The sequence below is a fragment of the Carya illinoinensis genome, chromosome 6 (genome assembly GCF_018687715.1).
Source record: "Carya illinoinensis cultivar Pawnee chromosome 6, C.illinoinensisPawnee_v1, whole genome shotgun sequence".
NCBI classification, from domain to species: domain Eukaryota; kingdom Viridiplantae; phylum Streptophyta; class Magnoliopsida; order Fagales; family Juglandaceae; genus Carya; species Carya illinoinensis.
This window is the reverse complement of record NC_056757.1, coordinates 9,366,912-9,439,000: the sequence shown is the minus strand read 5'-3', so window position 1 is coordinate 9,439,000 and position 72,089 is coordinate 9,366,912. Positions and strand designations below refer to the sequence as shown.

At 35.9% G+C, this 72,089-nt stretch overlaps 4 protein-coding genes and 1 non-coding gene across 8 annotated transcripts in view; 2 read left to right on the top strand and 3 right to left on the bottom strand.

Annotated features, from left to right (window-relative positions):
* Positions 1–122, top strand: part of LOC122314250 — a 6,042-nt gene extending 5,920 nt beyond the window's left edge. Inside the window, exon 7 of the mRNA XM_043129728.1 lies at positions 1–122. This exon is cut by the window's left edge and continues 384 nt beyond it. The gene's annotated coding sequence lies outside the window, so the exon portion shown is untranslated.
* Positions 123–14,223: 14,101 nt separating this feature from the next.
* Positions 14,224–16,964, top strand: LOC122313892 (WUSCHEL-related homeobox 1-like). 2 transcript variants are annotated; one of them, XM_043129190.1, is made up of 4 exons: positions 14,224–14,820; positions 15,047–15,328; positions 15,791–15,867; positions 16,187–16,964. In XM_043129190.1, exons 1-4 carry the CDS (start codon positions 14,616–14,618, stop codon positions 16,628–16,630), a joined length of 1,008 nt encoding a protein of 335 aa, XP_042985124.1. In that variant the 5' UTR covers positions 14,224–14,615; the 3' UTR covers positions 16,631–16,964. The 2 variants fall into 2 exon arrangements, with proteins under 2 accessions (XP_042985124.1, XP_042985123.1); XM_043129189.1 differs by having other exon boundaries at positions 14,225–14,820; positions 15,047–15,361.
* Positions 16,965–34,529: 17,565 nt separating this feature from the next.
* On the bottom strand, positions 34,530–57,019 carry LOC122313785 (protein ESMERALDA 1-like). Of its 3 annotated transcripts, none has more exons than XM_043129010.1 (10): positions 56,324–57,019; positions 54,524–54,593; positions 53,577–53,644; positions 53,354–53,442; positions 49,212–49,424; positions 42,422–42,626; positions 42,174–42,341; positions 36,049–36,216; positions 35,803–35,960; positions 34,530–35,278 (listed from the first exon to the last, which is right to left on the bottom strand). In XM_043129010.1, exons 1-10 carry the CDS (start codon positions 56,690–56,692, stop codon positions 35,062–35,064), a joined length of 1,725 nt encoding a protein of 574 aa, XP_042984944.1. In that variant the 5' UTR covers positions 56,693–57,019; the 3' UTR covers positions 34,530–35,061. The 3 variants fall into 3 exon arrangements, with proteins under 3 accessions (XP_042984944.1, XP_042984942.1, XP_042984943.1); XM_043129008.1 differs by having other exon boundaries at positions 35,770–35,960; positions 56,324–57,017; XM_043129009.1 differs by having other exon boundaries at positions 35,770–35,960; positions 49,212–49,409; positions 56,324–57,017.
* On the bottom strand, positions 50,493–50,653 carry LOC122314608. The gene has a single exon (XR_006243822.1). It is a non-coding gene; the product is annotated as a U1 spliceosomal RNA (small nuclear RNA).
* A 2,749-nt stretch (positions 57,020–59,768) lies between the features above and the next one.
* LOC122312969 (10 kDa chaperonin-like) lies at positions 59,769–60,658 on the bottom strand. The gene is made up of 3 exons (XM_043127655.1): positions 60,442–60,658; positions 60,209–60,348; positions 59,769–60,097 (listed from the first exon to the last, which is right to left on the bottom strand). Exons 1-3 carry the CDS (start codon positions 60,544–60,546, stop codon positions 60,049–60,051), a joined length of 294 nt encoding a protein of 97 aa, XP_042983589.1. The 5' UTR covers positions 60,547–60,658; the 3' UTR covers positions 59,769–60,048.
* Positions 60,659–72,089: the final 11,431 nt, after the last annotated feature.

The window sequence follows — 72,089 nt, the reverse complement described above, 5'->3', positions numbered from 1 at the left end:
CTCTGCCCCAAAATATATATATATATATATATATATTGTACCTGTAATTGGCTGCATATTGCATGCTTTATTAGACCATGGAAAACAAGTTAGTTTTATATATGGACTTTGTTTTGGGTTTACTGTATTCTTCTTGAGAATGATGATAGTTTGGAACCAGAACTTCTGTATGAATGTTGGTGCGGCTTTATTAAACCATGGAAGACAAGTTATAAGTTTTATGGATCGACTTTGTTATAGGTTTACTGTAATCTTCATAAGAATGATGAAATTGCAGACCAAGCTAGCCCCGGTTACGGTACCTGGACCGGTTTGTTTGTAACTGCAAATACCAACAGATACAAGATCATCAGAGACACAGAGAAGCACAAAATATCATCGGATCAAATAGGCCGGGGTTTATTCGCTTTAAACTTTGATACAAGCGCGCATGATAGAATCTACTTGTCCATAAATAGATGACTCAGAGTCAGAGCTTCTTTTCTTCAATTTCCAAACCTATCTCTTTATGTTTTGGGTGGTTATAAGTCATTTCCCATACTGGCCAGGAATTATAGAACAAACAAATAATAGATGAGTGCTACACAGTGAGCTAACAGATGAAAGGTGATAACTCCAGCTCATAATTAACGATCGAGTTTGATTAAGTTGTTTTGGCTTCAAAATCTATGTATAGGATCAGACAAATGAAGGTTATTACGGGGGGTTTGGATTCTATAATATATATAGTAATATATTTTCCTTCACTTAACAACCAAACAGAGAGAGAAATATCAGGTTTAGCTCCAGCTTTCAGTTGGAGCTTGGTGGTATGCATGTGTACGTGTGAGATGTGGCATCTTACTTTCATTCTACTAAATAAGATTACGTGATATATTTATTATTATTAGATAATAAGAAAATATATAATAAATAATTATTCAATGATGATAAATATATCGTATCTTATAATTTAATGTGATGAAAATATGATGATAGTATGATATATACAATTATATACATATGTATATAATTGGGTAGGTCAGCATGATGAGTATGCTGCTCATGCAGGTTGTTCTACGGTTGGGTAGGATGATCAGGTTTCTTCTACGGTTCTACGGTTCTACCTTCTTCAAGTGGGGAATTGACCATGAGATATAGATTATATATATAGATCTTGTAGGCCAGTTTACTGCGTGTGTGTGATGGGGCATAGCGGCCAGTCATCGGCATCACGTGTACTGCATGTACAACTTATTAATGCAACATTCATTTTGACCTTCATGGTATTCACCTATACCAATATATGCTTAGCTAAACCCTCCAATTCATTACAATATTATGACACCTTTCCAATAATAATGATCATGTACGGCTAGCTCTTTGAACTGTCAACACGCGCGCACACATATATTTGTATGCATGCAAGCTGGCCATGGCGCCGGCCGGCCCCTACCTATATATCTAGCTTCTTTAATTGTTATATAAAAACACGATCTTGGGGTCGGGCTGGCCTCGCATATGTATAATATATATGTATAATTTTACTTATTATCTCTGTATATCATACATTATATTTATTTTTATTTTTTTATAATAAATATGTGATATATAAATTATAAGTAAAATAATTAAATTAATTTAATAAAAATAAAATAAATAAAAATTAATTTAAAAATATATAAAATAAGTATTGGTGTAAAATAATGAATAGCATCTCTATGTATTGATCTCTCTGATTCATATATATTACCTTAATATTACCTCATTAATTTGCAGACAATTAATTAAATATACGCACGTCGAAAGTAATATCAAAACTTATAGCTAGCAAGCATATATTATATACATATATATATAAATAATTATATCGACGTACAATTATTATGAGCAACCGAATAAATTCAGCAATAATGATGGACACGGCCTCCCAATTAACGCGTACACGTACACTTGAAAAAATTAAAATATTTTTGCCTTATATTTATGATTCGAAGGAGTAATTAAGAGCCAAGGCATACAAAGTCAGGTTGAAGTTGGCATTCGAATTAATATACATACTAGAGATAGCCGACATGGATTTATGGAAAGCCCCACAAATCGAATTAAGATGATCAGATATTTAATTTATAATAAGGACAGCACCATTACGTACTTACACGCGCGTATGTCATCGATCGATCTCTATAATTTCCATGGTGTAACGTCGACGTTATAATTGCGCGCATGGTTACAATATTTCACACGCTACCACATCATTATTGTGAGGAGCTATCTAGCTTTAATTATCATGTTGATGATCAATATAATTAATATCCTTTTTCTTCTCCTTTTAGTTTTTAAAATTTTTCTAGTCATAAATTAATTAGTTGATTTTAAGCTTATCCCACCCATGCCGTATGTCACTACAACATAAAAGAGATTTTGAGACAATTTTGTTTTGAGATGAAATGAAAATCATCCCAAAAAGTTAGATTTTGAAACAAAATAAAAAAATGACGGAATGTCTAGACCGTTCAGGGACGAAATATTTTATCTCAAATTAGTTAACCGTTCGAACACTAAAGATTCACCATTCGAATGTATAAATTGTACCGTTCGAATATAATTTTGGCACGTTAAATAAATTTTTTTAGAGAAAAACTGATGCATCGTTCGAATGTTAAAGTTTAACCGTTCGAATGATACATCAACACGGTTCAAACATGATTTGAAGGGCTCGAACGGTCATCAGGTTTTTTTTTTTTTTGCATAATTATATTTATATTAACTAGTAATTGTAAGAAATTGGTTAATTAAATAATAGGAATAATATAAATTAATAATTAGTTTAGAAAATATAAAATAATACTATTTCATAGTTAAATACTGAATTTACAAAATACAAAATATTGTCCATGCTTAAAACAAAAAATATATAAATAAAAGATAGAATATACTAATTAAAACCCCAAGTCTTTGCACACTTCTTCGACTGCAGTTATACGTTCCTCTATTTATGTCAGTCGAGTACTGATGGTGACCTGAGTCACAAACATGACATCAAACTGTGTACGAAGCACAAACACAGCAAAATGGATCTCCATACACACTGCATCAATCACCACTGATGTCTATTCACTGATCGATGCAAGCACAATCTCAGCCATCTCCTCACGAGTAACATTGTTTACTGATGTCTAGGCTTGTGTGGATGTCTTAGCAGCTGATACTCCATGATCTCCCGGCTCCTCATCAGTATAAACTCATGCCTCCTCCTCAGCTGAAGAATCAGACTCTCTAGGAACCACATTCAGATATACATCTGGCAGCATAGGAAGACCGAGATGTTCAGCAAGTCCATCCCATGAAAATACAACGGGTAATCCTCGGACAGAGATCCTGTAGGCCCCTCCATCATCTGGGCTGGCACTACCGAACTCTCTATAGAACTCAGCAACAATGTCAATATAGGAGACTAGCTCCCATGCTTCCTCCCACGCATCTAGGATAGGTCCCCAACCATGATTGCTGAAGACTGATGGCAGTTAATGACCCTCCCAGACAAGACTTTGGAAATCAAAAATCTTCACTGGTCGCTCCAGTGAAACAGTCTTCTTCCTGACTGGACCATTACTAGTCTCACCAAGATTACGTCGCTTACGTCCCACCCTAGAAGAAGACATTATAATCAACCTGAAATTTACAATTAAAAATTAGATACACAACATTAACAATAAAAATACATTAAATAACTATTCACAGTACACATCAATGAATAGCAATTTAATAAAGTGAGACATTGTGAACAAAATAACTTTTAATAAATAATATCACTTTATTTAATATTAATGTGATTAATATTAATAGAAACATTAATATTAAATTTTATATTTTTAAATTACGGCATTAATTATATTATAATATAGAAATTATTTTTAATTAAAATTGATTGGAACTACAATATGAAAAAAAAAACAATTAATAAATATTACTAAAATCTTTTATACCGTTCGAACGTCTAAAATAGTGCTCGAACGGTAAACTGTACATTTTGAACGTGTACAACAACATTCGAATGTATAACGTTTACCGTTCGAACACCCAACATAGAGATCGAACGATCACTGTAATGTTCGAACGTTTACATGAACGGTCGAATGGGTTGCCACTTGGTCATAATGTTTGAAAGTCTAAAACAACGTTCGAATGCTATTTACATGAACGGTCGAACGGTTGCATTGTTTTAGGTTGAACATTTGAATGTCTAAATAAACGTTCAAACGGTTAGTGAATACCGTTCGAACGCTGTTTATAGATTTTGAACAGTATTTGAATCGATTTGGGATTCCAGACTGAATCGACTCAGCCATTGAAATCCATTGAATCCTTCGATTTCATGGATTTTTCACCAAAATAAATCAAATAGAAACCTAAATAAACATTCATAAAAAGGATCAAAACAAATCTATGGTAAGTATTGATGGATAAATCGGTTTATCCTAATTCAAACAAATAATCCATCAAAAACCTAAATCTAAACGGTAAAATACTTTGAAAAAGAAGAATACCGGTACGTAGAGGAAGAGGCTTTGAGTGGGTACTGTTTATGGCGGCGAAGATGGCGTTGAGCGGTGGAGATCGACAGTTAACAATGGAGAACGTACGAAATGCATACGTTTGGCTTCCGTGAAAATGACGTCCGCAGCAACTATGTTAGATATTAATGTTGTTATTTTATTTAAAGGTATAGTGCAAAAAAATACACTGACCAAGGGTGTGAAAATTGTTCGAATGCTTATTAATAAGCGTTTGAAAGTTTTTGTACCCGGGATATTAACGTTCGAACATTAAAATCATAGGGGAAAACTTTCCCGCAAAATAATTTCACGTTAGAACGGTTAGTAAGTGACTGTTCGAGTGTAAATGTTCTACATTTAGACGACAGACCTCACAATCTCGCACTCCTCTCACCGCTCCCAGTGTCGCTCCCAGTTTAATACCTTCCAACCAGCGCCATTTTCTCTCAATCCAGCTCCCAAATATTAATAGCTTTTATTCATCTCGTATATTTTTATATTAAGAGGTTATTTTTACTTTTTTTGAAGAGTTTTTTCAAGGTTTTGGGCATAAGGTGTGCTCTTGCAATTTCATCTATCAAAACCAGGTATTTATGCTATCTTTGACTCATTTTGGTTTGAATATGAGTGCTTTCGTTTGCTACACTGACTTCGTGATATTGTGTGCTTTCGTTTGATGTAATGAGTAACATATATGTTGGGGGTTGAAGACGACTGGAATCTGTTTCAGACCTGCTTGAATGGTACACGGTTACCGTTCGAATGTACTATTAACGTTCGAACGGTTCTGTTCACCGTTTGAACGTTATGTTGGTCAGTGTTAAAATGTTAATTACAAATTAGAATAGTACTAAATCTTTAAATCTATCAATTTCAATATTAATTAAACTACAAATAATTAAGATTCAATAATACTTAAATACTTAATCTTTAAATTAAGTATATGAATTTAGTTTAAAATACAAATAATTAAGATTTAATAATTGAACAAATACTTAAAATTTAAATTAATCAACTGAATTTAAAAAAAAAATACAAATAGTTAAGATTTAATAAAACTTAAATACTTAATATATAAATTAATGAATTGAAGGTTAATTAAAATACAAATAGTTAAGATTTAATAATACTTAAATACTTAATATTTAAATTAATGAATTGAAGGTTAATTAAAATACAAATAGTTAAGATTTAATAATACTTAAATACTAAATATTTTAATTAATCAATTGACTTTTAATTAGCATATCTTGTATTGTTTGTATGATATATGTTAGCATATCTTGTATTGCTCGTTCATCAAAATAAACCTTAGACCCATTCGAGAGTTATCAATCCAGATGAATTAAAATATTGATAACTCTTGAATTGTCCAGAGTGGACAGTTTGAAATTGTAAGATCATTCTCGCAAACTATCGATCTATATCTGTTATACGACTAACATTAAGATTTTGATAGATTCATTCATCCCTTGTTCTCCGGATATGTATATTTGGTGATGGTGTATGGATGTGTTAATCGTCGGTGCACACAACTAGACGAGCATTTTTGGAGAACTATGAGGAGATGCTGCCAAAATTTTATTAGACGTGACAGATTATAGAGGATAGGTTTGCAACTAGAATCTTATAATTCCGAATGAGATAGGACCAATTACCCAGTGTAAGGTGATATACTTCTTGATTGATACATGATACATGTTTGTTTGTTAATGTACACATGATTGTTTGTAATAAAGATAGTCGGCATTGATAAGAGTTGGATGTGAGTTAGCAATCGATTAGGTCAGAATTACAACGTATATGCTGAAGGTGTTAAGAAATTTTTAAAGTTTAAGTTGGGTACATGTGATAGTGATGGGCGTATTAGATGCCCATGTAAAAAATGCAGGAATTTGCGCTCTCATAAGATAGACTTGATGAGAGAGCATCTATTTGTGAAGGGTATTGATAAGGGTTATACTAATTGGGTCTTACACGGCGAACCATATCCAACTTCATTCGAGGTTCCACATGAATAAGAAGAGATCAATGAAGATGTACAACCAGATGTTGTTGGAGATGAATATGATGAGGATATGGAGGAAATGTTAGGTGACATCGATGCGGGAATGTTTATGAATGAAGGTGGCACGGACACATCAAATTCAAATGATGGGGGTCATAACACTTTTGCATGATTGTGGGATGATTCACAACGTGAGCTATATCGAGGATGCAGAAGATACAGTAAGTTGTCATTTACCATAAGACTGCTTCATATAAAATCAATGTGTCAATTATCAATTAAGGCTATCAATATGTTACTCGAGTTGTTTAAGGAGGCACTACCATCAGATAATACTTTACCTTGTAACTTCTATGAAGCAAACAAATTGAAACGAGGATTTGGATTTGATTACAACGTAATACATGCATGTGAGAATGACTGCATATTATTTTGGCAAGAGAATGAGCAATTGAACGAATGTCCCATATGCCACGAATCAAGACGGACATCTGACAAACAAAATGTGCCACAAAAGGTAATGCGCCACTTTCCATTGACACCTAGATTACAACGATTATATATGTCACGTGCAATGGATGTAGACATGATATGGCACTCATTAGCCAGAGTTAGGAACGATGATATTTTATCACATCTTGCTGACTCCCTGGTGTGGAAGGAATTTGATAAGGAACACCCATGGTTTGTTGAAGAACCGCGTAATGTGCGACTTGGGTTGGCAATAGATGGATTTAATCCGTTTGGAAACATGAGTACTAGTCATAGTACTTGGCTAGTTGTACTTATGCTATATAATCTACCACCGTGGAAGTGTATGAAAGATCCATATTTCATGATGAGTTTGCTTATTCCAGGTCCAAGATCACCAGGAATGATATAGACATACACTTACAGCCATTGATTGCAGAATTGAAAGATTTGTGGGAGAATGTGGTTGTCACATTTGATTCATCAACAGGCAAGTCGTTCAAGATGCATGTTGCTATGTTATGGACAATAAATGATTTTTCAGTTTATGGAAACTTGTCAGGTTGGAGTAATAAAGGGAAAATGGCATGTCCAACTTGTGACAAACATACTAAATCTGAATGGCTCACTTACGGGAGGAAATTATGTTTCATGGGTCATCGTCGATTTCTACCTAGTGACCATAGATGGCAGGGAAATTCACAAATATTTGATGGTACTGTTGAATGGGGCCAACCTCCACCATATTTGTCTGGTGAAGATGTACTTGCACAATTTATAGATGTTGGTTGTAATGAATTTGGTAAAAAATATCGAAAGAGAAAATGAGCTACATCTGAGTTGAATTGGACTAAGAAGAGTATATTTTTCGATCTCCCATACTGGTCAAAGTTAAAATTACGGCATAGTCTTGATGTTATGCATGTTGAAAAAAATATATGCGAATCTGTATTGGGAACATTGATGTCAATTGAAGGAAAAATAAATGATACATTAAACTCAAGGAAGGATTTGAAGCGGTTGGGAATAAGACTGGAAATGCAATTGCAAGAAAATGGTTCATTTGTTTACATGCCGATTGTGTGGTATACATTGTCAAAGAATGAAAGTGCTACTTTTTGTGAGTGGATAATGAAAATTAAATTACTGGACGGTTATGTCTCGAATTTGACAAGGTGTGTGCGAACAAATAACTGAAAAATAACTGGGTTAGAAAGTCATGATTGTCACGTCCTTTTACAGTATATCTTGCCTATTGGTATCCGTGAATACTTGACTAGAGACGTGCGTGTGACTTTGACTGAGTTGAGTTTATTTTTCAAAATCTTATGTGCTAGGACATTAAATGTAGAAGCTTTGGATCGAATGGAACGGGAAATTCCCATAATATTGTGTAAGCTAGAAAGTATTTACCCACCGTCATTTTTTGATGTCATGGTCCACCTAGCCGTTCATTTGCCACGTGAGGCTTGACTTGTAAGACCAGTTCAGTATATATGGATGTATCCTATTGAACGATTCATTGGGAAGTTGAAACGTACAATTGGTAACAAGGCTTGCCCACAATGATCAATTGCAGAATCATATATTGATGATGAATGGCATACATTCTGTTCCAAATATTTCCACGAAGTTGACATTAGGTTTGATCAGCAGGAAAGAAACTTTGACGTTGACCGAGCAAGACAATGAAATATGTTTTCTGTGTTTTCCCAACAAGTACTTCCACTTGGTGCAGTGCATAATTATGACTTATGTGGAAGAGAGTTTGAGTTTGCTCAGTGGTACGTGTTGAACAATTGCCCTGAGATAAAGAATCGCTTGAAGTAAGTTCAAATCTTTTCTTAATTTAATATTTGCTCATTTACTTTTGCAAAATTCTAAGAGTATAAAATACATGTGGTAATCATCAATTTCAGTGATCATATTAACATGCTCAAGGAACTAAAAGTAAATGATATAGACCAGAAACATGAAGAGGAGTTCTCGAGATGGTTTGAACAACGGGTAATGATATTACATATGCTTTACTTATCCAATAGTTCAGAAAATATTGATTGTTTTTTTATTGATATAATAGAAGCTTTACTCAATATGTAGGTTGTACAAATGCATGCGAATAATCCAAACGATATATCGAATGAACTGTATGCATTAGCGCGTGGCCCATCAAGATACGCTACAAGATATTCTGCATGTATTTCTCGATGAAGTAGGTATCACACAATGGATCAAGATTGTTATAGGAAAACACAAAATAGTGGTGTCCTAGTCGAGGGAAGTCATGATGGAAAAAATATTGATTTCTATGGAGTTATTGTTGATATAATTGGAATGAAATATTTGGGGAAGCTTGCAGTGTATCTGTTTAAGTGTGATTGGTGGGATTTAAGCAATCCTCGAACTGGAGTCCGTGATGATGAATATTTTTTTAGTATTAATACATCAAAAAAATGGTACGAGGATGATCATTTTATTTGAGCTTCTCAAGCATATCAAGTATTCTACTTAGATGACCCGAAATTAGGAAATCAATGGCGAGTAGTACAAAAATATTCTCCAAAAAATATATATGATGTTATCCCTCAGGCAGAAGGGCGAGATGAAGAAGAAGATGATGCCTCTACTCAAGAAGCGTACCAAGAGAGTCAGCCTGTCTTTAATTTGTTTGTGAATTTGAGCCAGTACGAGATGATTCCATTAAATAGAGAAGATATTGAGACTGAAATTGTTGATGCGACACTTAAGCAAAATGTTGATTCATCTAAAATATATATAGATGATGAGATTGAATTGTCAAATGATACTGATACAGATAGTGATTGACGAATTATGTTTTCACATTACGTGATTATGAGTACTATTTTACTTAATGAATATTGTATCAGTTTTCTAAAATTATGCCTCCGAAGAGAAAGGAAGTTCGCATCCCATCTCCACCTGTTCCTAGCTCTCTTTTAGACTCGCCATTAGAGATTGACTCTACAGAATAAGGTAAAATTCTAATAGTCATAAAAGTTATTAATTAAGGTTATAATCGAAAATTAATTACAATGTTGGCAACAAGTTCATGGAAGAAAGTCCCTTAAGATGTTAAAGAGTTTATCAAGAAGCGTTATTTGGTAATGTTTAAAACATTTATTTAGTTGGTAAATTTTTTTTATTTTACTTAAAGTTAAAATATTATAAATGATAATATGTTTGTCTAAATTTTTTTTTACAGGATGATTTCGAATTAAATTTTTGTAAGAGAGAGAAGCGTAAGATTGTGGAAGAGCTTATGAGTAATGCATTCTGCAAATATAAGGCGATGTGTCATGAGCATTATAATAAGTTTGAGAATATGGAAGATGCATACCAACATCCTTTTCAAGATGTCAAACCTTCTGATTGGGAAAAACTTTGTGACATGTTTGAAGATCCATCATATAAAATATAATTAAATTAATTATTTTAGTCGTCCTATTTTTAATTTCTCTTTCTAATATTTTCAATTCCTATGTAGGAGCGAAATTCTATAAACAAAACAAATAGATCTAAATTGAAGATTACTCATCATGCAGGCTCAAGATTTTTCTACCGCTTCTCTAAGAAATTGGTATTGCTATTTTTTTTTTATTTGTATAGTTAACTAAATATATGAATTCTAATGACTTTATATCTTAACAAATATTTATTATAGCAAGATTCAGATGCCAATTATGATCTGACAAAATTATATGCTGCATCACATACTAATCGTAATGGAGAGTGGAGTCATCCCGATGCCCGTGAAAATTATGTAAGTATTATAAATTATTCTAAATAAATATATTAGAATATTTATGACGATATTAACTATTTATCTTATGTGTAGAATAAAGTGGTTGTCATACGTGCTGAATTTGCGTCAGATCAAAACTCCTTAACAAATGATGTTGAGATTTTTACACAAGTTCTGAGTCAATGTTCAGGATATTTGAGGGGTTTGGGTTGCCGTGTAAAACCTTCTCCCTCTTGCTCTTCTTTTGGGTCTGCTTCTGCGGCCTTTATAGTGCAAGAGAATTCGAATCACAAAATCAAAAAATTGGTTGCAAGGCAACATGAGTTAGAGTCTCAATTGGCAAAAAAAGAAGAGATGCAAACGCGTCTCAAACAACATAAAGAACAACAAGAACAATTCAGGAGAGAAATGCAACTCCAAATGCAGCAACTTATGCAACAGTACAGGCCTCCAAGCAACTGATAGTTTTTTACGTATAAATTCTGACATTATCTAATTATGTATGAACAATACCAGTCTCATGGTTATTTATTAGTTCGCACTTATTATAAAACTTTCATGAGTATTAAATAGTTTCTAATGTATGTTTTTCAAATATTATGAATGTCAAATTGGTTTTTTATTATTATGGGATTTTAATAAAATAGTTTTCATTCGAACGACCATGTAACGTTCGAATATTATTGATTGAGTCATTCGAACAACATCAGATTGGTCAAAAAACGTTCGAACGCAATTTATTATCGTACCGTTCGAACATAACTCAACACCGTTCGATCTCTTTACCGTTCGATCTGTTCTTTTAACGTTCAAACGAAAATCTATTTTATACCGTTTGAACGTTATCAAAATGTGTGATCGTTTGAACGTGTTTTCATAATCGTTCAACCAATTTAATTTCGTAGGAACGTCCAATAGTAACCATTCGAACGTCATTCTGGAATGAAATTAAACCGTGACAAAAAACTAACCCATTCGAATGGTATCAAATGGTCAATTTCAAAATCGTCCCTAAAGATATATTTTGGGACGAAATGGTAATTTTCGTTCTAAAATATCTTCTGGGACAGTGATGTAGGGACGACCTTGGGACGATTTTTTTTCGTCCCAGAAAAATCCCTACAATTTGGGATGAAATTTTTCGTCCCAAAAAAATGTTTTTGTTGTAGTGTGTACATCATGTATTAAAACGAATCTCATAATTCAGGGCCCGATCGATCAATAATTAGAAGGAATATCAAAGAAAAACAGGGAAAAAGAAAGAAATTCAAAAAATAACTTTCATATTGTAGGGTTAATTGTCTTAATTAGTTCCAATGCATGCTTGTTAATATCAAGTACTAGTACTCCCTCAACCATGGGATTTTCAGAACATGCATGCATGTAAGAGTACTGTATTAATTGGGGTTCATGGGACGTATTAATCATGTTCATATATGCTGTCTATATATAGTACTGATGAATATAAGTCTATTTGGTTCAACATTAATTAATTCGAACCATTTTATGGGTCAAAGTACTCCTCAATTTTGACACAACTCATTAAATAAATGCATCATGTTGTATAATCTGGATAACCCAAATCTAACAAATAGTCTAATTTTTTGAGTTGACCCTTGTTTACCCTATTCCTGTTAATCCTTTTTTATCTCTTGTTAGGTTCATGTATGAGTTGTATAATAAATTGTTAGGTCGTCTGAGTACATGGAGTGATCAGATCCTCGAAATGGAAATGCATCCTATAACACTGTACCGGGGGTTGATCGATCTAACTAGCCAGATTGTGCACTAATTGACCCTTTGATGGATTTTATGATCGTACCAAATCAAATTGTCTTTTGAGGAGGGTTTGAATATCTTTAATGAGACAAGAAATCTTCCGATCGAAAGTGATTAATTAAGGTGTTGATCAATGGCGATGATGAAATGAATATATAGCCTTTAACAATAATTATATTGGTTTTAGTTTTAACTTGACAAGTTAATGTCATGCAATATTTATCATCAATATAAACTAACAAACTTCAGATGATGGACCTTGATATATATATAGTTATTGTCTGTAAAATATGTATTTCACACATCTTCATTGAGAGTCAAAGAGTAATATATATATATATATATAAGACTTTGAGGATCCAATTCCATATGCTCAGGCCAGAAAAAGGAAACAATAAACTATACAAAGAAATTCTATACAAACTTTCCATAACAAGGGAGAATGATTTTTGGATAGAGGGATTTATCGGGAGAAAAATTAGGAAGTGCAATCACCCATAAATGTGTAGCTGTTAACAACACTCCTCCTCGAGTAGGATTATGAATGTCGTGAATGCCCAACTTGCGAAGAAGGTAGATGAACTATTGACATCTCAATGGTTTGGTAAAAATGTCTATGAGCTGATGCATGGTAAAAATATGTGTAGTTTGAATCAATATTGACTGAATCTTCTCACAGACCAAATGACAATCCAATTCTATGTGTATTGTATGCTCGTGAAAAACGGGATTAGTGGCAATGTGTAAGGCCATTTTGTTGTCACAAAATAAAGTCGCTGGTTGTGCATGAGAAACATGTAAGTTAGTAAGAAGATAACGAATCCGTATAAGTTCACAACTGGTTGTGGTCATGGTTCAATACTTAACTTCAGTGGATAAGTGAGACACTGTTGTTTGTTTCTTAATTTTCCATGAAAGTAGAGAGTCTCCGAGCATAGTGCAAAAACATGTGGTGGAACGTCTTGTCATGCATTTGACAACTTGTCCAATCTAATCACAGTAAGCTATAAAAGAAAGAGAGTTTGTGGTAGAGTACATGAGACCTTGACCAAAAGATTTCTTAAGATATCGAAGCATTCACGTAGATCTAGATGGGGTTTCCGAGGTGCATGCATAAATTAACTTGAAAGAATAAACAGATCCCATATGATAGGCCAAAAAAGGAAACAATAAACTATACAAACAAATTGTACACAAACTTTTCATATCAGGCCGTGAGAATGATTTTTGGACAGAGGGATTTACTCGAGAGAAATCAGGAAGAGCAATATTCCATGAATGTGTAGCGTTAACATTAGCTTATGTATAATCATTATAGAAAAAATGTCAGATAGAACAAATTTAAATAGGGACAAAGTACCCCACAGAGCAATACAACAATTTTTCCAAAATTATAACGTGGCTAGCTACGAAATAAGTCCGAGCGAGCTCCAACGTTATGCTGTTTCTTGTAATTAAGTACATTGGTGGCCGAACGCCCACGAGGAGGCAGATTGCATTGCTCACAGAGAGAGAGAGAGAGAGAGAGAGAGAGAGAGAGAGAGAGAGATGTTGGAGAGATTAACGGTTTAGATTTCAGCTCGAGAAGTGTGAAAGGCAGAAGATTATGGAACAATAATGAGGAAGTGGTGGGGCTTTATGATATAAAGATCAACATGACGATCAATATCGTGTTCACGTCCTTTTTATACTTCGTCTCCCTACATCTCCTAGAATTCCACGCTTCCTGCACCCAATTCTTCTGCTTTGTCCTCCTTGAACCCTCCCTCCCTTTCTTTCATGTTCGATTTAGGTTTTCAGCCCTTTTAATTCCATATATAGATGAGGAAAGCATAGTCAACCTAGCTACTGTCTTGGTCTTCCCTCAGACTCTCTCATCTGTTTAAGACCAAATACTTCAGAACTTTCTTCATCAATTTCTCCCTTCCTTGCTTATTCTTCGTTCTTTTAGTCTTTTATCTTTTCCGCTTGCCAGGAATATCTGTTACACCATCATCTAGAACTTATATCGGCCCCTCAACAAGCTACAGAGAACTAGGTTTTTTGGTGCTTCACAATGTGGACGATGGGTTCTGGCGATGGCAGGGAGATCACTAACCTCTCTGACCCAGTCCCTGGTTTTAAGCTTCGGCCCCTCATTCCAAAGCCAACATCTGTTATCCCCAGAAATACTATAATTTCTCCAATATTGGCCCCTCCTTATCATGATAATTGCAGCACTCATTTCACCAGTACTCTTTACTCATTGAATCACCAACCAGGTATCCCATATATATTTTTCTTAATTCTGCCGATCCCTGGCGTGCATGTGTGTGTGAGAGAGAAAATATATATATAAAAGGATGAATCCATGGACATAATATGTACTTAACCTTGGCAATCTTACTTATTTTACGTACATCTGATTCTAATTTCTCCTTATACTTCATGCTCTTATATATTCATTTTACTCGCTTTTTATTCATCCACGATTTTGTTATTCTACAGGCCGTTATGTAACTGAACAATTTAGGACAAATTTCAACCCGCAGCCATTGGTGACTACTCGGTGGAATCCAACTTCGGAGCAGCTTGTGGCTCTTGAAGATTTGTATCGGCGTGGAACACGAACTCCAACAGCTGAGCAAATCCATCAGATTGCAGCATATCTTCGAAGGTTTGGAAAGATTGAAGGGAAGAATGTTTTCTACTGGTTTCAAAATCATAAAGCGAGAGAGAGGCAGAAACGTCGGCGTGAAATGGCATCACATTTACCAGAGCAGCAACACGGTAGTAGCAGTCCAACTGAGAAAGAATCGGCCGGTACCGATTATATTCATATAGAATCATATCCAATATATTTTCACCAATTATTAATTTCTTGGGTCTTACGAAAATAGAGAAAAGAAAAGAAAATAAAGGCAGTAGGGCACCACCTATTCATGATCTAAATCTGCATGCATCCATCACAATTGTCTGGTTCATGTGTTCTCCCAAAATGATATTAGGACTATTGTCTTTACAGTATACAGAAGAAAACTTGTAAGCACAGTGTTTTCAATGTACTTGCTAATTTTCGTCAGAAAACAAGCATGAATTCGATGTTTGTGGTACTTTTTTAAAAAACAGTAAATCATGTCCCAGGACAGTAGTTCCAAATTGGCCAAGTTCTGTAGTTTTGTCATTTTTTATTTTAGTCTCGATCGAGATGGTCTAAAGTTGAATTTGCTTTGGTTTGGATTCCATCTACAGTGACGAGGAGGACTGTGTATAAAGTTAGACAAGAGAAGAAGTGGGCACCTCTTCTCAACTGCAGTGAGCTTAAGGAGGTCTGCATATGATCTTTGTCTTTTGTACTTCGTGTAATACTGATCTTCACCTTAGCTAAGACTAATACCCAAAAGGGAATTAGATGCCATATAAATGCAAGGTCAAAGATCAGTTGATACCAAAAGAGAACAAATAATTATAAAAGGAACATCAAGACCTTTCGGATCGAAGTTGGGAAAAGCTCAATTAATAGCTTCAAAAGCTGCATTCCATAGTACTTCCTCTTGGAGGGCTGCTATATATATTGCAAGATTTTAGAAACTTTTGATCGAACTTTGCTTGAATTTTACTCCAACTTTCACTGTTTGTAACTTTCAGGAATCTGCGACGTCGATGAATAAAGCAGAAGCAATAGCAGCTGAAAGATTCACACCTGGTTGGTGGGTTCAGTTTGAGGAGAGAGAATCAAAACAGCAGAGAAGAAGCACAGGAGATAGGCGTGGTGGTACGTGGCAAAGTACAAAGACGCCTTGTTCTCCTCCCATCAAAACCTTGCCCAGAACAGCTACTTTATCAGACACAAAGCTCTTAAACAGTCATTATTTTATGTCGTTGACACCCGACAAAGAAGATGTTTCCCATCTTGGAGATCAAATTAGAAGCTGTGAATCTAAAACTCTTAACCTCTTTCCGCTCCCCGGTAATGATAATTCGGATGGTAACGATCATGTTTCTAGGACGAACACCAAAGTGCCCATCACGTCTAGGGGTGACAGCTTTGCTGCAAACCAATTTTTCGAGTTTCTTCCTCTTAAGATCTGAGGAAAACAGCCAGCCGATCCATCATGTGATCAGAAACGAGTTCATGCTAACCACCTTGTACGTGTACGTACATGAGATGTATCGATCATGCATGGTTAACTAGTAGTTATCTTGCTAAGTAGAGAGAGAGAGAGAGAGAGAGAGAGAGAGAGATGCATGGTAATTCAGATTAATGTCTCTCCACTATGCCGGAAATGGAAAATTAGTAGGATTATTGTGTTTATAATATTGTATGCATGGTGCAAGAGTGCAAGGGAAGATAGATCAGCACGTCGTGCATGTGGAAATGTTGTTAATTTCTTGCCTAGTCTAATGATCAGAGAATTATCATGCACGTTGGTTTTCTCCAAGATATATATATATAGTTCCATCCATATCGTTTGTGTGTGTATATATATATACATACATATAATATCTCCACTAAACCACTTATTAATTGGATCATCCCAAACTTAAGGCTATGAATAATTTATCTTTCTCTTCCTTTATTTTCACAAATGAGGTGAAATGAGTTGAGATAAAAGTTGAAAGTTGAATAAAATATCATTAGAATAAAATTTTAATTATTTATTTTATTTTGTGTTAAAATTTAGAAAAGTTGTCATAATTAGATTATAAGAAATGAGATAAGAATGATTGCGGAAAAAACGAGAAAAATAATTTTAAATTAATTAATAGATATGAATGCCTAGCTAGCTAGCTATAATCTTATACCATGTCATGTATAAGATTATTATAATATAATTATTTTTTGTCTATTTAAAAAATAATAATTGTCTTATCGTCTATTAATTTGATCTAGTTGTTGGATGTCCTATAAAATAGTTTTCAGTGCCCCAAATTAGTCAAAGACACTTTATAACTTTCATGCAATATTAATCTAATTATAATGCGTTTTCATTAATTACGGTACCACGCGATATGAAATATTATTGTATAGACTAAGCTTCCACTTTCAAATAAAATTAAATCTCACGGTACTATACCTGTATATATAGCTAGCTAATGGCACTCCATCGGTCACCTTTATTTGTTAAATCCAATATGAGTGTGGATCACTATCCATAACAAATTTTAGCTGAAAAACCTCGATTTTTTTTTTTTAAAGAGAAATGATATTTATAGTTTGAGAGCATATAAATTCCGAGTAATTCTTTTTAAGAAAACAAATAAAATATCTAAAACTCATATAAAAAAATTATTTTTATAATGGTAGACTCTACTTTTTTTAAAGAGAAATACAATATTAGACTACATTACTCTTTTCTTTTTTTAAATCCTAGCTAGTCATTATTTATAAATTAGTGGTTTAGATTTTATCGAATCAATTATCACATGTGATGCGAGCAGTACTACTATTATTTGAACGAAAATAAAATAACATTTTAAAATTGTATTACATGGTATAAATGTTGATTTGAAGAAATTTAAATCATTTATATAGTTTGAAAATAACGATTTATATGACCGTCACCTCTTGTGAAGGCTGAAAAGACAGATTTACAGTCCCTTGGCATATTTTGTAAAGATAGTGGCAAATCACAATATCATTAATTGGGAAGCCACCGCTTTCCAGCAACTTCTCCCTCCATCAAATCGTTTCCATCTAACTTTAATGATTTATTTTAAAGTGTATACTAGAATAGATTTAGATTATAATTCGTCATTTTTATATTTATCTTTCTATTTTTATTGTTGTTTCCTTTTATTTAGTTAAATAATAATAAAAAAGATCTTTTATTGGATGTTTTGTCCATAGAAATTAAGTCATCTATTCTTTTAGAGGGTGGAGTATGTGTTCTCTCTTAGACGGTTTGTTTATAGAAATCGAATTACAACAATAATTAAGATCATACTAGTTACAAAGAAATTTTGTATACAAGTGGAGCTCCAAACATAATAATTAGCTTGTGATCTAGGAATTTTCCTGTTTATATTCAGTCATGGTTGTAACTTTTCTCTTATAAATAAATGAAGTCAATTTCTCATTAAGAAAATAAAATAAAATAACGATTTATATAAGGATCATTTAAAACGCCCGGCAGAATTAAGTTTTTCTGATAATTTTAGATCAGGATTTGATTCCATAATACCTTAGCAAGTTAGCATGCATTCATCAATAATTGATGTACTACCTAGCTAGTTGCAACCATTATTGTCCTCATTTTTAACCACGTACGAGCCTCACACACCTCCCGGCAGGCCAGTTTCCACGCCTCCTGTCTCTACAGTGAACGTTGCACCCCAGATTTTCCAACCTTTGATGTAAAAAATGATCCGACAACTGACACGCTTCTAAATACAATTCTAGTACGCATTTACTTTTAAAAATAGTGATATCAACAGTTAAAAATCATGTAAATTTTAAATTTATTCAATTTTTTTAAAAGAGATAAGCGAGACTTACACGTATTAAAATTGTAAAAACCATATACCATAATTGATATGTCCTTTGGTAAGGCAACTTTGACAATATATATATATATATATAAATGTATGGATGCATGCATGCCTGCCTTTGTGTTTACTTCCAAACTGTGGTAAAATTTCAAAAAATAAATGAGATGATATTCCTTGTCAGAAGTACAGCTTCTTGGCCAAGCAACCAATCCATTATTCAGCAATTTTTATGGAGTGCACAGAATTAATAAAATCATAAATAAATAGCAACATAACCATGAGAGAGGAGAGAGAGATGAGAAAAAAAAAATGTACAAATTAATACAGCTAGCTAGCGGGTATTGCATTGCATTTTATGTCATAAACGGCAGCTTTCATTGCCCTAACCAAAAGTAGGAAGGCCTCTCTTTTACTCTTGTCCTTTTCTCTGTCTCTAACATGACAAACAACAATATTATACGCTTACAATTTACAACAGCAGCGCTTACAATTCACACCAGCAGCTGGTTTTTGTCTCTTTTTTGGCTCCTCATTGTACGTACCAATAACACTACTGTTTGTGTAGTCTGCTCTCCCCTCATATATGTATATAATAGGAGTAATATCATATACAATTATAAAATATATAAATATTATATAATTATTTTTAAAAAATATGATATTTATTATTAAAAAATTATTTTTTTTTCGATATAAGTCTTGTGATCTTTATTTATTTTTTTAAAAAAAATTATACAATATTAACACACTCTACTATATGATTATAAAAATCATTTCTCGTATAATAATAGAGTCTCTGAATTTCAAACTTCCTTATCAAGCACGCAACTAGCTATCTCATGATTCAGGCTGTTTTCAGTACTCAATAATTGAAGTTTAATTTTCTCCTCATTTAAAACTACATTTATAATCACAACTTTTCTTATTATATAATCCACATGCGGGTTTAATAATGATAAGTTTTGTTTTTATTTAAAATTTTGTTATTCTAATATTCTATTTAGTCTAATTTTAAGTTAAATATAATATTTAAACATCAAATTCTTAAATTTTTAAACATATCTCAATTTAAAACCTCTTTATAAATAAGACCAATAATTTTTTTCAACTTAATACTTTTTTATACGAAAGACTCACAACCTTTTTTAATTTTTCATAAATATATTTAATTTTATCTAAACATCTAAATATATCTAAATTTATTTTATGTAAATTTTATAAAATTCACTCCACTATCTTAATTTATTATTATTTAAAAAGAATTTATCCATCTTAACTCAAATTAACATTTAAACAGGACCTCAATCGCACGTATTAATCTGATATTATCTATTTTAACCGATTGGTTATTAATTAGGTGGTAACATGTGAATCTATTTAAAATATGTCACATCATCCGCTGCTATACATTAATAACAATGATAAAATTGAGGATGAAGATCAGTACATTTCTCTTTAATAACTTGTCTGCTCTTGACACATTCACCAGAGAGCATATTTAAAACTTTAGAGGACTAAGATATTGCTAACTGTTTTAATTTCTTACGACGCCTGTCAACAAGGCAATAGAGTTTTAAATGTTCTCATGGTGCAGGCGCGCTCATTCATTTCACAGCTCTCAACTTCGTGAACTAAGATTTGCTTCCCAACTTGATAGATTCCTCGCAGTAGATTACAGACTTTTCCTTGTCAGGTTAGCAGTTATATATAAAAATAACTTAGCTAGCCCCAATGAATGCGTTTGAAAAAATAAAGCAAAATGGTCAAAGATTCATGTGCTGTATGTAATTGGTTTACCACCATGTGTATTTTTTTTTCTTTGAAAAATATTTCTAGGTGGTATAAGTTACTTAGAAAAATGATCATTCATATGTAGGTTTTTCAGTTCATTAACGTTAGCCGAAGCACGTCGCCAAATCACAAACTGTTGTGTCAACTTAAGCCTGGAAAGTGAGGTGAAATTAATGAGATAAATTGAGATAACTTATTAATAGTAATTAATGAGATATTTGAGTTAATATAAGATGTCTTATAAATGGTTTAAGTTAAAATATTTTATGAGATTTAAAAAAAAAAAAAAGTTGAATAAAATATTATAAAGTTAAAATATTTTTAGAATATTATTTTTATTTAAAGATTTAAAAAAGTTTACTTGTTTTTTGTGTTTTGTTTGGAAGTTTGAAAAGTTATAATAATTAGGTAATTATTAAATAAAAAACTTAAAGATTTGCAATTGAAAAATATTTATATTTGTAGTGTTTAGATATTGATATGAGATAAGATGGAAACATCTTTTTGTTCAAACCAAACTTAATCTTTATTAAATTTTAAATAAAAACAAGTAATTTTGTATTGGAAAACTTAGTCAATAACCCTCTGTGCTTTTCTCCAATTTACATTAGCCTTACATACAATTTTATTTCATAAATAACCCTTATTAAATTCAAAAAAAAATAATAATAATTAAAATAAAATAAAAAATCGAGGAGTGGTCTCCACTCCCCGCCAAGTGATACAATGCACAGAACAAGATTCGACACTGCAAGGGCAATTAAATGACTCTTCAAAATATGAAGCAAACTACTCCTTTCTAAGGGGTTGTTTGGGTAACACACTTCATCTCATTTTATTTTATCTTAAAATTTATCATAATTTTCTTCTTAAATATCATTCAAATATAAACATTTTTCAATTTTATATTTTCAACTTTTTTATCTAATCACTACTTAATCATTACAACATTCCAAATTTCTAAATAAAATACAAAAAATAATTCAATATTTTTAAATATCAAAATAAAAATAATATTAAAAAGTTATATTATAACAATATTTTAAATTTATAATATTTTTATTTAATTTTTCTTATCTTATTTTCTAAAACCCAATAAAATATCTTAACTCAAAGTATTTCACTAGTATTAATATGTTTTTCATCTCATCTCATTCTTTCAAACATCCCCTAAACTACCAATTGTAAGATAACATGTGTTTTGCTTGAAAGTGTGTGAAAGTTATAATGATTAGATAATGATTAAATAAAAAGTTTGAAATTTTGAAAATTTAAAATTAAAAAATATTTGTATTTGAATAGTGTTTAAATGTTGAGATGAGATTAAATTATTTAAGATGAGTTGAGACCATCTCAACATCCAAACGGGTTTCATTTGATTACAGAAATGAGATGAAAAATTTGTAAATAGTAATAAAATAATTTATGAATGGTAGCAAAATGTTTTGAGTTAGAATTTTTATGGTGTTTTGGGAAATGAGCAAAAAAAAATTGAATAAAAAAAATTATAAAGTTAAAAGAGTGTTAGAATATAATTTTTACTATTATTTTTATTTTAAAATTTGAAAAAATTGAATTTTTTTTTTTTAGAAAGTTTGAAACGGTTGTAATAGGTAATAGTTAGATGAAAAAGTTAAAATTTTAAAATTGAAAAATATTTGTATTTAAATTGTGTTTTGATATTAAGATGAGATTAAATGGTTTCAAATGTTTGTGAAAGCAAATTAGGTCTTATACTTAGTTTGGATACTGAGATAATATGAGATGATTTATGAATAATAATAAAATGATTTCTGAACGGTAATGAAATAATTTGTGTTGAGATGTTTTATAAGGTTTTGATAAAGGAAAGAGAAAAGGTTAAATAAAAATATTATAAAATTTGAAAAAATTGAATAATTTTTTGTATTTTACTTGAAAGTTTGAAAAAATTATAATAATTAAGTAATGATTAGATGAAAAAGTTAAAAATTTAAAATTAAAAAAAATTATATTTTTGTTTATGATATTTGAATATTGAGATAGGATAAAATGCTTTTGTTATCCAAACCCAGCCATAGACTCCCTAATGTGACAAAAATATGCAAGTACCTATTATACTACACAAGGTTTTACTCAAGAAAATTGCATCAATTTGCAGGGGTACTGTTTGACCAAAAATGAGAGATTTCATTCCTTGCCTCCATGTAACAATAACAAAGATTCATCCTCCGCCCTTCATCGCTATGCATCCATGTCTCTTCTCAGTGAAGCACAATCCAAATAGTGATGCTAACACAATTTGGAAAAATAATTTGCAAATAAAATTAGTAGACAACAGACATAGAGCAGGATTCATCTTGAAAGGATGGACCACAAACCAAAATAGAGACAAGATGTGCTTGTTACTCAAAGGAAATAACATTTTTGAAAAGTATATTGCAATTTTCTTCTGGCCGATGTTGAGATTGTCTCATTCTATCTCATATCATCTTATCTATACATTCAAATATTACTCAAATACAAATACAAATACTTTTTTGAAGAATTTGTTGGCAGATTTTGTTGTTATGCATCCTCAAGCTACTCTAATGTATTGTGATAGTCAAGCTACCATTTACATCTCTTCAAATCCAGTAATCATAAGCGAACAAAACATATTAAATTGAATTGCCATCTTGTGAGAGAAAAGCTACAATCTGGGATTATCAAACTATTTCATGTCAAATCCAATAACCAAATAGTAGACATCTTAACTAAAGCACTCAGTTTGTATCAATTTAATCATCTCATTGGCAACATGGGACTAGTAAACATATATAGTCCATCTTGAGAGGGGAGTATCAAGTTTTTACAATATATGTTTTTCTGCTTTTCTATTTTACACGTGTATATATATAGAAAGGTAGTTAGCTTACTATTAATGTATTTGACCAATGAGAGATGGGAATAGTTTTGTATATAAAGCAGACTTGTAATTACATCTGTAAATACAATACACAGAATCATTTTTCTCCTTTGGAAATTATATTTCTTGATACATAGCATGGTTTAAAGAAAAACTTATAAAAAAAAAAGGAGGTTGGAAGAAAAACACTAACCAAGTACAAGATACTAGATATGATGCCAGGGTGATGAATAAAACAATCGATAACAATTCATGCCGTAAATCTGCAAGTATACTAACTAGGAAGGTAACTGTTGTGGCTTTAGTCTTTGTAACCTATCCCGCCCACAAACCACCCAAAAAAAAAAAAAAAACTAAGAACTTGAAACAAAAGAAGAGACCATTGCCATAAAAACAAGATTTGATAGGCCATTAAGTGCATTTTAAAGTTTCCAAACCATCACCCTGCTAAGTTTACAAGTATAGGCTAACCAACAGAAAATGATTTTTTTTCATAAGTAATAAGATTTGTTGTAAGCACAGAAAGCCTTAGTCCAACTACCATGAGATGTGTACAAGAAAGTCTATCAACTAGAGATAAAAGAAGAAAAAGATATAAGAGAATCACGGAACCAAAGCTCAAAATTGATGGGAGTGGTCAAAGGATGAGGATGTTGAAAAAGAAAGTCTTAATTCCCTCCATCATCCATTCATAGTCTTCAAAATTTATGTCATTCATTTTTTTTTCTAATACACCAAATAAGGCATGTAGGAATCATTTCCAGACTACTGAAATTTGTGGTCTAACACCCAATTTTCTCCATGAGTGAAAATGGTCCGCTTCACTCTAGGCACAACCCAAGACAAACTAGCCTCGGCTAAAGAAATCATTTCATAGAGTATTAGCTACCTCACAATGTAGTCAAACGTGATTGGGAAATGAAGGGACCAAACCAGGAGCATACATAGTATAGACTCCCCACTCATGCACATATGACATCACTCAATACTAACAATCTGTCTTTTCCTCACATTATCCAGAAATAGCATAAACTTATTTTGTTCCCTTTCTGAAATAGAGGATAATTCCAAATTGGAGGCACTGATTAGGAGTGGATGCTCAGTGCAATTTGTCACTTTTTAAAAAGGGTTCAAGCATGTTTGAGAATAGAGTTTTTGAGCATGTTTGAAAGTGGAATGGTTGTTTGCAAGGGAGGGGACAAAACATAAATTACCCTTTTATGGTCTATTTTGTTTTTCCTAGTATCAAGGTTATCTTTGTAATTCAATGATTGCCTGTTATGGGGCATACGTTTTATTCTAGTAATAGGTGAATCTATCGAGCTATTTACTTTTATATATTGGGTTTGATCCATTCCATTAAGCAATTTATTTAGAAGCCAAAGAAGTTCTAGGCTTATTATATACGCTAGTGTTCCTTTGTATTAAAACAAATTAAAGTTGAATAGTTAAATCATTGTGATTTGAATCCTGGTATGTTTAGAGTGCAACCTTTTCTTCTTTTTCTTGGTTTACTATTCAGTTTACCATTTACAAGCACCATTCACTTGCTAGTTAGATCCAAGCTACTGCCCTATGTTTTTACTGTTTACAATGCTAATCAAATCCTTTTTTTTTTTAACCCTATCCAAGTCATAAGCCTTCAAATATTCTAGAGCCTTTTGAGCCACCAAATAAATCTTTGAAACAACCTTGAAACACTAAATTTTACAGCTGCAAGAAAAGTCTTTGCAACCTGTTTGCCTCAAGCAATAGCTCATCTTGTCCCTTAAATCCTACATCTCTTTTATCTAAAAATCCTAAACATACACCCAGAACAAGTACACTAAGCAAAACAATTAACCTAATTTGTAATATGATAATTTCTCTGCACCTTCTTACCCTCTTCGCTATGTGATATAGAGATACATATACACATATACACATATACATATATACATGTAGCTATGTAAATATGCAAGTGTATCTCCAATTGTGCTCATGCTAAGTACTCGCTTAGAATCACACGTCATGATTCATATATTCAACACCTTACAGTCTACAATAAGAGAAAATTAATAATTAATTAAATAAAATATGCTTGAACAAATAGGGCACATATCTCTCATGCTTAATACAAGTGCACCACTTTTTATACATAACATACATCTAAAAGAAATATTAGAAAACCAAAGATATTGCTCCTATCTAATTTTAACAAAGGCATAATGTGTTTTCATAACAACGTAGTGTCAAAGAAACTACAAAGCAATGAGAAAGAAATTGAAATACATTCAAAATTTACATAAACTTAATGATCACTGGCCTAGTGTAATCCAAGGAGAATAAAAACCTTGAGAATATCTCAGAGCAAGAGAAACTTTTAAAGACTAGGTCACTCTCATGGAACACTGCACACATACATGCAGCCCATTCATCACAAGATTAATTGTCAATGAAAAATGAGCAGGCAGCTTCAATATGCAAAAAATAAAGAAAAAGCAATCAAAAAAATTATAACATAGGGATGTACCATGGCCAACTTTGTCGATGAAAAGTTGTGTTGGTAGTTTTAAAGTTTCCATCATTCTCCCCAAAAATCATTCTCTGTCAAAAGTAACAACTATCAATCAGCACAGCACAATTATAATTCCATTCCTTAAGTACCAAAAGTAAATAAATGCTCTTACATAGCAGCAAGACGCATAGAGAATAATTTCTGAAATTTTATCGAAGTAACAAAAATATCCACTTCAATATGAATCTCTTGTTTCTAACTTTAGCTTTCATCCCAAACTCCCAGCATAGACCTCTCCTTTCTTTCGTTTGAAGCTCTGCTACCCTCTTGTACTATCCTTTCACACTGCCCACGTCCGGAGCAGAGGGAGAAGCTTCCCCCTTCCTCCCATCCCTTGCTAAATATCTCAATTTTTGACTAGCCAACTCCTTTCTCAGCTTTCTTTCACCATTTGTAAGCACTTTCCTTCTTTATTGAGATGTTTTTTGTTGCTCAGATCTACACCTCTGTATGCCCCACCCCCGCTCATGTGTCAACTCACTATGTTTCCCCTCTCCTTCATCTTTCCAACAAACCCCACCCTGTCCTCTTCCAATGTATTGGGTTTTGAGAGTTGGCATAATTTGGTATCTAGAACTATCGTTGTATATGTTTTCCACAACAGACCTAGTCGGAAGTAAAATGGTCATAACTTTTTATTTCAAACATCGGAAAGCAGACTACATGAAACATCCTAGGCACTTTCGCAGAAGTAACTTTCGGTCAACTATTGCTTGAAAACACGATAAAGAGAAACCCCAAGATTGGATTCAATCTTTATTGAAAGGCAAATGGATTGATGATACAAAAGGCCAATTGGTTGATAATACATATAACAGAACATAAGGAAAACAGATTTTCTGGGCTTTGGGAAGTGGGAAGTGGTCTAGGTTACCTTAAGAGTCGAAGGATTGGAGCGTGTGGGGAGTGAGCTAAAGTTCCTATTTCCTCTATCTTCTGTTCCTCTTGACTTTCAACAAAGAGCTTGACTTGGCTTTCAGTCTATCAAGTTGTTTCATATATGATATCAACAAAGAAAAAACAAAAATTGTGAAGTTATTTTTATGTATTTGTTTGTACACTCTATTGATGCGATTAGTTGTGTATTAAAAGAAATTGATGCAGCCAATCACATCAATAGAGTGAGTAAAGAGTACGCAAAAATGACTATATTTAATATTATTCAAAAAGAAAAAAACACATCTTTCTTATAACACGTCGATGTTGCCAAACTCTAACGCCATGAATAAGTCGTCAACGTGTGATAATTGTTATTTCGTGGCACATAATTAGGTCAAACTTGAAAATATCATGTTTGGATACTAAGAAAGAGTAGCAAAATTAAGGTCTGGTTGTCCAATTAACCCCTAAACAGCCACATTGTAGACAATACATTGATGAACACAATCTCTTTATCCAATCCAAAACATGATCAACATTTGTCAGACCCAACCGAATAATTAACAAAATGATTGGTTCTTCGAGGTACCAAACCTCTACAAGTAAATTGAATTGAAATTTCGGATGATGCATTAAAATAATAAATTCCAACATATAAATAACATATGAACTTAACAAACTCTCAAAACATTGACCCAACAATTTAACAACCCACTTTTAATAACTTCTCCCCCTACTAATTCAGCCAACATGGCTCATAACGTAATAGAATTGACTTGGCCCACATGGTTCACTACTACAAAGGAAAATATCACATAAGATAAATACAAATAAACAACATGATGAAAAAAATTAAATGACGCGCTCTATGTGCTTCTTCTAATTAAGGATGTGTGGGCGTGGCCTGGGGACCTTGTCCACAAGATACCCAAACCGTGATTTGGAATCCTTAATCACCTCCCAACTAGCTTCTTCTTCTTTCGTGCCACACAATTTGATAAGTAGCTTTGTTGTGGTTGTTCGTCTCTGATGTTTGGACGGATGATCTCATTGTCCTGCATGTTCTTCACAAGTCTCTGTATCTCCTGCTTTTGGAAATAAGGATATCAGAAAAGTCGAGCACTAACAAGGCATGCACCTTCCTTAAGTGGTAACTTATGATTTTGGTTCCAATGGTGACCCTTGAAGCTCTTCAAAATGGTTGCTAGACTTAGAAATTAGGGGCTGCAACTCTTATGGAAATTAATGAGCAGGAAGGTGTAGCTGTTGTCTCCATTGTTTGTAGAACTAACCCTTTGTGAGTCCCTTTAGATTGGAAATAAAAATTCTCAATAGCTTCCATTGTGAGATCCTTGAAACTAAATCTCTTTCCTATGCTAAGTAAACTTTAAAGTGAGTTTAGTAAAATTCAAAAGAATTGATCCCAATAAATAGAGTCAATTCATACCTAAGACAATGTCAAATCCTACCAAGGGCAATGAGTTTAGGTTTGCATGAAAAGATTGACCTTGTAATTGAAAGGAGACTACCTCACAACACTCCAAACATGGTACACATTCCTCATTTGCTATCTTTACGATTAGATTGTGACTTCCGTTAGTTTAAACCTTTGCCCTTTTTGTCACATTCGGATCGAAAAAATTGTGTACTTCTCATATCAATTACGATAACCAGTGATTGGTTTTCTATTACACCCCATAATTGCATAGTTTGAGGAGATGATATGCCCAAAAGAGCATGGAGGGAGATTCCTAGCAACTCTCCTTCCTTGGTGGCCTCTTGGACTTATCACATCTCATGTTCATTGGAAACATCCTAAAAAACTTTATCTTCTCCTTTTGGTTCTATCTAGTACTTCCAACAAAAATAATTTAGGTACTCGGCAACTATGGCTCAAGACCCATTTATCATCACAATAATAACAAGGGCCACGATCACTCCTTTCTTTCTTTTTTGCTGAAGTGATATGCTAGACAATGAGGTTGGTTTTGGGGTTACTGTTTGGATTGGCCATTGAGGGTGGGTTTGGGTTGGTGGACCCAAAATGTGAGGAGGTGTAGTTGGGGAGATTGCTAGAAGTATAGAAAAATTGTTTCTATGAGGAAGTTTTGTAATTGGGGTTGGCTGGGGTAGGTCTAGTGGTTTTTGGTGTTTGAACCTATGCCACACATCTTCCTCATATAATCGGGCTAGCCCAAAAGCAGTAGAAAGAGTTGTGGGTCAAAACATAGGGACCATGATTCAGATGTCATCCCGTAATCTGATACGGTTTGGTAAGATTTCAAAATTTGTTTGGAATTCCTCCTTAATTGATATTTGCCTCAATTTAGTAAACTCAAGCAATTGGATCATCAAAGAGTGCAAGTGTTATACATATTTGCCAAGCTTGCACAAACTTAGGCCATTGGTACCAATTTAAAGCCTTTCCGTCCATGTGAAATTAGGTTAATTGAATCTTTTGATGATCTGGAGTATTATAATATTCGAAGAACTACTGGGTACGAAAGACCCTACCAATGGGGTTGGTCCATCGAATTTAGGGAAGTCAAGTCACATGGAACTGCTTTGAATGCCCATTGGGCTTCAAAAATAGGATTCATATGTTAGTGAGGGAAATTGGTCTAGTTACTGCTACTAGAGTTATTTTTGCTGGATTGGGTTATGTTGGATGGTGGGTTGGTTAGTGTGGGCAAAAGACATATAATTGTTTGCAAGGTTGCCCACTTGTTGGATGAGTTCTTTCAACAATTTGTGTTGTCATATTTAAGCTTCTTTTAATTCAACATTTTTTATTTTCAGCTACTAAATAGCCTCAGAGAGCTACGCAAAATTGGTTCCTTCAGCCATGGGAGTCGACCTAGCTCATGATATCACTTGTCAGGACCCAACAAAAGACTTAACAAAATAATTTGTTCTTCAAGGGCCCAAACCTCTATAAGTAAATTGAATTCAGATTTCGAATGATGCATTTATGATAAATGCCAAAATATAAATAACATGGACTCTTTACTAACTCTTACAACATAACCAACAATTTAGCAACCCACTCCTAATAACTTCTCCCTCAACTGACTCAACCAACATAACTCATAATGTGTAACACCCTCTTTCATTAGGTTAGAGATGTCACGTGTTTTCATAAAAATAGCTCGACAAGAGATCTCATTTTAAATAAAATAAATATTTATTTCATAAATAAATTATTTAAGAAAACATGTCTCCAACGGTATTAAATTAAAAAAACTTCAACAACTAAATAAAATGTCTATCATAAAAATAAATTTATTCTAACAAGTCTGGAACTAAATCAACTGCTCTATCTAAGTCTGGCCTGCCTGCTTGTCCTCATCATCATGCTCACTTGTGGTGGTTTAAAAACATGAAATAAACTTAAAATGGTTTAAAACTATAAACGTACTTAGTATAAGGTTTTTTATAAAATATTTCATGCTGAGAATTAAAATCATGATCATTCTTACTTATGCTTATTGCGTGCTTAATTTATCTTGACTTATCTTACTTTATCATAATGGCCCACACACTTAACCATGTGTACAAGGTTGTACACCAGCCCCACATCTGCAAGAGGAGCCACTAATAGTATTCTAACATACTATGGTGAACCACGCTTAGATCCATGGGTTGCACATCAACCCTTAAATCACATTGGTATCATGCATCTAAATGGTTGGCCATTAATTATTTTAAGTTTATTCTACACTTGATCTTATGAAAGCTACGTGTCTTATGTAACATGAGATGCATAATACATACATAACTATAATATAAGGAATAAAACATGATGAATAATGTGCTTGCAAAGATCATGGCATGCGTGATACATAAACATTGACTTCTAAAGAATTGGCTTTAATAATAATATATATAACCAACTAATGTATGTTAATTCTAATTTATAATCAAGTTACTTAGTGGGTTAGTTCTAACCACAAACAAATATGTCTCCACTTTTGTATTGCCATCACCAAGGTATAAAATTCTTTTTCATAAGTTGATAGAGCTAAAGCTTGGCTACAGAATGCTTTTTTTTTTTTTTTTGCATAAGTATAACCCAATAGCTAACCCTAAAGCATCACACTGGATCACAAATGGTAGAGAAAAATCAGGTAAAGCCAACACAAGGGGTTGAGTTACTGCCCTCTTCAATTTCTAAAAGATTTCCTTAGCTTCTTCATTTCAACAAGTTGATTTTTCTTTAACAACTAGGTAAGAGGGGATGCAATGGTTCCATACCCCTAAATGAACCTCCTATAGTATCCCATCAAGCCCAAAACAACCTTTAGTGATTTCAAAGTAGTCGAGAATGGCCAACTCTGCATTGTTGCCAACTTCTTAGAATTTGTTTTTACCACCCCAGCAAAAATTAGATGTCCCAAACAAGACACATTTATAGTAGTAAACCTACACTTATAATATTTATCCAACAAGTTGTGTTGTTTTAGGACCTCCAAGGTTATTTGCAAGTACTTAATATACTCTTCCATGGTTCTGTTGTACACCAAAATGTCATCAAAAAAATACTAGGATAAACTTTGGCAAATAGGACCTAAAGATTTTATTCATGAAGCTTTGGAAGGTTGTGGGTGCATTAGTTAATCAAATGGTATTACAAAAAACTCATAATGCCCTTCATGAGTTCTAAATGATGTTTTATGAATGTCTTTGGGTTTAACCTTAATTTGGTGCTGACCTGAACATAAGTCTAGCTTGGAAAAAAGTATTGACCCACTGAGTTCATCCAGCAACTCGTCCACAATTGGAATAGGAAATTTTTCCTTGACAGTCACATTGTTTAGGGCCCTATAATCAATATATATTCAATATATATCATCAACCTTTCACCAACAAAACAGGGGAAGAATAAGGGTTGTGGCTAGGCCTTATCACCCTCGTGCTCATCAATTCCCTCACAATATTTTTAATTTCATCGTTTTGGAAATAGGGGTATCGATATGGTCTTACTAAAACTGGTTTGGTCTTTGGGAATAATGTAATGGAATGGTCATAGGATCGGTGTGGGGGCAATCCCTTAGGGTCACCAAAAAATCCTCATATTGGCTGAGTAACTCTTGGATGAGAGGGGGTATTTCTTTGGCTAAGTTATCCTCTCTATGCTCAATTAACTGTAACTGCAAGCCTTTTTTTCTCCAACTTATTATTCTGATTAATATTCCCTCCTCAATGAAATTAAAGGGACATAACCCCTACAAATTTGTTACCCTTCCTTGATATTGAAACTACATGGAAAGATCCCTGAAGTTCCACAAAATGGGTCTCAAATCACCCCTAATACTATATCACAACCAACAAGCACTAAAATAAATGCATCAATAGTAAAAACAGTCCCTTGCAGCTTAACCACTTAACCTTGAGTGTTGCACACCTTCCCTCACTGCTAACTTGTTCCCCATTAACCACCTTAACTCTTACCTTCTCATGGATAACCCCCCCCCCCCCCCCTCTTCTTAACAATTGAAAGGCCCAAAAGATTGTGAGTGCTTCCTGAATCTATTGGCACAACCAATTCTTAATTCCCTATCCTTCCCTTAATTCTCATAGTTTTTGGGTTTAAAGAACTAATGAGTGCATGTAAGGAAATTTCGGGTTGGTTGGTATTATTGACAAAGTCTAGGATTTCTTCAGTTGCTACCTCCTATCTTCCTTCTTCAATTTCATCAGATTCATCATCTACTTGGAATCACAATCATAACACAACCATTTGTCCCTCCTCTCCTTCATTTGTTGGGTTATAATTTTTTGAACTGGAATAATGGATATTGGGTGTTAGTGTGGGTGCTGTTTAAGGCAGCAACAATGTTGTGTTTGAGGATTTCAGCATCATGTTGAGGGTTAAAAACTCGAGAGTTCTTCCTACTCTTGAATCTTAGCAAGGTCGTAGGCTGTCAACAAATTTTGGGATTAAACATCCGTACTGGAAGTCTAATATCATCTTTCAGTCCACTAAGGAAACAATTCAGCTTGTATCCTTCTGACAAACCTCTTAGCCGATTAGACAAACCTTCAAAACTGGATTTATACTCTTCTACATATCTGTTTGTTTGAGCATAGTTAAGGACTCATTGGATCATCATAAGTAGGATGGTCCAATTCTTAATAACAAAGCCCTAGTGAAACTCTCCCAATCTTGGATTTCCCCATACTCCTCCAAGTCTTGGAACCAAACCAAGGCTCGTCCCTTCATGTGAAATGAAGCTAATCTTAGCTTATGGTGTGGAAGTATGTTGTGGTATGCAAAAAAATAAAAAAAAAATGGTTTTATATAACTAGCCACTAGGATCTTACCATGTAAAGGGAGAAAATCAATTCTTACCGGATGTGAATGGGGCTTTCCTACTTGCTCCACTTGCTCATTCTGAGAGCCATGGTTGCTTGAAGATGATTCTCCACGAGGGTTATTGTTATTCCTCTTCTGCAACTCCGAAGTTAGAGAAGCTAGCTGTTGCACCACCGAATCAAACTGTTTTTTGAGGGCTAGCATTTATGTCTCCAAGTTCTTCAAGGCTGAGAGTCCATCCTGGAGCTGATTGAGTCTGGTTCCTTCAGCCATGATTTGTCATTTGGGATCAAATATCTGGTACAAAGAATGTAATACTCTTGTATTTGTGTTGTAATAATATATGATGTATTTCTGTCAAAAAAATAGAGTAAAGGTTGATGAAAATGGAAAATGACTTGCTTCGAAGGTGAGTACCTTTAGAAATAAAGTGGAAGAAGGGAAAAGGATAATAACTGAATTCTCATAAAATTTGACATTACGCAATACGTAAAAAATGTGCCTCATATAAAGCCTGACGCGCGGAAAATTCCCTTCTAGACTCGTACTAAACAACAAACACAATAATATATACTAATCGTAGGGCTGACTGGCCCATTGGACTCAAGTTGGACTAATATAGACCCAAAGCATAATAACAAGGACCCATACTCTAAGTACCCATTCCGCATTCTCGGCCCATTGCCTCAGTTCCCCCTTCAGAAGACAGAACCTACACTTCATTTCTTCACTTCATCCTTCTAGATCTGAGTTGCGACGAAGTGACATAAGGATTTAAATATAAAAACTTTGTAATACACGAGTTCAGTAGATATTTCTCACATTTACATGATAGTGTCTGCTTTCTACTACAATTTGTACATCCCTACTCAAACTAAAATAATATAGAATTCTTAAAGGCAATCTTACTCTCTGAAAGACAAGCAGAAATCACTGCTAGTACTGTAGAACAAAAACACAAAACTAAGTGTAGAACAATCGTTAAAAACAAAAACTAGGTGTATAGAATCAGGGATTAGTATGTGACATATGTGACCTTAATACAAAAATAAGACGGAAGAGAATATGATGAAGAAAGTGTAAAGGCATAAAGTTTCTATTATAAGGCATCTTCAAAAAAACCGGGGCCAAAAATGAGAAATGAAGAGCTACAACTTTTGGAACAAAAAGAATCTGTATCCTGATTTTTAAGAAATGTACAGGAAGTTCAACGTAAGTCTACAGTCTTGAATATGCTGATCAAACTCCAAATAATGTACAAGCTTGGCAAAACCAGTGCGTGTATGGATGTGAACGTCATGTCACAGCATGCACGGCAGCTGCAACTTAACATATGAAGCAAACAATGCTGTGTCTAGGTTGCCCGGGAACTCCTGCGACGGGACAACTCCTGAAGAATGTGCGTTCTATGTTCTCCACGCGCATCATATAAAAAAAGATGCAAGTTCAAAAGGCCAATCCCGGAAATAATCAGGTCAATGTAGCGTCCAACAAAATGTTTGAATCTCCCAAAATTGAAGTGTACCCTCTCACCGCGTGGAAAGGGGAAAAGAATGAAAGAATTACAACACGGAAAAAAGGGGGTCAGCAGCAACATGTGCTCAGAAAGTTGGGTAGGAGAAACACCCATAATAATAGCTCTTTATCCAAGCAGATCGGGTAGCTGATGATGATCTTGAAACTTCTGATTTGTTAGAACGGCACATGCAATCTGGGCATGGAAACATATAAATTGAGTCATTTGGCCTTTTAAGTTCGTATCCCTTGGAATCGCTATGAGATCGCATGTTCAGCATCTGACGCTTGAAACTTCTCCATCTAGGAATAAAACAAAGGAAGATAAACAATCAGACAGTGCACTTCTATCTATTGCAGGTTAGGAGCACTTTGGGCAAAAACAGCCATATAAATTGATTCCACGGTTCTTCAATCTTGAACCAAAGGAAAAGGGAAACAAGACACTCGAAGGTATAACATATATATTATATTGAAAAAAAGGTACCAGAAGTCTGGAAGGGTATTCGGTATCCATAGAACTGACACATTAAAAAATTCAGCTTTGCTATCTTAAGAAGTATACATGGCCTAAACAGACTCTTATGATAGGCATCTGACTTGCCAAAAATATATCCCACTCCATGATGATTCAGACCCTTTTTGGTCTTTGCCTGCACATTTAGCTAAAGTTCTAAAGAGAAATGCATTTGGCTTTTCTTCTGAAGTGAATTTATAGCAAATTTTGCCTCCTTTCTGCCATTTCAGTCTATATAAAATGGACAAATGATTTAGCAATTCAACATATTGCATACCCTATATTCGGATTATCAAGGAGTAGTGCTAACTTTCGCTTGTCGGGCTTGATTGTCTTTGAGTGTCCTCCGTACAAGTATCTCCGGTGGCCCATCAGAAAATGGGGGAAGTTTCCGCCTTGAGTTGTCACAAAAACCTCACTATGGACACAAACAGTGTAGTCTATGGCAGCCATCCTGGAAGAATAATTCTAGAAAAACTAGCTCGAGTCAAAACAAGGACTTTAAATTCAACATCAAAGATGGAAGGAAATACAAATATCTGCATATAATTCAAACCTTAAATGGAGCAAGTTCTGCATTTGATGCCAAAATCTCTTTAGTTTGCAAATTAGGGAACATCTCCAATAACGGGGCCATGTTTCTTTCAGCATTGTATATCTTTCCAGATGCCAAATAAATATAAGTGCTTCTATTAAAGCCCATTCCCCGAAGCATCAAGCCTACCTGAATGCAAGAAAACATGATTGAGCTATCTACAAATATATATACACCCTAAATATTACATATACATCCTAAACAAATATAAAAATTAAAGTTGGAGAAAATTCATAATAGCGTTGAATAAAATATCCTATGCACTTAGCTCTGTAGCATAAGGAACTTGACAAATATCCAATCCGGCCAGTTAAGAAGACAAACAAGGCACTTGATATAAAACTGAAGTCTTAGCTTATCCTTGTACTCTGTCACTTATCTAAAACGATATATAAATTTAAAGAATACAGACTTTTCAAGATTCTTGGACCCTTCTATGTAGACATTTCCAGTTAAAGAAATATTTCATGCACATTATCACCTCGTCTTTACCTAAATAGTCCCTACGCAATTGTTATGCAATAAAACAATGAGACACAAAAAGTTTGGAGTTGATGTAGGCAAATGATAATAAGTTAAACCAATGTATAAAGAAATTTTGGACCTGCAGCAAACACAATGCATATGGTCACAAAATGAAGTTTTGGCATTCTACAGTTGTGTAATAGAAGTTCAATATGCATAATTTTTTTTTTTTTTTGATAAGTAAGAAGAAATATATTAAATCATGAAGATAGGCTAGGCCCGAGTACACAAAGGGTATACAAAAGAGCTGCAAAAAGCAGCGCAGAGATCATTGAAAGAAGTTTCATTCAGTACAATAGAAGAAGCCCAAAGTAGTAAAGTACAATAAAAGAAGTCCCTAAACCCTTCCTTTGAAGGCTCCTGCTCCTCAAAACAGTGACTATTCTTTTCATTCCAAGTACACCACATTTAACAAAGAGGCACCATCTTCCAAATAGCCGCAATTTGCCCCTTACTCCGGATTCCTCTCCAACATGCCAAGAGCTCTATCACCCTTCTAGGCATTACCCATACCATACCTAGCCTTGTGAAGATGTCATCCCATAAAACCTTGACTACTTTGCAAGTAAGGAGTAGATGATCCGCTGACTCACTATCGTGTTTGCACATGAAGCACCAGTCTATTAGATAGAGGCCGTGCCTTCTCAGCTTATCTATAGTCAGAATACTCCCGTGGGATGCTAGCCAAACAAAGAAAGCCACTTTTTAGGAAACCTTAGTCTTCCTTATGCATTTCCAAGGGAATGCATGGGAGTGGTGTGTTGATAGTACCTTGAAAAAGGAACCTGAGGATGACCAAACCAAACAATCCTCTCCATCAGCATGTAGATTCAGCACATGTAACACGCTGTAAAAATAAGCAATATCTCCTAGTTCCCAATCCTGCGCCACTCTAGTGAATCTCACTTACCAAGGGGTGAAGTTGGAGGAGATGTCCAAATTGTCAGCAACTGTAGCGTCCTTATCAAACGCAATCCTAAAAAGAGAAGGAAAAGTGATCTTCAAAGCAACCTCGCCACAACAAGGGTCGTGCCAGAAACTGACCACCGGAAACATACAGTTAACAAGAAAATCAGCCCAGCCATTGCGTATAAACTTCCACAAACCCACACCATAGGTCCCTCTTACTTCATTAGAACACCAACCTCCCCCCATATGCTCCCATATTTAACGTCAATTAAGGCAATGAGAACTTACTTTTCTCCCCGGGCAGGTCTCATCAAAGTCAATGCCTTGCTGTTGATGGAAATTTCCCTCCAAATGGCATCTTTTCCCTGTGATACCGCCAACCATTTACCTAGGAGAGCCTGGTTGAAAATTCTCAAGTTGCAAATCCCCAATCCACCGTAAGACAAAGTTGTACATACCTTTTCCCACTTGATCAAAAGGAATTTTTTCATGTCCTCCAAACTACCCCATAGGAAATCACAAAAGGTCTTCTCTAATCTATGTGCCACATCGGGTGGCAAGGGGAATAAGGAGAGAAAATATGTGGGTAGATTAGAGAGTGTGCTCTTAATAAGAGTGACTCTGCCGCCTTTGGATAAATAAAGTCACTTCCAACCTGCTAGTTTGCGCTCAATTTTCTCAATAATCTCTTCCCGCATTGCCTTGAATTTATGAGGGGCCACCAAAGGAAGACCAAGATACTTCATAGGCAAGGATGACACCTTGCAGCCCAGAAAACCAGCCAATACACTTAGATTATCAACCGCACCGACTTGTCCAATTTCAAGTTTTGCAAGATTGACCTTGAGACCAAAAACGGCTTCAAAACAGAGCAAGAGAGCTTTTAGGGAGCGAATCTAATCAGGATCTGGCTCACAAAAAATCAGCATGTCGTTAGCGAAGTGGAGATGAGAAATTGAGAGATTACCATGAGTGGAGCCACCTACTGAGAGGCCCAAGATGAAGCCTCCATCCACCATTCCATTCAACATTTTATTTAAGGCATCCATTACTAAGATGAAGAGAAGAGGTGATAAAGGGTCTCCTTGCCTCAAACCCCAAGAGCTATTAAAGAATCCTTCAAGAGTACCATTCACCAAGACAGAAAATCTAACTTTAGTGATACAATGCTTCATCCATTGGCACTACCTTTCCCCAAAACCGTACCTACCAAGTATGTGCACCAAGAAATCCCAATTTACATGATCAAAAGCTTTCTCCATATCCAACTTACATACAATACCTGGAATGCCGGCTTTAACTCGACTTTCCAAACATTCATTAGCAAAGAGGACTAAGTCAAGGATTTGCCTCCCTTTTACAAAGGCGTTTTGGGACTTCGATATGATCTTCCCCATTACCATGCTCATTTGCTGGGCCAGCACTTTGGAGATAATTTTATAGACCCCACTCACCAAGCTAATGGGGCGAAAATCTTGCACCTCCACCGACCTTGCCTTTTTTGGAATAAGGGCAATAAATGAAGCATTGAGACTTCTCTCGAATTTTAAGAAAGTGAAATTCGAGAAATACCTTTATAATATCCTTCTTGACAATGTCCCAGCTAGCCTGAAAGAAAGCCAGTGTGAAACCATTTGGACCTGTGGCCTTGTCTTTTTCCATCCCTTTTAGCACCTTAAACACCTCCTCCTCTTCAAACGGCCTTTCCAACTACACTACACTTGCTGCATTGATAGAATCAAAAGTCAGCCCATTTACCTTGGGCCACCAAGGGTGTTGCTCTTAGGGGAGTTGGTCATACTAGGGGACTATGTGCTCCTTTATGGCTACTTTGTCTTATATGATCTGCCCTTTGGAATGGAGAATCTCGATGGTGTTGGTTCTTCGATGAGCATTAGCAACACGATGGAAGAATTTGGTGCTCTTATCCCCTTCCTTCCTCCAAAAGCGTGATTTTCTCCAATTCAACTACTACCACCAATTTCCTTTCCTTTTCATCAGCCATGAGGGCCCCAATCACCTCTTTGTCCTCAAAGCACTGCAGTTCCTAAAAAAAATTATACCTTTGGTCATTTAAGTTCCTAAAAAAAAAGGTCATTTTTCAAGGCTTTGAGTTTCCCAGCTATGACAAAGCTAGGGGAGCCCGAGATCTGATCGGAGGACCACCATGACCTGATTTTGTCCATGAATCCCTCCACCTTTGACCACATATTCTCAAATTTGAAATATCTCCACCCCTCATGAAGACCCCTGCAATCCAGCAAAACTGGGAAGTGATTTGAGCAAAGCCTAGGAAGGCATTTCTGGCAAAGAGTGGGGAAGTGTGCCTCCCATGAAGGAGAGACAATAAATCTGTCCAGCCGAGACCATGCCCTCCCGTTTGACCGAGTGTAATCACCCGCTGCTAGTGGGAGGTCAATCAAATCCAACTTAAAAAATAAGGTTGAAAAATCAGCCATGGTTGACCCCGAGTTAGAAACCCCCGACCTTTCACTAGAGAACCGAGTGATGTTGAAATCACCTCCAATGCACCATGGGCCCTCCCACCAACTACACAAACCAGCAATCTCATCCCAAAGAAGCTTCCTGTTGTTGTCAATGTTAGGTCCATAAACACCTGCAAAACCCCACCCAAAGACATCCTACAAAGTAATGAAAGAACATGCAACCACAAACTCACCAATAAACTCCTCCACCAAGTCAACAACTCTCTTGTCCCACATCACAATAATGCACCCTTTGAATCAAGACTAGTCCATCCCACATTCGCACAATTCCATAAGCTTCTTATAATTTTCCTGTCCACATACTTTAATTTAGTCTTCTGCAAACAAATAATGTCTGCCTTCCAATCCCGGATTAAGTTCTTCACTCTAAGGCATTTGCTCGGGTCATTCAAACCCTAAACATTCCATGAAAGGATCTTGGGCTTCATGGATCACTTAGGTTCACCCTATCCATAATCCTCCCCCTGCTAGCACTTCCTTCCCCTGATTCATAATTTACAGAACATGATAGCCTCTTTAGCTCCATTTCTCTTTTGATGGCGAATCAATGTGAGTGAGACTGTCCTACTGCAATGGCTATGAATAGAGCTGTCAGTTGGTCCTCAAAACAACATAGGAGATACCTGCACAATGTCGAATCTCTTACCTTCTTCAATACCCAATCTGATTGTGGATCAGACCACAGTAATACTAGGTGTAGAGAGCAGATAGAACTGGGATCATCCCCAAAGTCCTCCAGTTCAGCGAAAGGCACCATGTCTTCAAACCTAGTTGGAGACTCGACTGAGACTTCCTCTTCCTCCTCTTTAGAACTAGTTTCATCATCTTCCTCAACTGTGCAAAGGACCCTGGAAAGGGTCACAGGGGCTTCCACTGAGAGAGGACCCATGGGGACTGTGAAAAGGGGTTGACCAGAGTGGGCATCGACCCCTGGAGGCATGGAGAGCTCTTCTCGAGCCGAGAGGGGGTCCAGGTTGGAACCCAAGGGCTCAACTGAGCAAATCGACCTTTTCCGTGGCGGCTTCAAGCCTCTGATGGCCTAAGAAACAGTAGTGCCGATGGGGTCAACGAAGTCTAGTGGCAATGGCTGTGTTGCCAGAGGGATATTGGCGGGATTAGGGCACTCAAGCCTAAGGAGAAGGCTCGGGGCCCGAGACAGGGCTGTTACCCAACCATGGGTCACGGGCTTAATGGGCTTAGTGGGCGTGGTGGGCTTCCTAGTCATGGGCCCAACTCGGTGAGGGGGGTCTGGCCCCTTCCTATGCTAGCCTGATCCCTGGGCCTCCTCAGTAAGCATGGCCTTTCCAGAATGGGCAGCCCCATTTCCTTGGCCCATTAGCACACTTAAACCCCAATCAACCTTCCTCATAAGAGCCAAAATCTCCTCTGTTAATCCTGACAAATGGCCTCTGACCTCCCATAGCACCCCTTCTACGTCTCCCAACATAGGACCTACAACAAGGATTCCCCTACCCCCCATGCATATGAAGCCCTATTGGAGGGTGGAAAACTCTCTTCCTCTAGTGCCGCTGTAGGTGGTGGCTCTTCTCAAATGGTGGCAAGCAACTTTACCTAGGAGGTAAGCAAAATCTTCCCAGCCACTTCCCTTCAAGCCTTCAGGGACCATCACCGATCCCCTCTTCTTTTTGAATCCAAGTTCTACCAAGTGCAAGAAGCACCCCCGGGCATTTACATACCTTTGAATAGCAAGGACTCCATTTCCCACCCTCTTTTGCCTAAAGAAAGTATCCCGGTAATGAGAGGCTAGCCCTTCCTGCACCCTCTAGACCACCCATGAAGCCAAAGCTCATTTTACTACGATGGATGTGGCCAATCTTCTACTACGTTTAGTAATACGAATACTACTACCCCCCTCCAACGTGAAAACAAAGGATTTTGATTCCACCTTGAAGTGCCTAACATACTCCATAGATGAAACGAAACTGACTAAAACAAGTACTAGAAAAATGAGAACACCTAGGAACTGAGTGAATCAACTTCAGCGAGAAGCACCGGAGATGAGGTTATTAGTGTCCATGAAAAAGCTTTGGATGGAGAGCAAAACTTTGGAGAGAGAAAAACTTTGTCTCAATTCACGTTCAATATGCATAATTACATTCAATGGAACTAGCAAGGCATATTTACTTCTAAAGGAGTAAGGGGACATTTGCCATTGATCCTAATTGCTCCAGGACGTATAACTCGACCACGCTTTGTAAATTTCCCTTTCCAACCTCTTTCCCTTGCTACCTTCATGTCTGCAATTTCTTCCTCTCCACCATCATATATGCAACAAGAGAAAGCAACCATATCCTGTACATGTGAGAATCATTATTAGAACTTTCAGCAAAAGCAAATCAAGCCACCACATTTCTTATGTAATTGAATGTGACCTCCTCAAAGCGAAGATGCACAGAGATGTATTTGCCACCATTACTTGCACTGCGATCTTTCATTCGTGCAACCAAAGTTTCTCCCAATGTTAATATAGCACTTGAAAACCTCAAAGCTTCATAGTTTGCAAAGCACCTAAGCCTTTGGACAGCTGGAGGAGCATCGAATGACAATCGATTTGCAAAAGGAGATATCCTTATAAACCTGTTTTATTCAAAAGGAAAAACAATTTGATGCTTCAAATGGGCTATATTAAACATCATCTAGTATTCAAGAATTACAAATGATAACCAATTCCTGAGTTACATGAGTATGTGCCAGTGCCATGCAATGCAATGCAATGACTTTGCCAAGTATCAACGCTTAACTTGCGTTATCAAAGAAGAAATTTAGAACCAAAACTCAAAAATTTAAAACTCACTGTCACATAATATTAAGTAACGAGAAGTGCTACAGCCATAAAGAAATCTCACAAAAGTAAACCCACAAATTGACATAGTTTCATATGATATTTTTTTCTTTTGATAAATAAATAATTTTATTGATCAAAGAATGGCAAAAGCCTGTATTACAACTCTGATGCCCCACCTAAGTGAGCTCATTAGAGCCAAGGAAATCTCGAAGGGCCATGCCATTAAAATCTACAGCAATGGCCCAACTACAAAGAGTTCTAAAAAATAAGAATTTAAGCTCCTCTATAGATCTTTCCTTGTCTTCGAAAGTCCGCTCGTTGCGCTCCCTCCACAAACTCCATAAGATGCAAATAGGGATCATCTTCCACATAGTTTTAATCGGTTGCCTGCCTCTTATGCTAGGCCAACTGGCCAACGCTGCCTCCACGGTTTTTGGTATCACCCAAACCAATGCCAATCGATCAAACACGTCGTTCCATAGAGTCCTTGCTACATCACAATGTAACAGAAGATGATTTACCGACTCTCCCCCTCCTTTACACATACAACACCAGTCTGCGATAATGATCCTTCTTTTCCTTAGATTATCAGTGGTAAGAATCTTACCCAGGGAGGCTGTCCAGACAAAGAAATAGGCTTTTGGAGGTGCCTTGTGGCTCCAGATCTTTCTCCAAGGGAAAAGAGAGTTGGACTCTGGGGTGAGGGCCTTATAGAAAGACTTAACCGAAAAGATACCTTTTCTTGCTGGAATCCACCACATGACATCTTCTTGCTGGTTGTTTACTCTTATAGAATAAATAAAACTGTAAAAATCTGCAATGCTGTTTATCTCCCAATCCTAAACTGCTCTACCAAAATTAATATTCCAAGTACTCTGTCCCCCCGACACCTCCATAGCATCCGCCACTGATAAATCCTTTACACTTGCCAATTGAAATAAAGAGGGATACAAATCTTTTAAAGCCCTGCTATCACACCACACGTCGCTCCAGAATTTAATCCTGGTTCCTGTACCCACCTGGATCCTAACAAAACGATTAAACACCTCCCAACCTCTTCTAATGTGCTTCCACAATCCAACTCCATGAGCCCCATTAACTTCCCTAGTGCACCAATCTCCCCATAAGTCTCCATATTTCTTTTCAATAACCAATTTCTATAGAGAATCTGGTTCCCTGGCAAATCTCCATAACCATTTGCCGAATAATGCCCGATTAAACACCCTTAGGTTCCTAACTCTCAATCCTCCCCCCGGGATAGAGCGGCACACCTGTTTCCACTTAACCAAATGAAACTTAAATTCGTCCCCCAAACCCCCCCACAGAAAGTGGCGTTGGAGCTTCTCAATACGGGTTGCCACACTTGCTGGTATCGGAAATAGAGATAAGAAATATGTGGGTAAGTTAGATAATTTACTTTTTATCAAAGTGATTCTACCGCCTTTGGACAAGTACATTCTTTTCTACCCCGCCAACCGCCGCTCTATTTTCTCGATCACTGTATCCCATATCGAAGAAGCCCTCGAAGCACTCCCCAGCGGAAGTCCCAAATAAGTCAAAGGGAATGAGGCTATCTTGCAACCCAACGTTCTTGCCAAGAGGCGAATATTAGGAACAAGCCCAATTGGCACTAGTTCTGATTTGTCCAAATTTACCTTCAACCCAGAGACTGCCTCAAAGCAGAACAGTAGGGCCTTTAACGCTTGAACCTGCCTTTGGTCTGCTTCGCACATAATCAGTGTATCATCTGCAAATAATAAGTGGGAAATATTAATAATACCCCTACTCGGGACTCCGATCGGGAAGCCTGTTATAACCCCATTCACAACCAAAGCCGATAGCATCCTGCTTAGTGTCTCCATGATAATGACAAATAACAAGGGGGATAATGGGTCCCCTTGTCTCAATCCACGAGAGCTCTGGAAGAAACCCACTGATACTCCATTCAACAATACAAAGCATTTTGCCGAGGAAATACACCAACGGATCCATGTCCTCCACCGCTCTCCAAAACCACACCTTCTAAGTAAATGAAGAAGGAAATCCCAATTGACATGATCATACGCCTTTTCCATATCAAACTTGCACATTAATCCTGTTTTCCGGGCTTTCATTCTGCTATCAAGACATTCATTAGCAATTAACACCGCATCCAGTATGTCTTCCTTTTACAAATGCATTTTGGGGTTGACAGACAATCTTCCCCATCACCTTGCTCAGTCTATTCGCAAGAACCTTGGAAATTATCTTATACACCCCACTCACTAAACTAATAGGCCTGAAATCCTTAATCTCCGCCGCCCCCACCTTCTTAGGTATCAAAGCAAGGAACGTTGTGTTAAAGCTTTTTTCAAACCTTCCTTCGCTGAAAAACTCCTGAAAAACCTTCAATAGGTCTTCCTTAATAACTTCCCAACAACCCTGAAAGAAACCCATAGAAAAGCCATCCGGTCCTAGTGCCTTGTCCTTTGCCATTTTCCTCACAACTTCATAAACCTCCCTCTCTTCGAAGTCCCTTTCTAGGCGAGATGCATCACTCTCGCCTATGGTGTTAAAATCCAGCCCATTCAGTGGAGGCCGCCATTCCACCTGCTCCTTTAGAAGGTTCTCATAGAAATCCACAACATGATTGTGGATTACCTGTTCATCTCTGCATTCCTCTCCATCTACCTTCAACATTTCAATATTATTATATCTTCTATGTGAGTTCGCAATTCTATGAAAGAAACCCGTACTCCGATCCCCTTCCCTCAACCATAGAGCCCTTGATTTCTGACGCCAAGACATCTCTTCTAATAGAATCAACCTTTCAACTTCTGCAATCAGCTCAACCTTCCTCTCTTGTTCCGCCTAAGTGAGGTGTTGTACCTCTTGCAGTCTCTCAATCTCCTATATTTCTAACAACTTTGCTTTTTTCATTTCTCCTACGTTGCCAAAAGATTCCACATTCCATACTTGCAAATCTTTTTTGAGAGCTTTCAGTTTTGCCGCAAAAATGAAGCTAGGTGTGCCTTGGAACTGGTAGGAAGACCACCAATGTTTTACCCTATCCACAAATCCTTCCAATTTCAGCCACATGTTCTCAAATTTAAACGGCCAACGACCCTTACGAATACCTCCACAATCGAGCAAAATCGGCCAATGATCTGAACCAATACGAGGCAACCGCTTCTGCCAAACCTCTGGAAAGTGGCATTCTCATTCTGGTGAAATTAAAAACTGATCCAATCGTGACCAGGATTGATTATTAGACCACGTAGCGGTACCACCGGCTAAAGGCAAGTCTACCAAGTTCAAGTCAAAGATGCATTCTGAGAAAGCTTCCATTGCTGGCCGTAATCTTCTACTTCCCGACGCTTCGCTTGGGAATCTCACCAAGTTGAAATCTCCCCCTATACACCAAGGGAGATCCCACCAGTTGTGAATCCCAACCAGTTCATCCCATAACAAACTTCTATCTTTGTCTAAATTGGCGCCATAAACACCTGCAAAAGCCCAAAAATAGTTATCGGCTACACTCTTAAAAGAGCAAGCCACCGTATAATTTCCAATAAACTCCTCCACCCTTTCTACAACACGTCTATCCCACAAAACCACAATACCTCCTGAAGCCCCATTTGATGCCAGATAAGCCCAATCTACATGTACCCCGCTCCATAGACTCCGCACAATACCCCTATCAATGTAATTCAATTTAGTTTCTTGTAAACAAACAATATCCACTTTCCATTCCCTGATCATATGTCTTATCCGCAAGCGCTTATCTACATCATTAAGCCCACGGACATTCCAAGTCACTATTTTTGGTTTCATGGAGGAACGGTCTGCCCCTTCCCTTTTACTCTACTCCTACTAGCGCTGCCCTCCACATTCATTGTCCAAGATAGTCTTTTGAGCTCCCGGTGCTTCTTTGATTCTCCCTTATTTTTTTGTTTATGCCCCGCCTTTATTGCTGTGAACAAGGCCATGAACTGCTCCTCATACCCATCACATTCAAGCCCCACTATTTTCTGTATTTCTTTCACCTTATGAAAAACCCAATCCGAGACATTCAGTTGATAAGGGACGCGAAAATTCAATGGAGTGGGTTCCTCCATTCTGTTTATCTGGTTTCCTTGGAATTCTCCATCCAGAGTTATATCTTCCAACCCCATAAGTCCACCATCATTAGGAACCTCAGAAACCCCCTCCACCAAAAGATTACAGTCATCGGGCCCCTCCCCTTCCAACTCTTCCATCTCCGAATCACTATCTGAAAGGATTGAGAGTTCCAACCCATCTGCTATGTTGTCTCCAGCATTAACCGGCTTCGTCTGGCCACCACAGAGAGGGAAAATAATTTCTCCAGTCGCCGGAGATGAGACGCTCAAAATCGGCCTAGGGTACTGTGCACCCATGGCCGTCGGCACCTTGCCGGAATCTCCCCCTGCCCCCGTCGGCACCTTATGTGGAGTCACCGTTGGCAGATCAGTCGCCGGCGAGCATAACACTAGCTCGAGCGTTGTTGAACTCACGTTGATGGGTACCGGGTTATACAATTGTATCGGGGCACTAGGTGAGCCAGCAGGGCTCAATAAACAGGTGCGCTAGGTCGGCCCAGGCCCAGGCCCTGTATCCCTATCTTTAAAAGAAGCACTGGGCCGAGCGTTATCCACATAGCCCGGCCATTCTAAGTCCAGCAAAGCTGAACGTGGCTGAGGCCCACATATAGGCCCTTTTGGCCCTTGATCACACGGCCCCGAGTCCACTTCACCTTCAGCCGAAACCATCTTCCCCTTCCCTTTAAAATCCTTTTTCATCCCAACATAAGCACGTAGCTCCTCCATTTCCCTCTGCACTTTTCTCAACTGCCCCTGCAAATCCAACAGACGCCTACTACTCACCCACGTCTCCTGCCCAACCTCAGGCCTGCCATGTCCTGACCCCCCGTACAGCTTGAGTGGCTCGATACGCACCCCCATCCCTCCCATTGGTCTCGCCGTGCACTGGTCTCGCCACCGTAAGGGCCTCTGCGTACGTAAAGTTGGTTCTATATGCCTTAGTCCTAACACCTTTAACTACCGACTCCCTCGACTGAGTCATCTCCTCTGCCATCTCCTTTAAACTTTTCCTGTCCCGTCCACCTGAACCTTCCGGAAAACAGAGTAGAGAAACTCTTCCCTCACGTCCATATTCTGCAACCGATAGATAACAGCCTCGGTGATTTGTGCAACGTTGTGCAACGAAACTCCTGTAGCCCTCCCTTACCACGGAGTACACCGCCTTGCTCCCCCCTCTCAGGCAATCCTCCAGCACGCGTACGAGCCATAACAGTGTGTTACGGCACACTACCACCTCATATTTTTCCTTCCACCCCCTCTCAGATATGCGAAAGTTAACTCCTTCTCTAACAAACGCAATCCTTTTCAATTCTATCACTAACTCTCTCGTTAGAACCATCCTCCTTCGTATAACTGCACCACCGTTAGACGTTGTTTACGCCAGCCGGCAAAAAAACATGCATGTGTACGGAGAGAGAACTTTTTTAGCTCTTTTGATATTTTGAACTAAGAGCAATGCTACATACAATCGTGGAATTGCAAACGTCGCGCAATCGCTTTGAAAAAGAGTGGGGTCCATGATTAAAAAGTTAGTTTTTTTTCATGTGGGTCCCATATTAATTCATTTTTTTCAAAGCGACTACACGACACTTGCACAACCACGACTGCAAATATCATTTCTCTTTGAACTATCTAGCTTTTTTTTTTTTTGATATGTTATATCTACATTACAATAAAAGTAAATCTACAATCTAACGTACATCAGACCACATTTGTTTGTGGGTTTACATTTGTGGAATCTCTTTGTGGCTAAAGCATTTCTCTTAAGTAACCGATCTCTCCCATTCTGCAATCATATATCAATTATTGCTTATTTACCACTGATCAGGTTGTATTCCAGTGAAGAATTTTGAAAGATTAACCTAACCCATTTATAGCTTTTATTCGCTCACACAGCTACTCCAACACCTAGAGAGTTGACACTTCAGCCACGTGTTAAGTAGGTCATCATACAAGGATGAATACAGCAATATTAGCTCTTCCCCAGTGGATCCTTCTTTATGGCTGGTTAGTTAAGAAAGAACCCCCCCCCCCCCCCCCCCAAAAACAAAAAAAAAAAAAAAAACCTTTTGTAGTATATTAAAGATACCAGTAGCTCGAGTACTGAAATGTGTTATCACTACCTAACACTACCTGGAAAGCATACACCAACTGCATAGGTAAGCATTTATAGTGTTTACAAGTTAAAAAATCAGATTCTTTTAATGCTAAGATATAAAGGAAAAGAGTGATCGTGCGGAAATAAGAAACAAAGGAAAATTTGACATTTCAACTCACTTTTCTTCAAGGAGCCTTGGGAGCACTGCATCCCTATAATACTGAATGGGTGACCATGCTTTTATTCTGAAGTTGTAAACATTGTTCATATTCTGGTCAAATCGTTCCATTATGTACGCAGGAACCTTGTTAACCACTCGAACATCATTTTCCAAGGTACTGATGAAATAATCTTCATCGTAAATGTCTTTGAATTTGCTGTACAAGTAAAACCTGAGTCAGAAAATCTAGCCTATGTTAGATTTATTTATGTTTATTTGTGTCTACGTTATACTATCAAAAAACAATGTAAAATGGAATTATATAAGTCCTGATGAATTACCGTGATATCGAATGGATAATGCAACAATATAGTGATCATGGTTCTCACTAATCCAAAACCATAAATTTAATGTGTTTGCCAATAAACTGTCCAAAAACCAAAAAAAAAAATCTGTTCCTTTAGATATGAAACTAGAAAAAAGAAAACTTGGAAGTTGAAAAACATTCTCAACTCTTTGAGTTCATTAATGCAAAGGGAATAGAAGGAAAAAAATAATAATCCATGAATAAAAAGTGCCAAGATAGTAAGAGTTGCACAGTAACACTACATGCACAGCCAAAAGCATGTTTTCTACAGTAATACGATATTTAATTACTTGTGAGTTGTGCGAACACTAAATGATAATTTACTGTACCATTCATAAAGATAGCCCATTAATCTGCCCATAACTTGCCTTTATCACTGTCAGAATTAATTAGACAAAACAAAAGGAACTGAGAAATTCAAATCTCACTAAACATTTAACAGTACTGAGCTACCTATCAAAAAAACATTTAACAGTAATGAGCTGCTATTAGACTCATGAAGTAATTTAGATTGCACAAAAAAACACTGACAAAAAACATACCAAAACCTCAGCCTTTATTTTTTATTGGCACAGGGAGTCCAGAACAAAGTCCAACTAATCTTGTGGGTGCATGAGCTCTTGGCAATAAGTTTCCCGCAAGTGTACCTCGGGTACTTCAAGGAGAAATTCCCCTAGTCCGATGGCCCCTAATTCTTTGCATCCAAGGGTTCGAACCTTAGACCTAGAGGGAGCATACCACAAAAAAACCAAGGCTCTTACCACTTGAGCCAGCTCATAGGGGTTCCAACACTCCAGCCTTATTATGGGGAATATTCAATTAAAGCCACCGCTTAAAATGATATCCCACTTAAGGACTTAAGGATTATGTTAACCAGTTTAGCTTGCATGAAACAACTCCTTCAACATTAATTTTTTGATCGGTTCATTTTAGGCAGGGGCCGTGCGAACGCAGGCCCCCACTGCCACAAATTATGACGTAGGCTCTCCCACTTGGGGAGACCTTAGGCGGGCACCCCTCCTGTGTGCAATGGACGTCACCAGCCTAGGCCATGGGCCTTCATGATCACCCATCGACCCCGTCCAGGTAAGTAACTCCTTCAACATTAATATGCATCATAAATGCTATTAACTAACAAACCACCAGAATATTTTTGTAATGATAGAATGTGTAGAAACAACTATGGGGGCCATGGAAGATATTGGAGGTTTGGCCCATATACTCGGATGTCGGGTGCATCTTTAGCTATGAAGCATCTGAGTCTACGTTTGGGACTGTCATTCAAGGAACAATAAATATGGGATGATATTATGGAGAAAGGAATGTCATTTGGCTGTCTTGAAGTGAATCTATCTAAGGTGGCCCAGGAAGCTCTATTTGATAACACTCTCAGATTTTCCACCTATTTTTTGTCACTTTACCTATTCCCAATTGGGTAGCTAATTGCATCAATAAGCTTCAGAGGTATTTCTTATGGTGTGATGTTGGTGGCGAGTTTAAGGTCCACCTAATTAGCTGGTCCAAATTTGCACTCCGCTTTCTTCAGGAGGGCTAGGAGTTAGGACCCTAGCATTTATTAGCCAACCCTATTGGGGAAATAGTTGTGGCAGCATGCAATGGAAAGGAAAGGTTTGTGGCAATTGGTTGTGGAAGTCAAAGACGACGGCATATATTAATATTCAGCCTTTCTTTTCAACATTTAGGGCATGTTTGGACACTTAGATATTCTCATATATTCTTAAAACTTCACATAATTTTCTTCCCAAACATCACTCAAACACAAAACACTTTTCAATTTCAAATATTCAATTTTTTCATCTAATCATTACCTAATCATTATCCAAACACAAAACCCAATCCAACTTTCCCAAACTTCCAAACAAAACACAAAAAATAATACAACTTTTTCAAATTTCAAAGCAAAAATAATCTTAAAAAAATTATATTCGAACAACTTTTTAACCTTATAATATTTTTATTTAATTTTTTCTTTCCTTTTCCAAAACCCAATAAAACATCTTAACTCAAACTATTTCACTTTCATTCACAAACTATTTCATTACTATTAAGTATTCACTGAATTCTAAGATATTCTAACGGTTGCTTGGGAAGTAACATCATCTCATCTCAAAACTTCTCATAATTTCCTTTTCAAATATCACTCAAACACAAAACACTTTTAACTTTCAAATCATCAACTTTTTCATCTAATCATTACAACTTTCCTAGACTTCTAAATAAAACACAAAAAGCAATACAACTTTTTTAAATTTTTAAAACAAAAATAATATTAAAAAAACTATATTCAAACAATTTTTTAACTTTATAATATTTTTATTCAACTCTATCTCTCCTTTCGAAAACTGAATAAAACATCTTAACTCAAACAATTTCACTACTATTCATGGAATTCTCATCTTATCTCATTACCCAGACATGCCCTTAAGTGTCCAAACAAGCCCTTAAACACTCATCTTTTACATATAACCACAAGTGAGAACAGGTGAGAATACAAGCATCAAATGATCTATATCTAACTTATCTGAATAGACATCTAGAAAATAATGGTGCCCATAGAAAAGTCAAACCAAGGATGAGATTTTAAGACCTAAAACTATTAATAACTGAAGAAGTAACTTCCAATGCATCAAAGAAGCCATATATGCAGCAGATGAATAGTCTCCAGTTTTGTTCTCTTTATTTTTTCAATAGGGGAAGAGGGGGGATCAAGCACATTGCATTTACAATGGACCAAATAAAAGGCCAAAAATGTTACAAGCAAACCTATCAATTTTATGGAAAAAAATTTCAGCCCAAAGAGAATTTCTGAGTCCCAAATAAATTCCACATATATGTTACAAAAGAATGCCATCTAAATATGTGCTTAGAAGATTATAGCAGTGAGGGTTCTGCTACATACAGTTACTTTTGCATACTCCTTGTGCACCCCACTGATGTGTTTTGACAAAGCAGTTATTTTATATGAAAAAAAGGTAGACAATCACATTAGTGGAATGAGCAAGGAATACGCAAAAGTGACTGCACATAGAGTTTTTGATCTTAAAAACCCAAAAATCTAAGAACTTGTACCACAGTAACTTAAATTTACATGGTACACAAATTCCCAACATAATCAATTGGACTACTTTTTTTTTTCGAGTAAGATATAAATTTGACGCTTGTTGAAACTTAATTCATCAGCATTTCTAATAGAGAATCATATAGTGGTTACGTATGCACTGATAATAAAAAAAAATAGTGGTTACATATGCAAATTTTTTTTTGCTCATAAAAAAAAAAAAAAAGAATTGCAAATTTTTAGTGCATGTTTGGGATTGCGGTGGAAAATATAGCTTATAACTTTAGGACTTATAGCTTTTAACTTAAATAACAAGCTCTACTATTAAAAAGTCATTTACTGTTTGGTAACCATGTCTCTAAAGTACTTTTAAAGTTAGTTATATTAATTTTTTTTAAATATACAGTTATTTGCAGGAGCTTTTCGATAAAAGCTTCGATTTGATGCTTTTTTAAAAAGTAGATTTTCAGCTTTTTTAAGTGATTAAAGCACTTTTTATAAATTTACCAAACATATCATTTTTTCTTTAAAAGAACTTTTAAACAATTAAAAGTACTTTTTAAGCTTTCAAACTCAATCCCAAATAGGCTCTTAATCTATCTCCATTTAAAAGCTACATCTGCCAACGAATACTTTTACTTTGTTTCCTGCTATTGCATACCAGGAACCCTGTACCTACGACCAAAAACACAAAGAAACATAATTGCTGACCAACCTAGGATCTCTCCAAATGCTATGAAAATGAAAATTGGGGATTACAAGGGTTGCATTAAGGTATCCTGCCACAGCAACTGCGTTGCATATCTACAAAGAGCCGACAAAACCATGTAGGGAAATGTGTCAACATAATTATCAAATACGCAGTCTTCATATTAAAAAGGAAAAATTGATGTAAAGATATATGAATAAGAAAATTCAAAAAATTAAGTAAAACCAACCGATGTCCTTTGCTGATTCAGGCCACCATTTGCCTCAATGTATATGTAACCATTCGTATCCAGCAAACCTAGAAAATGTACAACAGAATCAAATTTGAATGCATCCAGCATCTGGGATTGCTTTATGCATGTATATAAATTCACATCAACATACATTTATACATGTAAGAATAATGCAGATATTGGTAGGGGGGAAGGTAGATACAATATATAGGAATTATAATACAATTATACGGGGAAGTTGAGATGATCAGGATTTACAGCAGATCTATCAGCAGTCAAGTACATAGTAAGAATTCCACGAGTATTCTGGAGCAGAAAGTGTTTGGATGTTTAAAGATTTTTTTAGAAGAACATGAAAATCAGGTCAAGATGTAAATCAAAACAATCGCAGTGGTGGAAGTGCTAATAATGATAAAGGACTGTGAATTATGCTGCTAGTAGTGTTTACGACAGCAGTAATAAAAGAGCTGGAGCTCAAGGTAATGGTGACTGCAATGGTAAAAGTTTGTGCCTATCATCATGCAATGGTAAATGGAGATAGAATTCATGAAGGCACATTAACATTTACGTGTGTGATGGTGGGTTGCAATCATATCAACAGAAGATAAAATTCTTGTTGCAATCTAACCGAGAATGGATGGTCTTAGATTTCTTACTATTCTCTAGCTTGGAATGTTCACTTCAATTAGGATTATAGGAAAATTGTGAATAAAAGCAATATAAGAACAGAAAAGTACATTGAAGAGAAAGTAAACTGAACCTATCACCAAAAAGCAGCATTAACAGCCAGTACTGGTCAACCCCAAATACGGTATAAACCAGCCATTAAAGTGTACTACTTTACAATCCAAATAGCCAAAAGGGAAACCCCACATGAATAGAAATTGAAGTAAGGAAACGTCATCATTAACTCCCCAGAGTAAGACTGTAAATACGTTTCATACCTCCTGAAGACCTGTTAGTACAAGTTCTCCACTTGCCACCTTTATAAGAGTGTTTCCATATAGTTGATATCTAATGGGATTTGATAGCTTATGTTAGAACCAAGCAGCACATGAGTAAAATATTTTTGAAACTGCAAAAAAGAATCTGTACACTAAACAATATGTAACGACCTCAAAGAGAGAGACTGAAGAAAAACATCTACATCAGGATTCAGAAGTCACCAGCCAGTTTTGAAATGAACAAAGCCCACTATTCCAGAAAAAAATTATGGTACAGGTCAACAAATGAATGGAAACTAAACAGTGAAAGGATTAATTGTATTACTATCCATATGATCTTGCCTAAAGCTAGTAAAGAAAAAGTGCAGATGTTTTCTCCTCCAATAATAATTATATTCTCGAGGAATATCTCACTATAAAAAAAGAATATATGACCAGACATAAATTGTTGCACCAAAGAACATACTCGAACATTAGCAAAATACCATCTCTAGTTGTAAGTGTTATAATTGTTAAGGAACTAGTTATCCACAAGATTGAACATTCCAATAATTAAAAAATTCGGTTCATTTTCCACTTTCTCAAGTAAGCAGACTCACTAGATCAACCTGTCCATACAATCCATCTTAGGTAAGCACTCCAAGTTCTTCTAAGCCAACATAATCAAAACTAGCCGGCTAAAGCATCACTAACCATATATGTAGAGATTATAAAGTTTGCTAGAGTTAGTTGCATTAGATTTCAAATACTAAATTACCCCAATAACCACCATAAAGGTACTGATAAAAAGATAACCGCCTTCAAGGTGACCTCATTCCTGGCCATAAGGCAACCTTTTGGCCCAAAAACAATGGAACTGGATGAATCAATTACCTCTTATGTTCCCTCCCTTCCCTACTAGGGTGATTTACTGGATCCCCACCCACTCCTTCTGGACCTTATTGATATTAGAACAATTACCTCATCTGGTCGAGGGAAAAAATAATCAATACATTGCACTAAACGAAAGACCTCAATACAACCAGCCAGCTAAACACAAAGCAGGGCAAGATTCCCCCCAAGTTCTGATCCCTATTATAGCCCAGCCGTAACAGTTGAAAAGTGCAGCCAAAATCAACGCATAACAAAAGACGAGTGTCATTTTATAACAAACATTGCACAAACTGAAAGACCTCAATACAAAACAGCGAACTTCCCACAAAACAGGGCAAGATTCCCCCAGTTCTGATCCCTATTCTTACCCAGCCGTAACAGTTGAGAGTGCAGCCAAAAACAAAACAAAACAAAACAAAAGAAGAGTGTTACATGTTATTACAGTTTTACTTATCCTTTTACTTTCAAGATTCATATTGTTAATTTTCTTTTAAACTTCAAATTTTGAATTTCAAATCTCATGATTTACAGTATATTTTAAAGTACATTTAGCATTTTCCTTCATTTCATATCAAATATTTATCATTTTTCTTGGATAGATCAATGAAATTCAAGCAAATAAATAATTCGCTAAATGACACGTTACAAACCTAATTATAATAACTGATCAGAAGCTGTACAACTCTAATATTTGAGATTAGAAATATACGTGAAAATGCCAAATATCAACAGAAAACAAGGATATCCAACAGACTCACTTCCCAAGTCCCAATGATTCACCAGAAAAGCTACAAAACCGACATACAAACCCGACCCACGTCCCGTTCCCCATAATTCAACAAAAAGTTTCACAAACCAGTATCCACGTCTAAAAATCCAACAAACGCATCAATATTCGGATTAGGAGTAGCAGCATTGAAAACACACCGCATCGGCGGAGGCATTTTCGGAGTTCATTTCGGGTCGGAGCTTGGCATAAATCTTGGGACTCCGGTAAATGGAGCCGGGAGAGGGACGATGGGAGATAATGGGAACGACGTCGAAGGAGACAGAGCCCATATAGAGGAGCATGCCAGAGATGTAGATGAGAGGAGCAAAGAGGAAGATGCCCTGGCGCCGGAGGAGGACTGAGAGGAACAGCCAGGCGAGGCGCTGGGCGAGGGTCCGACCCGGCTGAAGCTGTGCCGGGCCAAACCTCCCCGCCTTCGACCGGCGGTACCGGGGTGACCGGAGCGGCGATGAGGGCGGGGACGGCGTGCTGTGACCGCTGCTCGGTTGCCTGTTGTATGCGTGCATCTCTCTCTCTCTCACTCTCTCTTTAGTATCTCACTCAATACGTCTTCATATGAGCTGGCTTACCCTTCTCTCTCTCTCTTTCTGTGTGTGTGTCCTTTTTTATCTTTAGAGCGAGAAGAAATGGCAGAGGTGAGAGAGAGAGAAGGAAATGTGTGTATGGGTGGACGACGGGAGGAGTGGCGTTTGTTGGGAAAGAAAGTATTTTCCTTTTCGCAGGGAAATTGTGGGGGGAGGAGGGGAGGGAAAGAGATGACTTTTCCTTTTGCATGCACGTCGTTGTGTCGAGCAGTGACATCCAGATCGAAAACGGAGGTTGGAATGTTTTCATTGAATATCGTGTCTCATTGGTACAAAAATTAATTGGTAATTCTTATGGTTAGGGATTAGTAATAATTTATGCATCTTTATTTTAAAAATTACATCTTTTAAAAATTAATTTTAAAGATGAAAAAAAATTCCTAAATTAGATTATGTATTTTTTGACAAATAATAATAAAATATTATTATATTTTTTTCCTAAAATCTAGATAGTCCAATAAATTCAAATCAAATTTAATATCCAAATCTAATAAATTCAATCTACCATATATATATTCAGCAATATAGAAAAATTCACACATGTTTTATATGTAGTCTAATTTCATACAAATTCATAACTTGGACAAGAAAAAATAATAAAAATAATATTTGAAGAAGAAAAAAGACATCTTCAAAGATAAATAATGACTGTGCATAGTTATTCAAAATTATAGATATAGATAAGCTAATGTAGATAATTTTAAGGGAAGTTTATTCAAATTTAAAAATAAAGATAAAAATAAATAAGCTATTGCTAATGCTCTTAGTCGCAATCATTTTAGGTGTGTTTGGACTCAGAATACTTTTCAATATATTTTATTATTATTTTTTATCTATTTTTTACTAATATTTATTATTTTTTACTATTATTTAATATTTTATTATTACTTTTTACTTATTTTTTTATCGCTATTCACAACATATATCAATATTTCTTAACACTCAAACTGAACTTTAGATGGAAGCACAGGTAACATATGGCTGCACATGTGGAAAGTCTCAGGTATTAACGTGCTGATGTGGAACATAAGATTATTCATTCCCTTGTCTTCTATTCTACAAATAGAGGCCTTAACTTGTACTCAAGGGACAATACATAATAAATTCAAAACTGAGAAAAACAGAGAGAATATTCTTGTGTGATAAGCTCCAAGAATTAGAGAGGTGTGCATGAGAGAATGTTCTTGTAATCTCAAGATTGTACTTGATCATTAATAAAGAAAATCTCTTGACTGTTGCTGGCGTGGATATAGATCACTAAGATCGAATCAAGTAAATTCTTCATGTTCTATGCATTGATTTTATATTGTTTTCAAGTTCATTACAAGATCACTAAACTATAGAAGTATGCTCATCTCATGGCTTGAAGCATCCACTTACAGCTTCTAAAGTTGCCTCTTTATTTTTGCCTGATGTCTTCAAACTTTATGGGATGCCCATAAATATTATTTCAGACAAGGGGTCTACTTTCACTAGCTCCTTTTGGCAGGATTTTTTTAAATTGCAATGAGTTAATCTGTCATACACTTTTGCTTACCATCCTCAAAGTGATGGACAAATAGAAATTGTCAACAAATGATAGAAACAGTACTTGAAATGTTTTCTAGTGATAAACCACCTTTTTGGTTTGATTGGTTACCACTTGCTGAATGATGGTATAATACAACCTCTAATTCATCAACCAAATTGAACCCTTATGAGGTTGTCTATGGTGTAGCACGTACTAAGCTTCAGGCTTATGTACCAAGGTTGACTAGTAACCAAGCAATGGATGATGTGTTGAGGACAATGGAACATATATAAAAAAAAAAATTAAAAGCAAACCTAGTGGCTACTTAAGATAGAATGAAGATGTCATATGATAAACATATGACTGAAAAGGAAATTTCAAGTAGGAGATTGGGTTTATTTGAGGTTACAGCTTTATAGACAACAGTTAGTAGTAAGAAGGAATCTGAAGCTTCCCCCAAGGTTTTTTGGACCATTTTTGGGGACTCACAAGATTGGGAAGGTAGCATACAGAATTGATTTGCCATCTAGCACACAAATTCACTTTGTCCTCCATGTGTCTTATTTGAAGAAGAAATTGGGCCAACATGTGTCACTTTTATCTATTCTTCCCCCAATAGATATGTAAGGTGAGTTGAGCCCTAAACCACAGCAGATTTTGGAGAGTCAAAGCAAGCAGGTAAATCATAGAGTTTTAGTTGAAGTGCTAGTGAAATGGCAACGAATAAATGAAGAAGAAGCCACCTGAGAGTGAGAGCCTTACCGGCAGTTGAGAAACACATCCTCACCTTGTGAGCAAGGTACTTTGAAGTGGGAGAGTTGAAGGGAGCTCAAGTCATGGAAGATGACGAGAGCGAAGCTGGGTGGAAGTGAAGATCAGTAGCTTCAGAAGGGTCAAGAAGAAATGATAGTTAAAAGTAGTTAGTCTTGGTGCAGCGCAGTCGTTTTACAAGAAACGAGTCTGTATTTTTTAATTGTATGTAGTCGTTTTGAATAAATTGTTTGACGCCATTTTATATATGTAATTGTAATAAGGCAAACGCAATAAGATGACGTTTTGTTCCTTAATTGTATTACAATTTTGTTCCTTATAATAGTGTAAAACGCTGCCGTTTGGTGAAGAGCATATAGCTGGAGAGAAAAGGAGGGAATGATCATCGCAGTTCAACTATCTGAATCATCATCTTCCTCCTCTCTCTCTCTCTCTCTCTCTCTCATTTCTTTTTATTCTTTTGGTGATTGACTATCTCAACACAGTGAAGAGGTCGTGGGTCCATTACAAGATGACAATAAGGAGTACTGATTCAAAATAACTAATGGATTGAAACACCTCTAGCTGTCTCATCATGTTACCAGTTCCTGAGCAAGCTTTCTTTTTCACTTTATGATTCGAACCCACTTCCCACTACATTACTGAATGAAACTATTGAATTTCCATTGGGCATTGTGGATAAAGATGGTTGCAAATCATCAAACAAAGAAAAAGAAATGGCTAAAATTTCGTGATGATTCTGTCTCAATCGATCACAGCCAAATAAGTTTTACTTGCTTCGTCATTGCTGCTGCTCCATTAGCATGCGCAAATAAAAATGAAAACAAAGAAATTGTCACTGAATAAAGTAGTTGCATTAGCATGCGCCAAATCAAACTTAGATCAATGGAATAACTCCAATAACTAATCAGTTTACATCCATTGAAACCAAACTTCTCCTACTCCCAAGCATAACTTCTTCCTTTAAATCAGAATCCCATTGCATCCAAGAAATGAATCAGTCATGAAGAGTGCCCAAGATGTCCTCATCCCTGTATAAATGGAACCTACACAAACCCACATACCAAAAGCCATCCAAAAATAAAACAAATAACTAAAAACAAATAAATACATGACCTTGAAAACAACACAGAGACGGATGGAACTAATGATCATACTCTTTGTCACCAAGATTAACTTGGGTACCCCCATACTCTGGCAAAAGAACAGTGTCCCCCTCCTTCACAGACACTGGTATCAGATTCCCCACCCTATCCCGTGCTCCTGGTCCCACCGCAACAACTTTCCCGGAGTTCAACTACACAACCAACGGGACCAATCACCACCCCAGAAAAAGAGAAACAAGTTACAAACAAAAATGGATATACATTGAGTAAGAAACGGGGACTACCTTGGAGGCTTTCTCAGGGAGAAGAATGCCGGCGGAGGTTTTGGACGGGGGCAGGACTTTCTCGACCAGGACACGGTTGAGTGTCGGCATCAGACGCTTCGCCATCGGAATATGGATGAATTTTCAATTTACCATACAAGTAAGGGGTTTATAGGGTGGTTCAAGGTCTGGACTGCGGTGGAAGGTTCTAGGTTTTTGTTTTGTTTTGTTGGTAGGGTTTAGGGTTTATCCGAAGGTCTAATATAAATACGGGCCTACGGGCCCATTGGATATGTCTGCTTCATCTTCCGAAAGGCCTTCGTTCAGTGGTTGAATAAAATCTAATAATTAGAAATTTAGAGTAATTAAAAAATAATAAAATTCAAAATTTAATGAAATTTTTACAAATAAACCATCTATTGAATTAGAAACTTATAAAATTTATCATGAGTCTTTCCATGACCCCTCTTAATTAAGACAGGAAATCAAATGCATGAAGTAGAAAATCCAATGGATGTCATACATATTAGGCAGGATCGGAACATCCATTATAAGTCTTATTTTTTTTTTCAATTTATTATTATTATTATTATTATTATTGTTATTGTTATTATTATTATTATATATTTCATTTTTGTCAGTATAGAACAAGCGCTTTTCGCCCCACGAGCAGGTCAAGCATGTGGCTATAATCGTTAATGGAAAGTTTAGTTCAAAGCCTACCCCTTTAAGAAAAGCGAACCATCTCCTTCCATGCTGAAGTCAACTGTCGTGCTTCCTTCATTAAAATCTCTTTTGAGTGTTGAGTTAAATTAAAATGAATTGAGCTATTTATGAATAATAGTGAGTTGAGATAGTAGAGTGAATTTTGTGAAGCCTACTTAAGATGAGTTTATATGTATTTGGATGTTAAGATGAGTTTAGATATATTTATAGAAAGTTAAAAATGATTGTAAGTCCAGTGTGTAAAGAGGTGTTAACTCGAAAAAAATTGTAGATCCCAACTATAAAAAAGTTTTGAGTTAAGATTAGTTTAATGATTTGAGAGTTAGGTATTTAAATGTTACACTCAGCTTAAAATTAGACTAAACTGAGTTAATATCAGTTCAGTCTAAGTTTTAACTGGGGCCTAACTCTTGGATTAAAAACCTATTTCCAAACTTGCATCACAACCCAAACTTCACTTGTTGTCGTAGTGCTTAGTGTCGGTCATGTATCTGGTGTATCCAAGCCCATCCACTCAAGCTTTGGCCCGAGTTTACCATCCATAGCAATCATTAACTGTTGGGAGATATGGCTTGAAGGAAACCAAATCCGAATAAATTGTACTCTAATCCAGCATCAAAGCCTTTGGCGAACCGTTCTCACAACAAAGTACTTCTGAGAAGACTAAGCGTATTGACTGTAACTAGTTGATATTTATCCATAATAATCATATATTATATGTTTACATAAATTACTAATATGATACACATAATATATAGTATATATAGCATTTCATATATGTTTCTTACATAATAGTATATGAAATTATTAAATAGTACCGACTAGTTAGTGTACAAATTATGAAATAGTGACAATAGTTTAATGACTCAAGTAGTACTTAAGTAAATAACATATAGCTATGAAGTATTTTCAAAGTATAGACATAAGTAATTTGAGTTTGGGTATGCATCATTTACTAATCGAGTATCTACTTTTATGATTTTCTTTTCCTCAAAGTCGAGTTTGATTTGAGTTTAATCAAACTAATATCGAGTGGGTTATCAAATGGTTCATTTAAAGCTTTACCCGGAAGGGTGGCCTCTAACCGGATCAAGGGGGGTTGAGTTCGGTCCCTCGGACTCGTTCCCGTGGGCGGGTGCCTATGTCGGGGTGGATTGCCACCCCATCCAACACCATATTTTTATAAAAAAAGTCTAATAAAATTGTACAACGCAAAGTTACAAGTCTTACGAACCCAAACAAAAACTGAAACAAACTTATTGACCAAACCAAATAAACTTAAAAATTAGAAAAATCTTACAAATCCAACAAAAAATGTACAAAATTACAAATCAAATCAAACAAATAAACAAAACCAAATTGTTACCCAGATGACTAACACAAGAGGAGGAGTGAATTGAGTTGTATTTAAAAAAATAACGATTATAAATTAAATATACAATATAAAATATAAACAAAATACGAAACAACAATAAATATAAAGAGTAAAGGTAAGAGAGAAGCAAACTCAGTATGTTAACAAGATTCGGCTCCACTGCCTACGTTTTCGTCTCAAGCTACCCGTTGAAGATCCTCAAATTTACTATTCAACCTCATTCAGGTGGAGATAGAAACCTATTACACATTTGAACAACACCGCTACAAAGGATCCGTGTAGAAAACCCTCTACTTACAATCACCTTACACGTGGTAATTCAATTATTTCTTGTGTAGAATACTTTCTACACGTACAAGGTTTATACACACCATTTTATTGATACAAAAGCTGATAGTGGGTAGGTTATCAGAAAACACTCCTTAATAAGTGAAATAAGAACAATACAGTGCAAACTATATCTCTCTCAAAATGAACAAGGATTAAGGCTCACTGCTTAGAGAAGAGAGAATGAAAACTTTGAATGAATGTTGTATGCTCTTGGTGTTGTAAATGTAAAGCTCTCAAATAATCTATTTATAGGCATATGAGAGCTCATATTCAAATTTAAAAATATTCACATGTCAAAGACAATATCATTCACTTTTCAAAAAATTCAAACCTAATTTTTTTACTTTTTATATATGACAAAAAGAGCACACTTTACTTTTCAAAAATTTCAAATCTAATTTTTTTACTTTTTACATATGACATAAGGAGCACACTTTACGTTTTAAATTTTTCAAACAAAATCATCTACCTTTTACATAAGTCAAAATAAGCATCAATCACTTTTGAAAATATTCAAATAAAGCATGCACATGTGAAAGATGACAATCAATCATCTTTAATATTTTCAAAGTTCAAACATTTTATCATGTCATGCACATGTGAAAGATGACAATCAATCATCTTTCAAAATTTTCAAATTTAATTTTCAAAATATTCATACACATGTGAAAAATATATTTTAATGCTTTATGATAAAATAATAATTTTGAACTTTAATCCTAATTTGAAATTTTTAAGAGATTTACAATATTGCTCTATGACTTTAATGTAAACATATTCTGTATTATAAAGAATGCTCTCTCGTTTTAGAGAGGTTAGAAGTTGAGACAAAGTCCGTCACTTAGTGTGCGGGGATGCTCCAGTATTGATGCGTAGTTTGGCTTATAAGTTTGGATTTTTCTATACTCATAAGTCACATTTGTAGCTTCGTTATGATGAATGAATGAATTCACATTTAAAAAAAAAAAAAACTCAGTTACATGGAGAGCTAATATTAATTAGTTTAAAAAATTGATCATCTCTATGTTTATATGCTCATGTTTGATCGAGTCACTTTGTTTGCTGTTGTTCTTGGAATATTATCTATAATTTCGTCAAAAGAAAGAAGAAAAAGTGGCTGAATATAACCCTTGAAGGAATAGATATCAATGTATTACAAATGCCAATTATGTGATCCATATTGAAACTTTCTCTTATTTAGAAGATGAATGAATATTAATGTCTCGATACGGATAAAATTTTATGGGGGGTGTTTCCAATTTATAAATTACTTATTCAAATGTTTACACTAATGAAAAACTTTCGTTTCTCACAAATTAATACCTATTCATTCAACAGGTGTATTAAGCTATTTTAAAGTCCTAGTACGGACACGATTTAATATATAGTTAATTTACAATTTTATAATAAATAATATTTTTCTTGGATTCTTATAATTTTGCTCTAACATAGTTTTTTTAATTTATAATTCTAATTATTAAAGCTGTCAACTTCTATTATGGATTATTATTTTTCTAATAATTTATATTATCAATTTTTATCAGCAAAAATTTTGATAAAATATAAGGATGGCGATATGTCACCTGATCCATGAACCCAACGCCAACATGATCCAAAATTTAGAGATTTGAGTTTAATATGAATGGAGTCAAAACATGAGGTTGACGCATTAAGCTACAATTAATGAACGAGTCATTAATTGGTCAAACCTCTTAACCCGAAATAGACCCTTTTAAATTTTCTTTCAAAATTAAAATTTTTTATTATTGGATTATAATATTGATATTTTTCAATATGCTTATGTTTTTATTATTGGAATTGAAATTCTGAACCTATGCTCATATTTGTTATAGTTTGGTTTGTAGTATTGGTTTTATTATCAGTTAAAATCTGAAAAATATTAATATCTGTTGTTAGTAATTAGTCTTTTTGTTTTGAGATACTCTTGCAACTAATAAATATATATTTGAACTTTTATGTAAAATTATGTTAATTGGATCAATTGGGTTATATGGGTTAGTTCAATCCACTTACATGAAACGGTTAAAATGAGTCATATCATTTTGACACATTTCTGATTAGTTATTAAACTGTTTGTAACAGATTACACGACATGACATGCCCTTTATTTAAATAGGTCGTTTAAGGATTTACATGTCTAATCGACTTGTCTAGCTTAATAGGTCGTGTTCAGATTGATCCATATAGTTAAATGTTTATGACTTGACATGACACAACGATCTGCGAATACGAATTGCCACCCCTAATAAAATATTAAGAAAAAGAAAAGTGATCATTTATAATTCTAGATAAAATTTTGTTTATTAAAAACTGGATAATTATGGAAATATGGCCTACTGTAGAGAAACCAAGTAAGGTTACACTCGCCTAAAAACTTTATAAATACGCCTTACAGTTTTGCTAGTCTCTAGCTTTAAATTTCCTCCAAGTTGGGCCTCAATATGGGCCTTGGTCTTGGGCCTCAAATGTTTACTAAGTTGGGCCTCACCTTGGGCCTTTCCTTAACAAGCTTGGACCTCCAATTTCTACTAAATCTAGCTAGACCCTCCTTACCAATCTAGCCTCCAAGAGTTAATAAAAGAGAAAACCTTCTCACGGGTCCAACTATTAATATCCAAATAATAGCCTTCCAATAAACTATTGCCATGTAGCTCCTCCATTTTAAATCTTATACGCTTGACTACAGTTTATCGGGTGTATGCTTCCCACTATGGTCATCTTCTTTTCTTCTTCTCTCTTCCACCAAAGTCCCAAAGTTCCAACCCCAGAAATTCCCCTAGTAGGAACGTACTACTGTATCTAATTACTCTTATATATACACAGGCTTAGCCTCAATGGGGTCATTTGGAAAGATGGGTGGTAGTATCTATGGACGAATTGCTGCTGAAAATGAGTGGGTTGATAAGCCTTAATGTTGGCGGGAGTTTTTTTGGAATCAAAAGATTTCATTTGGTGATCAACGCCATCATTGCTGGGGCCATTCATATGTATAGATAGAAATCCATATGTTTTTGTAGATTTGGGGAATAGGTAAAGTGAGTTGTAGTTTGGGTTGGGTAAGTGAGTTGCAAAGTGATAAGGTCCATCCAACCCTCCATTACTTTTATCTCTCTCTCTCTCAAACTAATATATATATATATTTTATCTTTCACAGTAGAGTTAGCAAACCCATAGATGTTATATATTCTAGGCAAATCAGTATCCATTGTAGGGTGAAGTTGGAGTTTCTCACCAAGAACTCAAACTGTGCGACGAAGATTCTAGGTCTTGCACACCATTGAAGAGTGAAGTTGGCAACGACAGTGGCATGGGTTTTAAGGAGGTTGAATGCTTGGGGTTGACGAGCGGAGTGTTAGACTACAAAAGAAAAATGAAATTTCTAGGGATGGAGGCTTCGACGGAAGAGGGAAGAAGGGAAGAAGAAAAGGGGATGGTTTCTCTCTCTTTTTCATTTGTTATGGATTTTAATTAGGTGTGTGTATGTGTAGTGTAAATTTAGATCACTATCCTACGTGTCTATTTATAATTGGGGGTTGTTATTCTGTTCTTACCAGATTGGTTGTTCCGAAGAGGAACTCTGCAGGTTTAGAAATCTAAAATTCTCATCTCAAACTCAAAATTCTTATCTCATTATTACACTTTTCCCAAATCCTCATACAAAATATAATAAATAATTCAACTTTTTCAAATCCCAATACAACTTTTTCAAATCCCAATACAATAATATTACTAAAACTAATATTTTAAACTCTCATCTCAAACTCAAAATTCTCATCTCTACCCCCAAACCTCCCCTTAATAAGAACAGATCACCATTTCCATTGAAGTGGTAAGTCCTTCTCATGCCACGTGTCATCCTCCCATTGGGACACTTGTCATCCCATTTCACAAAAATTCTTATTGCTATGTAAACCTCAAAAAATTTCCAATGACCGCAATAGTGGAAGTGATTTTCTCAAATTATTATCCTAAATAACTCCATTAAATCTAAAAAGTTTAGTTCCCTTAAGCATCATAAACCTTCACGATTGACTTAATCGAGTTGACCCTTGTCATTTAGTCCAAGCTTTTGACACAAGAATCCCTTTGCTGTTGTATTTCTAGTGGGTTACGTATCACGTACAATTTGTATTGAGTTTAGTTACTTCTATAACAAATGTGACATTCCGTTTTTACATATATTTTCACTGAAGGAATATTTTAATTTAATTAAAATAATAGTTCTTTTATTTTAAATTATCAGATTTTAAGTGGATTTTAAATTGTTGTTAAGTTTAAATTGCTGTTTAATTTATTTTAGCTTATCTTTAGTTTTAAAATTAAGTAATTAGTTTTTATTAGTTATTTATTATATTTTAGCTTTACATTGTGTTTAAAATATTTTCTTGGTTTTATTGCTTTCAAGTTGTTTTCGTTGGATCAGTTTTTGGACTCCAGAGGTGAGGATTGGACCTCATTTCTTTTCCTCCATCTTTTCTTTTCTCTTTTTCCTTTCTCTTTCTTCTCTTTTCTTTCTTTTTTCCTTCTCCCAGCGCTTTTCCTTTCTCTCCTGTGCGTTTTTCTTTCTCTCTCTCCTCTCCCTTATGCTGTCTGGCCAGCCAACCAGACCTGCTGCCGGCCACTGCCGTGCAGCACACCGCCCCTCCCACCTGACTCCCCTCCGGCTGGCGCACCTCCCCACAAAATCTTGGCCCCATCTGTGCTGCCGTTTAACCGGAAAACCACCTTCAAGCCAAGCGGCTTTTGCTCCGATTTGCCGCCATCGCTCCACCTCCGGCCGCCACCTCTTCACCACTTCATCACCGACTCCTTGTCATCCTAAACACCCATTTTCGGTCTCAATCCATCGCTGGAATAGTCCCCACAAGCTAACTCTCTGATTTGGGTATTTTGGCCTCCTACTGCTGTTTTCGCCGCCACCCACGGCCAAACTCCACTTCCCTTAGTTTCATAAACATCCCTAGGCCTTTCCCTATCAATCCCGAGCTTTGGTTGGTCCCCGTTCAAAAGTGGATACTTTATTACCCACGGCCACAGTGTAAATTACACTATTATGTTGCTTTTCTTCTACCGTTTGCAACGCTGCGAGCTTTCAAAAAAATACCATATAGCGCTGTAAGTATTTTCTAAACTACTTTTAGATTTAAATATATTTTACTCATTCAATAAATATTTATCTGTTGGTTGGTTGATTCCGGACTGAGTACGAGGAGTTCGGGGGTTGGATGGATTGAGGACAGAGTGCTTGTTTTTGGTTGTTTGTGATTGTTTGGTTATTTGTGCCATAAGGCGTGCGTTACATATTGCGTACATGTGCATTTTATTTTAATTAGAGAAAATCCTGTTTTATTGGCATAAATGGATTTTTGGGTGCTTGTGTCTCACGAGCCCAAGCTGGGATGGGTTATTATCTCGGTGAAGCTCATTTGGTCACTCGGGAGCGTAATATACTGAGTGACGTCCCCTGAGCTGTCGCTGGGCGACGACGGGAGCAGGGGCTAAAGGATGCTTGGTTACGAACTCGCCGGGCGCAGAACTGGGCATCGCTCTATGCATCGACTCCATGGCCCTTTGCTAGCGAGGGCTAGAGGATACTTGGCTACGAACGCGCGGGGCGTGGAACTGGGCATCGCTCGTTTAGGTGTCACATGAGTGGTCGTTACCTGCGGTGTGGCACAGGAGCCAAGGTGTGCAGATGACCCCTAGGGGAGGTCATGGTGCATACGGATTAATCGGTTAATGGATTGAGTTGGATATGGGCCAAATGTGACTTTTGGCGTGATAATTGGAAATGATATGTTTTTAGGCCAAATGGGATTTTTGACGTGCGTGGAAAAAATATGATTTTATGGGTTTTGAGCATTGGCATCCTTTCATGCATATTGTTTGAGTTTTATATGTTTTTATCTAGTGGTGTTTGGATTTTACTTGCCTGAGGCACCATTTTTGGTTCCGTAGATTTTGGTGCAGAGATCGAGGAGGAGGAGGAGGCTGAGCCCAAGGATGCGACTCCGCCGAAGTATTGAGTTGAAGTTAATATCTTCTTATTGCTTTGAATAATATTTGTAATTCGTAATATTTTATTATGTATGTTTTGAACAGCTTTGTATTATATTAAGAAAAATTCTGGTACTTAATCATATGACTTTACTATCTGCTGCGTGTTTCTTCGTGCACATTTGTTGCTTTTACACACACTTGGCACTCGTCGATAGGGTGGTGATCCGCAATGTCACCATCCGGATATCTCGATTTTCCCGTATCCGGGCGTGGGGATTTGGGGGCGTCACAATAAATGCTAGTCGAAGGCGATCATCATTAAAGTATATGTTGTCGAGTTGAATATTATAGATGCATGTATTGAATTGGTTGGGATGGTATTGGTACTTTTGAGCTCGATGCATATTTTAGATGGGATGCGTTGACCTTAATTCAATTAGATAGGTGCCTTTTTGATTAAGTTTGGGTGTGAGGATACCATCGCCTAAGAGCTGATCATTAGTATATATGTCGATAAGTGTAGTAGTGGACTAAACAATTTGAACTTTTTCCCCTCCTATGCTTTAATTCTCGTTGCCCTTGGGATACACTCTAATTGATGCCGATGGATTTTCCCCCCAACAATTCAAACCTCGTTACACTCATGCGTGTTACAATTAAATTTCTTTAAAAAGATCCTTCCATATATTCTTTGCAAAATGGTCCCTATGGCATGAATTAGCTTATTATTATGTTCAAGCCCATTTCTTTTAAAAGTTTATGTTATTTTCTGAGATTCGTTTGGGAATAATTGATAAGAAGGAAAACCACCATTTTTTTGTAAACATTATACAGTTGGACCAACGTTAAACCCAATTACTTCATTGTGACCTTCCTCCCATGCCCGTTGTGAATCCATTTGTTCCTTTGTCACTAGGCGGAGCAAACCTTTAGTGCCTAAATGTGACTTCATTCATTATATCAGTTTTCTCTCACCGATTGGATGCATACGAGTAAAACCCAACTTTCACCACTCCATATTTGACTTATGACCACTCTATTTTGACTACTCAAACTTTATCCACTACTTGGGCTTGACTTAGTGTATAGGTTTCTAAGTTCTTAGATCACTCCAAAGAAAGATGATGCTGATGAGAAGGATGTCCCAAGTAGACTCTTTTAGATCACCCCTTCTAGCATCAAGCTTTACCCATTGTGATGGTGAGATTTGTTTATGTTGTTTGGAGCACTTAGGTTGATTGGTACTAGTATGCTTTCATTGATCATGGATGTATTTTAGGCAGTATTGATTTAGACTAAGGATGCAATAAATTTTCCTGATGATCATGAAGAATTAGTTGTGAATTTATGTCTTGTGAGGTGTTGGGATTAATATGTTGTTTGAGATGTGGCCATGTGCTATGTGAAGTGCTCATTTCGTTGTTTAAATGTATAGTTTGTGATGGGATAAATGTGTAGTTTTGTGATGTGCCGTGTGACGTGCTCTTTTCCCTGTTTAAATGTTGTATTTTATATATTAAATATTGTTGTTGTTATGTCATTCCTCATGTAACTAACTGTTGCATTTTTGGACGACATCATAACTAAAATATGTAGAATTATTGGTTCTTGCATTAACGGATTTTTGTGGTTGCATGCATTTAACGACCCCAAGTCGAGATGGAGCATTATCTTAATGGAGTTCTTCTGGTCACTCAAGAGCACTAAATTCTAAGTGACATTCCTTGAGTTATCATTGGGTGACAATGGGCTCGGGCAAGACGATAACACTCTTGAGTTGATTTTGTATCATTTCTGCTGTGGAGGCTAGAGGATGCTTGGCCACAAACGGGCTTGGTCCGAAATTAGACATCGCTTTTTACAAAATCACATGCACGATCGTTACCCGTAATATGGGAAAGAGAGTCAGGTTATGTGGATGGTCCATAAGGGAGACCATAGCACACATGTTAATAAAATCACTATTTTCCCAAATGAAAATGACATTTTCCAGGTATAATGACTTGCATGAAATTTTTTATTCAATACTTGAGTTTGGTTATTTGCAAAATGTCAAATGTTATATTTCCATGCATATTGTTTTATTTGCATAATTTTCCTTTTCACTTGCATATACTTTAAGTGTTAGGCTTATTTCCACTTATTGAGATTTTGCGAAATATAATTGAGGTGATCCCACCTACAATTCCGTAAATTTTGATGCAGAGGAAAGTTTAGTGGTGACTACGAGCATGGAGATTGATGGATTGGGCTTTTCCCTTTTTATTAAGTTAATATGTTCATTTTTTAGTAAAAGATTGGATGTTTGTAAATATTCATTTGCTTACGAGTTGAGATAGGTGACTTATGGATACTATGGCTGTGATGTATTTAAATTTTTTGGCACTATTAGTTAGATTTTTATGACTATTCTTTTATTTTTCCACTACAAATCAACTATACACATTTATTGAGCATGCAAGCATGCACTTTATTTTCACATTGTGGAGGGGTGTATGACTTGAACAGCCAACATCCTCAGCATCGCAGCTACCACCTAATCACAAGTGGGGGCAGGGGCACCACAACCCCTACACAACCCAAATCCTCTTTTACAATAAATTCATATGTAGTCACCACAGTTCTTGCTTTTGAGATTGCAGATTGTCAATCCCTCTTAAGTTTTCGGTACCATAGAAGTAGAAATAGCAACAAGACAATTTATATAGTTATGCTCAAGTGGAAGGTCATGCGACCATAACATTTTAAATAAGAATCTGCCAAATTACAACTGCTCTATCTGGAGGAGGTTTCTCAAAATTCTAGTATGGACTGGTACTAGAATACATAAAGGGCAACTTGATTGGGAACTATCATTGCTAGCAGCTTAGAGAGCGCAAGTGATAGATGTGATAGATCTATGGGATGGTGAATAAACTGGAGCATTAGGTGACAACTAAGGACTAATTCCATACATCATCCCATAATATCTGCATAGGGGTGTAATTTCAAAATGGTACTGCAGTTGCTGGTACTTGAACTTGGGGACAAATAGCAAATTGTCCTCTATGAAAAGGGAAGGGATTAATCTGAAATCAGTGAGTGACCCAGAATTTATATCATGCAGCCCACTACAATTATGGGAAAAAATACCAAAGTGAATATGTGCAACTAAGCTTCAGAGACAAATGAGGTGATATACATTCTAGTTGACTTTGGTTGTTTGACATTCTAGTGT

Coding starts and splice junctions, on each gene's coding strand:
- LOC122312969 (XM_043127655.1), bottom strand. CDS start 60,546: ATGGCGAAGCGTCTGATGCCGACACTCAACCGTGTCCTGGTCGAGAAA. Junction 60,349..60,441: donor TCCCTGAGAAAGCCTCCAAG/GTAGTCCCCGTT, acceptor TTGGTTGTGTAG/TTGAACTCCGGGAAAGTTGT. Junction 60,098..60,208: donor GTTAATCTTGGTGACAAAGA/GTATGATCATTA, acceptor GGGTTTGTGTAG/GTTCCATTTATACAGGGATG.
- LOC122313892 (XM_043129189.1), top strand. CDS start 14,616: ATGTGGACGATGGGTTCTGGCGATGGCAGGGAGATCACTAACCTCTCT. Junction 15,362..15,790: donor AACTGAGAAAGAATCGGCCG/GTACCGATTATA, acceptor TTCCATCTACAG/TGACGAGGAGGACTGTGTAT. Junction 15,868..16,186: donor ACTGCAGTGAGCTTAAGGAG/GTCTGCATATGA, acceptor TGTAACTTTCAG/GAATCTGCGACGTCGATGAA.
- LOC122313785 (XM_043129008.1), bottom strand. CDS start 56,692: ATGCACGCATACAACAGGCAACCGAGCAGCGGTCACAGCACGCCGTCC. Junction 53,645..54,523: donor TACTAACAGGTCTTCAGGAG/GTATGAAACGTA, acceptor TACATTTTCTAG/GTTTGCTGGATACGAATGGT. Junction 49,425..53,353: donor AGCATTTGGAGAGATCCTAG/GTTGGTCAGCAA, acceptor TTTCTGACTCAG/GTTTTACTTGTACAGCAAAT.